The following is a 72,089-nucleotide window of genomic DNA, read 5'->3' on the forward strand; positions in this document are numbered from 1 at the left end:
AGAGGGAGGAACTAGGTTTTGCTTGTAGTGAGGATAGGTGGGTGTACTCCTGCAATGTCATGTCGTGTGGCCATAGTATTGGAGGAATCGCTGACATCTATAACCTTGTGTAGTGGATCGAGATATCTCCAAAAGATGATTGCTGTCGTAAATCAAGGCCCTTTCTGTGATAAGTGTGTAAGTATTGTCACGTAATTCTGAGGATATTCGTACTAAGTAGCGAGACTCGTTATCATTCTGAATGCAGAGTGCATTGCTCACATAGATTCATGGTTGTGTGTTGAGTTCACTTACAGTTTCTTTGCCTGTGGACTCTAAGTTAACCTTTTTGATCTCTATTGTGAATGTTGGGCGCCAGTGTGGAGGCTGGTGTTGTTTGGCCACAGAGGCTGTAAGGGTCATAACAGTTTATATTTCCTCTGAAAGAGGGGATAATTCGGTGGAGCGATGAATGGGTATGAGGATCATTAATTTTAATGACGATGGAGCCTCTCCTGTTGACAACCTGCTGAATTTGCATTGATGGTATGTTGTGCTCAGCAAAAAGGAAGAGGAATATAATTGGTGTTGCAGTTCTGGGATGATTCGATCTTCATGCTATCAGTAGTTTCACCCTGACGATCACTTTCATTAGTTTTAGTGACATTCTTTGGTTGGGTGTGTAAGGGAGGTTGTGGGATGACTGGAGGTAGGGATTCTTACCTGTTGGTATCGGTGTATTCATCGTAGATGGTATTGTGGCTGTCAGTGTTGGGGCTGCTCCTGTTGATGGTATGGCTACTGCTGACGATCCTGTGGTGGTGGCACTGTTGGCAATTATGCAGGTGGTGCTGGGAGAGCTGATGGTGATAGTGCTGTGTCCTGGGTCATTGGCAGTGTCATTGTTGAGGCTTGAGTGTTATTAAAAGATTCTGCATACATTTCGCTGGTAATTGTTGTTCATACTGTTGTTGGTGTTCCATAGATTGTGGCCATAGTTGTTGTAGCAGGGGTTGTGGGTGATGTCCTCTTGATGACTTGATCGTCGTATAGCAGTCTGGCGAGGGAGGCAGCATATGTCCATGACAGAAGAAGCTGACTTCTCAACATCGATTTTATGAACACTACTGGAGATTGTAGTGGCGGCAGTGACATTTTGATGCAATGACAGAGTGTTTTTAACCAACAGATTCCAAATATAGAGGTTCTAGTGATTCAGTGACTGTCAATTAAGGGGTTCCAAGCCTTGCTGTGTCAGCCACAGTACCTCTCGTGACGTATAGATTAGATTAGATTAGATTAGATATGTAAATAAATGCATGTATATAAGAATGGGAGCAACAATCAAAGACAGTCACTACTTGACCATGCCCAACGAGTACTTGCCCGAAAGCTAGAAGATTTTAAACCTACTTGACACTGCTGGAAACTCGAGAATTTTGTCAGTTCATATTGGCGTGAAACCATGGATTCGTACAATTTATGTTCTTATTTACACACAGTATAGGCCTCAGCTCTGTTCTGTTATTGAAAACTAAAACATTTTTCACCTTCAGGTATCTGGCCTTGCTTACTGAATGACACTCAGTGGAATAACTATTGCAATTAACCACGGAAATGAAAGCAAAATAATAAAAAGGTGATGATTAAGAAGAAAGAAAAACGCACAACATTTGCTACTACAACATAGAAGCACGAAATAAACTAATACAACTGGAGTTACGGCGGGAGAATATATTAATGTCCGATGTTAGCAGGTGTCAAAACTCCCTTCTAGAGAACCGTAACGGTGACGTGATTTTACGTGACGTAACATGACATTGATGGTCTGTGCTATTGCCTCCATTTGAAACAAAATACAGAATGTTTTGACGCGATGTAAAATGTCTGTCATACCTCCATCAGGACTCAGCTGCCGTACGGTCGAACCTCTATCACGCATACGCAACGTCAGCCACTTCTAATAAATCATGCTCATGTATTTTCCGTTTTCATGTCTGTGGTGTGGAAATTTTATCAGACATTCGTTCACTATCGTTTAAATCGAAAACCATCGAACTGTCTACCTCATCGATATATCGTATAGGCGTGGAATTTGAAAGTACAAATAAGAGGCGTGCTAGTGTTACGCACGTGTGACAGCGAAAATTTAATTCTAGGTAGTTACAAGATACTACATCTCATTGAAGTGCTTTACCAAAGTAAGTTCTATACCTGTAACCCCTGTCTGAGAGACTGGTGGGTGGCAGATGGTAGTAAAGGACTTGCAGCACTGTGGAGCTACATTAGAGGAACGCTGCTGGTTGAAAATTAAAAAATACGTGAAAACAGTTGTTTTGGGCTAAAAGACCTTGTATCCCGAACGTGAGAAAATGTAATCAAGATGCGCGGCGATATGCTTCATTGCTTGTTTGACAACGCACAACCTTATATTGTATACAGTATTTGTAATGTTTTACTTACTTTTTAGCTTATCCATAAGTATTATCTTCATCCGACAGGTGCTTACCGCCCGACGGCATTTCCTATTTCCGAGTTTTCTATCCTCCATTTTGTTCATTGCAAGTATTTTGTCGTTAACATTTACTTCGGATTATTGCCGTAAAACACATATGCAAAGTGTTACGATCACTCCCAAAGGAGGGCATAGTATATTTTTCCATCCGACCAAGCCATTTTCATCGTTTAGGGTCCTCTTGTGTATGTGGAATGTAATATTTGTGTACCATCTTTTACTTTGTTTCTGTATACTTCAATGAATCGCAGTTAGAGTGGACATAATGTATTTTCCAAAATTCCCATCATTTTAAGTTATGATACTATTTATCCCACGACAGTGCTACAGATTGTTACAAAAGTTCCTTTATTTGGTAGTAAAAATTCTTGCCTTCACCAACTGTCAACTGAATTGTTACGTTTGTGTAGTGAATACCATTAAAATGGAAATCCTGCCAGTTACTATAAAATCGTGACTAATAGCTACAGTACCTAATTATAAAATTTTCCTTACTGACATACACAGATATTTTAAAAGTGAACTAATCACTGGTGAACATTTACTATGACATACAGATATCTTTTACTTTCCACAGACAGTGAAAATCTGAATTTACGACAAGAAAGGGCAAGGAATGTGATCAACATAATATCTTTAATATTCTTGAGATAGAACTGATCAATGATGGATTGCTGTGGTTTGTACCTGTAAGAGCCTCCCTCCTGAAACTCCACCTGTGACTCCTCCCCCCCCCCCCCCTCTCTCTTATGATAAAAATGGTTTTAATCCCCGTTTCTCTTGATAACTGGCTGTTAACAAATTCCACATCTTCAGAAACCCTTTTCTTGCTATTGCCAGCCCGCATTGTATATCATTTCTACGTTGACCTGTTGTTCATTCTTCTCTCTGAGCTTTAATTTCCTTTCAACATTTTTTTTGTTTTTTGTTTCTTTGGCGTCTGCAATGTGCAGATTAAATAATGTTGGAAAAACAACCCTCTCCCATGTCAGAAAAGCTACAACCCTGTCTCACTCCCTTCTCAAATACTGCTTTCTTTCATGCACACCAACCATTACAATTACAGGCTAGTTTCTGTACAAATTTTGAAGAACCTTTTGCTCCGTGTAATTTATTGCTGCTACTTTCAGAAAGTGAAAGAGTGTACTAAACTCAACATTTTCAAAAACTTTTTCTATATCTTAAATATTTAGAAATGTAGATTCGCCTTTTTTGTGTGTCTTGTGATGTAAAAATCACAGTCAATATTACCACTCTTGTTCCTATATTTCTCGGGAACCCAAATTGATTTTCCCTATGTTTGGCAGTTTTTCCATTTTTCTGTAAAAAAAATTGTCAGTATTCTGCAGCTGTGACTGAACTCGTAGTTCAGTAACATTCTCACTTATATAGTTAAAATTGCAAAGTAAATTAAGATAGATTGTGCTCCAAACTATATATGCAGTACATATATTATACAAAAAATTACTATATTTATAAAATATGGTTATATTTTAACTGTAATAAATGGTAGCATTCGACCATTTTATGTCCTATACACAATTGAACAATGCATTTAGTGTGAGAGTAGTCTCATCATCAGGTTGTCAAATCAGGTCAACACTTAAATCTACCAAAACATTTGCAACATATATAAAATTAAAATGAATAAAAAAACACACCGGACTTAAGACCTTCGTCTTAAATTAAATTGTCAACTTCTGTCCCTTACAAAATAACAGGGAGACAGAATGACTGGTCAGTACCTCTTTCACCCATTTCTGTGCCCAAGTTTTGGAAGAAAACACAGGTGACACCTGTATGCAGGAAACATACTGGTAGAGATCTACAAAGTAACTATTCATTTGCATTGACATATATCTGTTGTTGGACATATTCTGAGCTCAAGGGTAATGAGGTGACGATGCCAGTGAGCATAAATTCTGATAATACCACGTATTTTAAACTTATCTCAAGGCATTCAGGTGGATTGAATCAAATATGTATATGAAAAAATTCAACTCATTACCACACCAACACTTTCAAGGTGTAATCATAAGGTTTTAGTTACCAACTCGAAAAAAATCTTGGTGTGGCCATGAAACTTGACTATGGTGTTAGTCCTCCTTTCTCGGCGATTCATGACTTGGTCGTCTTCGTTGTGGTAGTCTGCATTTAGGCTGTTCAGGAAGTTTTCCACCTTGAAAATCAGTGTCATCATTGTGGAAATGTCTCTAACAATGGTTTCCTCATCCAACACAATTAAGTAATTTGCTGGACACCCAAAAATGTAACACGGGTGACTGTCATGCACAGAATCAGCTGTAGTGGTGTCATGGAACTAACACAGATCTTGGAAACTTTCCTGGACTTTGTCTTGATGTCCGTAACCTCCTCTGAAACTTTTAGTAATATATTGCTATAACAGTGCCCCTTATAAAAATCATCTGTTAGCAACATATCATGGCAGCCTCACCAGGGTACCCAGATTTTTTCAATTCTTGATGCTTCAAAAAATTTCATTCATCATTCAGACCACAGTTTGTAGCATCTGCACCATCTAACCATGTGCCATATGATGATGCATTGTAGCATTACATTTCCACTAATTCATCATGAGCTGGGGTAGCATTTTCCCCCTTGAGATGCAAGAAAATGAATTGCCACACAAAACTCCAGTTTTCTCAGTGGTGAATATTTTCTTTCAACTCCTCTAGTGGTGTGCCGTGACGCTGAGGCATGGGGATGTTAGTATGTATGAGAACTTTCATAATAGAAAATGTTATATCTGAGGGAACTTTGACCACTTGTAAGTATAATATAAAGATACTGTCTGGGTCACTTTGGATGCTTTTTGGGATAACTGCATCCAGCCTTTCCTACTGGTCATCCTGAGATCCAATATCTAATTACTGCAAAGTGCTCACTCTGCTGATGGGCTGTACTTCAGATTAATAATTTGTTGAATCTTATGATGAGCTATAACAAAAGCCATACACTAGGATTGCAGACTTATACAATTAGTCTATGAAATGAAGTAATGTCTGAAAAAGTTGCACACATACTCAGTAGGATCTTACAAAGGTTTCAGAATTGTGCTAAATGCGAGGCGTGTTTTCATTTTGAAATTAAAAAAATGATGTGCTAAGATATCTCAATAATTTTATTTTTACATGAAAGCCTGCACCTTAATCTACTTTTCTACATAATTCCGTCAATACTGAGGCACTTGTCATAACGTTGTACCAGTTTTTGAATACCCCCCTCATAGAAGTCTGCCGCCTCACTTGTTAACTACTGCATCACCACTGTTTTGACTTCGTCATGGTCTTGAAGAGGCTGACTGCTCAGGTGTTTCTTCAAGTGTAGGAACAGATGGTAGTCACTGGGCGCAAGATTGGGGCTGTACGGAGGATGATCTAGAGTTTCCCATCGAAAAGATGTGATGAGATCTTCGGTCTGATTCGCCACATGCAGATGGGCATTGTCTTGCAGCAAAACAATGCCCTTGCTCAACTTGCCATGTCCATTTGTTCTGAATTGAGCAGTGCAGATTGTGTAATGTCTTACAGTAAGCTGCTGCATTTATTGTCTCATTATGAGGCAGAAATTCCACAAGCAATACTCCTTTTATGTCCCAAATACTGTGCACATGATTTTCCGGGCAGAAATTCTTTGCTTAAACTTCACTTTTCTGGGTGAATCTTAATGCCGCCATTCCATGGACTGTTGCTTTGATTATGGTGCGACGTAGGCCACCCATGTTTCACCGCCTGAAACAATTTGGCTTAAGAAATCATCACCGTTGTCATGGTACCGCTCAAGGAAAGTCAATGCACTGTCTAAACGTTTAGTTTTGTGCACATCCGTCAACATTTTCGGTAATTCAAGTTCTTGGTCACAGTGCCATACAAAACATTATGAGAAGCATTAGGAAAGTCATCCCACAAGGAGGGAATCTTAAGGTGTCTCTTTTCTCTCAGCTTATTGTCCACTTCCTGCATCAGACTTTCATTAACGACCCAAGGACGCCCACTCCGTTGCTCATCAAGCACTTTTGTGTGGCCATCTTTAAATACTCTTACCCACTTTCTTACCATTCAGTCACTCATAATGTTTTCTCCGTAAACTGCATAGAGCTCATGATGAATGTCGATGGCATTTAGGCCTTTAGCACTAAGAAATCTTATAACAGCCCATACTCCACTGTCGGCGGGGCTCATGGTTATTGGAGGCATCTTACTCACTCAGTACACAATGTAAACAAGGAAGAATCAGACTGTAATGGCGTCAGTGCGTAGACAACAGATGTAGGTACACTGTGCGCATGCGCAGAACGCTGACTGCAGCGTTGTGGCAGCAGTGTGACAAAACGGTACTTACTTAAAAAACACACCTCGTATTCAGAAATGTAAAACTTTACATTTCACATAACAAAAAAATATATTGATGTATCCTATGACTACAGTATGAATGGCTCAGCTCATACTAATACAAGGGGGTCACAATTTGTACAGGCTTGAAATTGAATGTTCACATAGGCTAAGTGATAGGTAAAGCAGGTGGCAGAATTTGGTTCATTTGCAGGAAGTAGGCAGATGCCATCAGTAGGAGTTTCCTTACAAAACACTTGTATAACTCACCTTACGAGGGTAGTTTGAAAGTTCTCTGAATCACCACGAGAGGTCAGCATGAGCGCAATGAGTTGTTCTTTCAGCTTATTGTCCACTTCCTGCATCAAACTTTCATTAACGACCCAAGGACGCCCACTCCGTTGCTCATCAAGCACTTTTGTGTGGCCATCTTTAAATGCTCTCACCCACTTTCTTACCATTCAATCACTCATAATGTTTTCTCCGTAAACTGCACAGATCTCATGATGAATGTTCATTGGACTGTTGTGTGTGCCACATCAGTGCTCTTGGAAGAGAGCTGTGGCATTGACATGGCTCTGTTGTTGTTCCTGCATAGTGATTTGTGAAGATGGAAAAAATTGAGATTCAAGCAGTGATTAAGTAGTTCGTAAAGAAAGGTATGAAAGCAAAGGACATTCATGCTGATTTCCAGAATACACTGGGGGACTCTGCTCCTTCATATTCATCTGTTGCCAAGTCGACAAATGAGAGCAAAACTGAAGGATTAGAAATGGAAGAACATATGGAAAAACATATGAGAATGGACATATCGGAACAATGTTTGGCCCATTTTAGTACGATACGTGCGTGCACTACTATATCTGAGAGACAAAACAACAGTCAAAGCAGTGGAAACATGCTGATTCTCCGCTGCCAAAGGAAGCAAAGACAATTCCTTCAGTGGGAAAGGTCATGGCGTCAGTGTTCTGGGATGCGAAGGGGATTCTGTTTGTAGATTATCTCCCCTTTAGGCGAACAATTACTGGAGAATACTATACTAACCTCCTGGACAAATTGCAACAAAAGATACATGAAAAAAGGCCAGGTTTAGGAAGGAAGTCATCTTCCATCAAGACAATGCGTGCCTGCACACGTGCCATTGCCAAGGCAGAATTTCTCGAACTAAGGTATGAATTGTTGTGACACCTGCTTATTCACCTGATATGGCTCCGTCAGACTTCCATCTCTTCCCAAAACTGAAAATTTTTCTTCGTGGACAAAGATTCACTTCAAATGGAGAATTGATAACCGGAGTTGACAACTGTTTTGCAGGCCTGGAGGAAACTCATTTTTGAGATGAGACCAAGGCACTGGAACATTGTTGGGCCAAGTGCATTAATCTACAAGGAGACTACACTGAAAAATAAAAAAAAGTTTCAGAGATATGAGTACTCTTTTTTTCTATTCTGTACTGAGAACTTTTCGAACTACCCTCATAGAATACTGAAACTGTGTGAGACTCATAGGAAATAGAATTAATGGAGGGTATTGAAAGTTTTCAAAGAAAAGCACCACTGATGGTCACTGATTTGTTTGGTTACATGGGAGAGCATTATAGAAACACAGAAAAAAAATGTAATGGGACGCTTGAAAACAGACACCGATAAATTTCAAAACCGGTATTAAGTAAATAAAGTAAGAGTGTAGTAAAACACCGTACGTATTACTACTGTCATGAGGACAAGATTAGATTAAATTCAGTGTGCACAGAGGTGTCTAAGCCACCAGCTTTCCTGTGCTCCATGTACGAATAGAACAGAAAGAAAATATAATGTGTAGTACAATAGGAAGCACCCTCACATTCATTTTCAGTGTATAGATGTGGAAGAAAAATGAAAATACTAAAACATGAAAAGTAGGAGATGAGCTACTGTGAGGGCCGGTCGTGAGTCGCATTTGGGTTCAGTGGGCGGAGCACTTTCCTACAAAAGGCAAAGGTCCCGAGTGCAAGTCTTGGTCCAGCACACAGTTTTAATCTGCTAGGAAGTTTCATATCAGTGCACACTCCACTGCAGAGTGAAAATTTCATTCTATGAAAATACTGTTTTACAATCAAATCCCAAAAGCTTCATCCACAGTTCATTGAATATTCAATGAACTGTGGATGATTCCCAACCAACAGGGATTACATGCATTGATAAAAAAATGATAGTGCATTGAGAATGGCTAGTTTCTAGCTGAAATCTAGATCGTCGGCCGTTGCGGCCGAGCGGTTCTAGGCACTTCAGCCTGGAACCGCACGACCACTACGGTCGCAGAATCGAATCCTGTCTCGGGCATGGATGTGTGTGGTGTCCTTAGGTTAGTTAGGTTTAAACAGTTCTAAGGGACTAATGATCTTAGATGTTAAGTCCCATAGTGCTCAGAGCCATTTTGAAATCTAGATCTGCCAATAAAATTTAAAAAAGGATGACTGATAGATTAAATATATTATTTACAAGTCAGTATAACAGTCGCTGAGTGCAACAGCCTTCTGAGTGGAAGGTAACCTGAGGTGAGAGTCTGAGAAGCCAACAAATGTTTTGTTATGGCACACATTGTATGCATATTGGATTTTGACAATTGGTTTATGTCTGCTGCTCTTTTGATTACATCAGTGGTCAAAATTGATGGCTGATATCAACATGTTTGACATTTGTAATTAGGGGTTATAATGAGTTAGTATTGGTATGCTAGTATTTTCATAGCTATTCACACTTTCTAATGAACACTACGCCAGAGAAACATGTTGTACTTGCTACATTGCCAGCTATCTCACAGGAACATAGTCAGCATGTGCGTTCAGAACAAGTTAGTGCGAGTACTGGATGACACACTTTTAAAACATCAAGCTTAGCATTTCAGAAATATACTTGGTCTCATGTTACAGACATATGCAGAACAGCCATTTCCTCTCTCATAATGAAGTGGAAATGTCATGTAATATTGATGAGACTGGCCTATAGTGTAAAATATTCAAAAATTCTCTGACAAATTGGTGCTCAAGCAATGCAATTCTCACCAAAAAGTTGCAAACTATATCAGTATCTAGTTTTGGAATCATGAATATTCAGTTGGGTCTGCGGAAATTTTTTTCTGTGGCTACTGATCTGCATATAAGGGACTCAGTACAGACAAATGTGAGATGTTGAATCGTGTGATATGAACAAACCATGGGGAAGATATTTTACTCAGCAATGTATTTTTAAAGAAATTATTTACTACTTGAGAGACTGTCTGTGTAATGGTTCTTACTAATTGTATTATGCTTGCATCGAAAATAGCATATTGGCCGTTACTTTTTTTTTTCCTCTTGGAGAGGCTACGGAGTTCTTGTCTTTGTGCTTATCAATGACAAAGGTTACTTGAAATTTTCCATCTCATATTCCGTGCAAAATTTCTAAGTGAAATAATTCTCCTGAATGGATATTGGTTGGAGCCAACTTGGCTGATTTCAGTGACAGATAATTTCCCTATGGTAGCCATTGTTTTCCACTTCTAACTGCAGAGAGAGATAGGAAATTCTTGGTAGAAAGTAGTGCCTCACAGAAGCCCTATAAGCAGGAGCAGAAAATGGCCAATGAAAATACCTACAGTTTTCTCCTGATTCTGTCTGGCTGGAATGGTTAAATGTTAAATTAGTTTCATGGAACGGTCTGGAGCTTGAAAAATCAGGCAGATGGCAAGCAACCCTTGCAGGGTTGCGGTGGGAAGTTGGGGCCCTGCTGGAGTGGAGTTCATTGTGAAGTGGTTATTTGGGAAATCATGAGCTTGTGATCCTTTGTGATCGGACAATATTGCTTTTTCAGTGTGGAAATCCTGAAAAGCATTTGAAAGTGCCATTTCATCTGCAGTCATCTTATTCATCTTAGACACATTTCTGCTTTTCTTAGCGAGTGTTGTGTATTAGAGACCACAGACCTGCTTCACCCCCCAGGGGGCTCGTCACTCTTTTGCGGGTTTGGGCTCGGCTACCATGGGGCCGTGCTGCATGTCTATCCTCTTGCTATTCTTTTTACCCTCCCTTGGGGAACATGTCTGGGGTGTTATTGGAAATGTTCCACATTCTTTGTAGCTGACATAAGAACAGTCGCATCACTGTTTTTTGTTCCCTTTTCCTTTCTTTGTTTCCGTTCTCCTCTCATTCCTACTCTACCCCCCCCCCCCCCCCCCCCCCTGTGCGCTTCTGATGGCCGACCCATGTGTCTGATGAGTAACAGGTGACTGGGTAATGCATAATTCGCAGCCCCGGGTTGAAGGTAGGGTTGGCATGTACCCCCTGGTACAGGCCAGGCCCAGGAAGGGGTGACTGCCTCAGCTGCTATCTTCCCAAACTGCCAATTGATCCCTCTGTCAGGTGTTCGGGAGTTGTGACCTAAGGTGTGAACAATCACCTAAGGCAACTGCAGTGATGGGGGATTTTCTCACAATGAGCCCATCATCTCCACAATCAACATCTACGAAATGTAAATGGGCTGAGGCTAATGATTCAAAGACCCTTCCAGCTGCACCATGGTTCCTTGTGGTTTCATGTACTGAAGTTGGTCAGCCCTTTGCAATGGTAAATCCGTTTATTATTCAGAAATGTGTTGATGCCATTGCTGGTCCTGTGAAGTCCTGCTCTCATTTATGGAATGCACTTTACTTTTGGAGACTGCTTCTGGTTCTCAAGTTCAACAACTGCTTGCCGCCTCGCTTCTCCAGGCTATCCTGTTTGTGTCGAATCCCATAGAACTCTGGATTCTTCCCGTGGTGTTATTTACACTAGGCTGCTCAACGAGATCCAGTCTTATCTCTCTGATCAGGGTGTCATCGGTATCCACCAGGTGACGAAAAAGGTAGATTCTTCCTTAGTAACAACCACACTCTTTTTCTCACGTTTGATTCCGTCCATCATAAAGCAGGCTACAAAATTATCACAGTCTGACTGTACATTCCAAACCCAATGGACTGCTACCAGTGTAATCATTTCAACCACACTAGAACGTCGTCGACACCCGGCCAAATGTGTATCCTATGGCAGGGATGCGCATGAGGGCGATTGTCTGCCTCCTCCTCCCTGCTGTATCAGCTGCAATGGCGCCTACCTCTTGATGAGCGGGCTGTCCAGGAGACATGGGTAAAGGAAGAAGTGCCTTACCCAGTCGCTCCCAAGTTATTAGTTAGTTGCAAATCCTGCGATCTCCCATCTGGCACTTACAGTTCTGTTCTTGTTACCTCTCACTCCATGAAGGACATGGCCGTGCAGACATGTGACCTCAAATTCATCTCTGAGGTTGTGAAATCGCCCAGTGTCAAGGCAGCATCACCCCGTCCAGCTGTGCAACAAACCATCAAACTCTTGCCTCAAGGGGCGAAGCCACCAGCTACGCAAGTGGTAGGCCGGAAAGGACAGCAGGAGTACTCCCATGAAGGCTTCCTACATTCCTCCAGCTAAGCAACACCTAAGTCTTCCTCTGCTAACCGAAATCCTCCTTTGTCGACTCAAAGATCCTCTTAGGCGATGTTGCGACATGATACCTTAGCCCTGCCTGTTGTACGATGTGACTAAAAGGAGTTTCACACATTTCGGCCTGTATGTGATGGTCCCCTGTAGGGTTTGACCTCCATTCTTCAAAATTTTCCCGAAGAGCGAGCCAATTGGGGAAGGGCGCCTTACAAGGTTCATTGTGTCCATCGTGCATTGAGATCTTTAGCCGACTTTCTCATTGTCGTATTGCAGTCCTGCCCATTCTCCATCTCTGGGTGAGGACACCTTCCTGGGTGTGCTTTCCACCATGCACTATGCAGTGTCGATTTCTGCCTCAACGATGACCATGGACGTCTTTGCACCTGATATCCAGCACAGTAGCCAGTCCATTGTGGTGGGGCCGCCATGTACCGTGTTGGTTGTCGCCCTCTGGCCCCACAGGGATCGCTCTGCTGATGCCTATGCCGTTAACTCCCCACTTATGCCATCCCCCTGGGGCATCGGGTCTCCTGCCAATGGCCATCCTGCCAGGTGACCTTTGCTGCGACTGGGTGGCACCTGCGGGGAGGGCCCCTGGGCGGAGAGGGTGGCTTCAGGGTGGATGACGTGATGAAGCGTAGTCCATCATCTCATGCTGGTGGTGAAACACCAGCAGTCTCTAAGCATTCACGAGCTCAATTCAACACACAGAAGAACGACCCCAAATTTTTCCTCTCCCTGGGCACGCCATTGGAGGAACGTACGTCAGGCTAAGGATGGCAGCGGATCTTATTCACCCCAGTACCTTGTATGTTCGACAGCTGACGAGGAATCTTTCATGATCATGAAGCCTCAGTTTTTTGTTGAGCATTTAGAGGAGAAGTTCAGGGAGGTGGAGGGCTAATCCAAAATGAGATCTGGGTCAGTCTTGATCAAAACAGCGTCCTCTGCCCTGTCACGGGAGTTACTTGCTTGTAACAAGCTGGGGATGTTTCTGTAACCATCACACCCCATAAGAGCTTAAATATGGTCCAGGGTGTCATATTTCACAGAGACCTTCTTTTGCAGTCTGAGATGAGCTGCATGCCAATTTAGAGCGGCTAAGTGTACATTTCGTCTGGTGTGTCCACCAGGGTTCGCAGCATAATCAGGTTGCCACTGGAGCCTTCATCTTGGCCTTTGAGGGTGCTACATTGCCCGAGAAGGTCAAGGTGATGGTCTACCAGTGTGATGTAAAGCCCTATATCCCTCCCCTGATGCTGTGCTTGAAGTTTGGCCGTATGTCTTCCCGCTGTACTTCCAGCGTCACATTCCGAGATTGCGGACACCCATCACATCCCAATACTCCATGTGCAGCTGGTCGTAGGGCTTAATGATCATCCTCAGTCCCGGATACTGAGCCAGTGAAGTCCTCCCAGCCAGGAAAACCCAAGGATCAGCGAGAGAAATCCAAAAAGAAAAGCCCTAAGACCAAGGAAATTGCGGTGGCACCCACACCACCACTACCTAAAAGCTCTGCATCTGAGGATGGGGTGGAGATTTTGGTGTCCGCTGAGGACCTAGATCTCGCCAGACCCTCATTCACAATTGATATAGACTGCTCAGGCAATAAATCGGTGGCAGCAGGTGACTATGAGGCGGAAACAGCCTCATTGAACGTTCCATGCCTTCCAGTCTCACAATATCATCCTCCAGTGGAATTGTGGCAGATTTTTTCACCGCCTGGCTGGGCTACAGCAACTTAACTAAGCTTTAGACCTGCCATCTGCATTGCCCTGCATGAAACCTGATTCCCAGCAATGCGAACCCCTGCCTTCCGTGGCTATAAGGGATATTAGAGGAACCGTAAAGACTATAATTGAGTGTCAGGTGGAGTTTGCGTTTATGTCCTAAACTTGATCTGTAGTGTACATGTGCCTCTTCAAACCTCTCTTGAAGCTGTGACTGTCAGAATAAGGACGACACAGGAAATAACTGTCTGCAATGTATGTCTTCCTCCAGATGGTGCAGTACCTCTGAATGTATTAGCTGCACTGATTGATCAACTCCCTGCACCTTTCCTACTTCTGAGTGATTTGAATGCCCATAACCCCTTGTGGGGTGGTGCCATGCTTACTGGCCGAGGCGGAGATGTCGAAACTTTACTGTTGCAATTCGACCTCCGCCTCTTAAATACTGGGGCCACCACACATTTCAGTGTGGCTCATGGTAGTTACTCGGCCATTGATTTATCAATTTGCAGCCCAGGACTTCTCCCATCTATCCACTGGAGAGCACATGACGACCTGTGTGGTAGTGACCACTTCCCCATCTTCCTGTCAATGCCCCAGTGTGATGCATACAGACGCTTGCCCAGATGGGCTTTGAACAAGCCAGACTGGGGAAATTTCAACTCTGATGACACCGCTGAATCTCCCCCACACGGTAACATTGATGTGATGGTTGAGCAGGTGACTAGCACAATTGTTTCTGCGGCCAAAAATGCAATGCCTTGTTCTTTAGGATGCCCGAGGCATAAGGCAGTCCCTTGGTGGTCACTGAAGCAATTAAGGAGCATCAGCGAGCTCTACAGTGGCACCTTATAGCCTTTAAATGGCTCTGTGCCCGTGTTCGCTACCTTATCAAACAACGGAAGAAGGATTCTTGGGAGAGATACATCTCCACCATTGGGTGCCACAGGTCACCTTCCCAAGTCTGGGCAAAGATGAAACATCTTTTCGGGTACCAGGCCCCAACATCTGTCCCCGGTGTTACCATAAATGCCGAGTTATGTACTGGCGCAAACAAAGTTGCCAAGCACTTTGCTCGAGCCTCTGCGTCAGAGTGTTACCCCCCCCCCCCCCCCCCCTTCCAGTCTTTCATACACTCAAACGGTGGCTGGAAGGGAACATCCTCTCATTCACTACACGCTGCAGTGAATCCTATAACGCCCCATTTATGGAGTGGGAGCTCCTCAGTGCCCTTGCACATTGCTCCGACACAGCTCCTGGGCCTGATCACATCCACAACCAAATTGTGTGAGTGGGGTCTCCGGGGACCACTCTCGATTTTTATCCAAAACTTCCTGTCAGCTCCGTACTTTCCATGTGCAAATTGGTGACTCTGATAGTCCATCCATATCCAGGAGAAGGGAGTCTCACAGGGCTCTGTATTGTGTCTCTCTCTCTTTTTTAGTGGCCATTAACGGTCTAGCAGCAGCTGTTGGGCCCTTTGTCTCACCTTCTCTGTATGCAGATTCTGCATTCCGTACTGCTGCTCCAGTACTGTTGTTGCTGAGCAGCACCTCCAGGGAGCCATCCACAAGGTGCTGTCATGAGCTCTGGCCCGTGGCTTCCAGTTTTCAGCTGCAAATTCGCGTGTCATGCACTTCTGTCGGTGTCGTACCATTAATCCGGAACCTGCACTTTACCTTAATGATGATCCACTCACTGTAGTGGAGACATATCAACTCCTACGACTGGTTTTCGACGCTTGATTGACTCTGCTTCCTCATCTTCGTCGGCTTAAGCAGAAGTGCTGGCAGCATCTCAGTGCCCTCCGTTGCCTGAGCAACACCAATTGGGGTGCAGATCGCTGTACGCTGCTGCAGATCTTCAGAGCCCTTGTCCAATCCTGAATTGACTATGGGAGTGCAGTTCATGGTTTGGCAGTGTCTTTAGCATTGCATTTACATGACCCTGTGCACCACTGTTCGATTAGCAACAGGAGCTTTTAGGTCAAGTCCGGTGACCAGTGTACTGGTGGACGCTGGTGTCCCTCCACTGCAGATCAGACGTGCGCAACTGCTCGCCAGTTATGCAGCACACATTCATAGTTCTCCTGAGCATCCGAATTACTGTCTCCTTTTCCCACCCGCATCAGCGACCGAGATCGGAGCTAACAATTGTGGTTTGCATGTGGTCCCTTTCTCTCTGAACTGGAGTCCTTCCCTTTACCACCTCTACTTGCAGTCCATTCACGTATGCCATCTCGGCCACAGCTTCTTATGGACCTTTTGCATGGCCTTAAAGGACTCCGTTAACCGCTCCACTCTCTGCTGTCACTTCCTCTTGATTCTTGACATGTTACGGGGCTCTGAAGGGGTTTGGGTTTACATCAATGGCTCAATGGCTGATGGTCACATAAGCTTCGCATATGTTCAAGGAGGACATACTGAGCCGCATTCCTTGCCAGTTGGCTACAGTGTTTTCACTACACAGCTGGTGGCCATATCTCATGCTCTTGAGTACATCCGCTCATGCCCTGGTGAGTCATTTCTCCCGTGTACTGACTCATTGAGCAGCCTACAAGCTATCAACCAGTGCTACCCACACCACCGTCTGGTAGCGTCCATTCAGGAGTCCACCTATGCCCTGGAACAGTCCCGCCATTCTGTGGTGTTTGTGTGGACCCCAGGACACGTCGGAATCCCCGGCAATGAACTTGCCGACAGGCTGGCCAAACAGGCAATGCGGAAACCGCTTCTGTAGATAGGCATATCTGAAGCTGACCTGCGTTCTGTCTTATACCACAGGGTTTTCTGGCTTTGGGAGACGGAATGGCCTAACAGCACGCACAACAAACTGCGAGTCATTAAGGAGACTATGAATGTGTGGAAGTTTGCCATGCAGGCCTTTCATGGGGAATCAGTTGTCCTCTGCCGGCTCCGCCATTGGCTGTACATGGCTAACGCAAGGTTACCTACTCCATTGCAAGGACCCACCTCAGTGTCGCTGTGGCTCCCAAATGACAGTCATCCACTTCTTGTTGGACTGCCCACTTTTAGCCACTCTGCGGCAGACTTTTAAGTTTCCTAGCCTCCTGCCTTCGGTGTCGGGAAACAATGCCTCCACAAGTTTTACATTTTATCTGTGAGAGTGGGTTTTATACTTCTATGTAGGTTTTAGCGCATGTGCTTTGTCCCTCTGTGTCCTCCACCCTAGTGCTTTTAGGGTGTAGTTTTTAATGTGTTGCAGAGTGGCTGGCTTTCGCTTTTTATTCTCGTGCTTGGCCAGCCACTGTAATCTACTTTTATGTTTTACTCTCTTCTGTTTCTAGCATCTCTCTGTTGTTTTATTGTCCTCTTTTGTTCCTTTTAGTGTTCGTTGCCTTCCCTTCGTTCTTATGGCTTTTCCTTTCTTTCCGTTTTGTGCTATATGTTTCGTCCGTTTTATTCTGACACTTGTGGCATTGTGTTATAAGGAACAAGCAACTGATGACCTTGTAGTTTGGTCCCTTCTCCTGCCTTTAAACCAACCAACCAACCAACCTTCCTACAAAGGCAAACGTCATTCATTATAAACAGGCGCATACAAAGTGTTCTTGTATTCTTCAGAGTAGCAAAAAAACTAGCTGGATTTCATTCACTAGTTCTTTTAACAGTTCCCCCCTTCCACTGTTGTATGGGCCAACCCCTGATGGCTCTCTGGGACCAAGATCCATTCACCAGTTTACGACCTGACAGTATCAGACGATGTCATCGTGGACCCTATTGCTATCTCCAACCCCTTGGGCCACCATTTTGTGGTTTTTCGAGTTCTTCATACTATCACCCTGCCTTCCTCCACTGGAAAAAATCGGAGGCGGCTCGGGCGATACTCTTCTGTTCTCAGAGTCGTGAGTGCTACAGTGTCGCCTTTACTATGAGGGAGCTTGATCCTCCTCCCCTGGGCCAGGTGCTGTCAACACTCAGATGTTGCAGCACCTTTCTTATGCGGGCAAGCAGTTTCTGCTTAATACGTACAACTGCATCAGGGCAGAAGGCACATTTCCCGGACGTTGGCATGAAGCCACCGTCATGCCCATACCTAATCCTAATAAGGAAAAAAAAATCTTCCTTCTACCCACCACCCTCTCTCTCTCACCAGCTGTGTTTGCAAGGTGATGGAACATATGACTGATGCCCGGCTGGTATGGTGGCTCAAGTCTCGCAGTTTACTAATGACTGCACAGTGTGGATTTCAAGCACGCTGTTCTGCAGTTGACCATCTCATTACTTTGTCCACCCATGTCATGAATGATTTTCTGTGGAAATCTCAGACTGTCTCCGCATTTTTTGATTTGGAGATGGCTTACAACACCTGTTGGAGAACTGATATCCTCCGTAGTCTTTACATGTGCAGCTCCTGTGCCCGGCTGCCCTGTTTCCTTCAGGAATTCTTAAAAAGACAGAATTTTCAAGGTGCATCTGGGTTTTTCCTTGTCAGACACTTTATCCAGGAAACTGGGGTGCCTCAGGGTACCGCCCTGAGTGTCGTCCTCTTTGCTGACACCATTAACCCTACAGAATTGCCTGTCAGCTGTCAGGCATCTCTGGCTCCCTTTTTTTTTTGATGATTTTGCCATTAATTGCAGTTCTCCCTAGACCTGTCTCACTGTGCGGCGCCTTCAGGAATGTCTTGATCATCTTTACTCCTGGAGCATTGACAGCGGCTTTCATTTTTCCAATGACAAAACCGTCTATATGAATTTCTGGTGGCGCAGTAGGTTTCTCCCCCTGTCTTTACATCTTGGGCCTGTTGCTCTTCTATTTGTCGAAACTATAAAATTCTTGGGGTTCATGCTTTATAGGATACTCTCTTGGCCCTCTCATGTGTCTCACATGGCAAGCCACTGTATGTGGTCCCTCAATGTCATACGTATCCTTAATGGTACTTCCTGGAGAGCAGATCGAATTGCCATCCTCCGTTTGTACCGGTCCCTTGTCCTTCAAAACTATGATATGGGTGCTTTGTTAACCTTGGCCTTATTTCGCTTCCTAAGTACACTACTCCAGCCTCACTCTATCCCCTTCAGTTTCACAACCTCCGCATGGAACTTTGCGATAGTGCCTTTGTGTACACTGATGGCTCTCAGAGTGACCATGGTGTCAGGTTTGCCTTCATCATAGGCGTCTGTACCCTTCGATATCGGCTTCTGGTACACTACTCAGTATTTACAGTCAAGCTCTTTGCCCTGTATGGCCACGGAGTAGATCCGGTGACATAGACTTTCAATTGTGTTCTCTGTTCAGACTTGCTCAGTGCCCTTCAAAGTCTATGTGGGCTGTACACTGCCCATCCCTTTGTGCAACAGGTCCAGGGAAACTGTCACTTGCTGACTCTTAGTGTGGGTTTCTGGTCATGTCAGTTTGCCAGGAAATGACGCTGCTGCCAAGCCTGCAGTGCTTGTACCTAAGCACACCAGTTCCTATATTTCCTCCAATGGTCTCTGTGTTGCCGTCTGTCAGGACATGGTGTCCCTTTGGCATCGCCATTGGTCCTTCCTTCATGGGAATAAGTTCTGGATTATTAACTTGGATGCATATTGGGCACTGCCTCGTTAGCCATTGTAATTTTACAAGTGATGTTCCTCCACCACTTTGTACACATTGCACCCAAGTTTTAACTGTCTGCCACTTCCTGATGGAATGCCCATTTTTAACCGTTTATGTTCCCGCTGGGGTTTGCCATCTGAGTTATCAGCTGTTCTAGCAAATGGTGGGTGTGCTGTCAACTGCTTTTACTTTTTAGCAGTCAAAGCAATATGGTGAAAGCCATTTAATTTTTACTTTTAGACCTCCATAGCTGTATGGTGTCCTTTCTAGCCGTTTCTCCACATCCCTACATCTACATTAATACTCTGCAAATCACATTTAAGTGCCTGGTAGAGGATTCATCGAACCACCTTCACAATTCTCTATTATTCCAATTTTGTATAGTGCACAAAAAGAAGGAACACCTATATCTTTCCATACAAGCTTTGATTTCCCTTATTTTATTTTGGTGATCGTTTCTCCCTATGTAGGTCGGTGTCAAGAAAATATTTACGCCTTCACAGGAGAAAGTTGGTGATTGGAATTTCGTGAGAAGATTCTGTCGCAATGAAAAAGCCTATCTTTTAACGATGTCCAGCCCAAATCCTGTATCATTTCAGTGACCCTCTCTCCCATATTTTGTGATAATAAAATACGTGCTGCCCTTCTTTGAACTTTTTCGATGTACTCCATCAGTCCTATCTGGTAAGGATCCACACCGCACAGCAGTATTCAAAAGAGGACGGGCAAGCTCTTGTAGGCAGTCTCCTTAGTAGATCTGTTACATTTTCTAAGTGTTCTGCAGTAAAACGTAGTCTTTGGTTAGCCTTCCCCACAACATTTTGTGTGTGTTCCTTCCAGTTTAAGTTGTTCATAATAGTAATTCCTAGGTATTTAGTTGAATTTGCGGCCTTTAGATTAGACTGATTTATCGCGTAACTGAAGTTTAACGAGTTCCTTTTAGCACTCATGTGGATGACCTTACACTTTTCATTATTTAGGGTCAATTGCCAATTTTACACCATCCAAATATCTTTTTTAAATTGCTTTGCAATTTGTTTTGATCTTATGATGACTTTATTAGTCGATAAACGACAGCGTCATCTGCAAAAGACCGAAGACAGTTGCTCAGATTGTCTCCCAAATCATTTATATAGATAAGGAACAGCAAAGGGCCTGTAACACTACCTTGGGGAACACCAGAAATCACTTCTGATTTACTCAATGATTTTCGATCAGTTACTATGAACTGTGACCTTTGTGAAATCACAAATCCAGTCGCATAGCTGAGACATATTCCATAAGCGCACGATTTCACAACAAGCCACTTGTGTGGTAGTGTCAAAAGCCTTCTGGAAATCCAGAAACATGGAATCGATCTGAAATCCCTTGTCAATAGCACTCAACACTTCATGCAAATAAAGAGCTAGTTGTGTTTTACAAGAACGATGTTTTCTAAACCCATGTTTACTGTGTTTCAATAAACTGTTTTCTTCAAGGTAATTCATAATGTTCGAGCACAATATATGCCCAGAATCCTGCTGCATATCGACGTTAATGATATGGGTCTGTAAGTAATTGCTTGAATATTGGTGTGTCCTGTGCAACTTTCCAGTCTTTGGGCACAGATCTTTTGTCAAGCGAATGGTTGTATGTGATTTTTAAGTATGGAGCTAATGCATCAGCATACTCCGAAAGGAACCTAATTAGTATAGAGGCTGGACCAGAAGACTTGCTTTTATTATGTGATTTAAGTTGCTCCACTACTCAGAGGCTATTTACTTCTATGTTACTCATGTTGGCAGCTGTTCTTGATTTGAATTGTGGAATATTTACTTCGCCTTATTTTGTGAGGGCATTTCGGAAGGCTGTGTTTAGTAACTCTGTTTTGGCAGCACTGTCTTCAATAGTATCTCCATTGCTGTCATGCAGAGAAGGCATTGATTGTTTCTTGCCGCTAACATACTCCACAGATGACCATAATCTCTTTTCATTTTCTGCCAGATTTTGAGACAAAGTTTCATTGTTGAAACTGTTACAAGCATCTCGCATTGAAGTCCACACTAAATTTCGAGCTTCTTTAAAAGATTGCCAATCTTGGGCATTTTGCGTCTGTTTAAATTTGGCATGTTTGTTTCATTGTTTCTGCAACAGTGTTCTGACCTGTTTTGTGTACCAAGGAGGATCAGCTCTGTCGTTTGTTAATTTATTTGGTATAAATCTCTCAATTGCTGCTGATACTTTCTTTGAATTCAAGCCATATCTGGTCTACACTTATATTGTTAATTTGGAAGGAGTGGAGATTCTCTCTCAGGAAGGCGTCAAGTAGTTTTATCTGCTTTTTGAATAGATATATTTTTGTTTATTTTTGGAGGGTTTGGGGGGTTACAATATTCAATCTTGCTATGGCAACCCTGTGTTCACTAATCTTTGTATCCCTGTTTCTAGCTGTCTTCTCTTATGTCAATTGGGATTGGCAAATAGTTTTTGTTTTAACTCCTCTCTGTCCTCGTGTTCTATAGTTTTGACTTGGGTGCATATGATCCCAGTTGTTTTTGCCCTGCACCCTAAAACAAAACAAAACAAACAAACAGGCCTGTTCAGTAACAGATGGCCTCACACCAGAGTGTGGAGCCATTAGGTAGCTAGAGGTGGCGTTCGATAAAAATGATGGACTTGATTCTAATAGAACTCATATGTTTCCATGCACATTCAGTGAGTTGTTTTCTGTGACTTTTCCTCAGTTAACTTTTTCTCTCAGTATTTGTGTTTTTTGGAAATCATCATTAGAAAGTGCCAGGAGTTTGTTGGAGGAGGTGCTGTATCAAACTGTGTGTTTGAACCTGGGAATCTTTTTGAAAGTGCTTAGATATTTATAGGGTTTTAATTATTGACTTTTGACTATCTCAAAGGTCAGAGACTGGCTACCCTTATTTAGACTGATTTTACGCTTGTAAAGGATAGAGAATTAATCTGGCTCACCTAACAAATGTTTCTGACTAAATCTGTGGAACAATATGTGGAATGCTGCACATCACCAAGAGTGATGCAGTCACAATAGGGATTTTGCTCAATGCCACATAAGCTCTGAAATTGGCTAAAACATTTTACAGTGTGTCGAATATTGCACAATTGTAGACATCAGTCAGTGTCACAGGTGAATCTATTACCACAATCTCTACTTTGCGGTCTCATTTGTTGGCTTTGCCAATTCACAACGAGATTATCACCTTTCTGCTTAATCTAGACCATACAGACAATTTAAATCAGTCTGTCACCACAACCTAGATCTCAGGAAGAGGGAGGATGCTATCACTCTGTAGTGTACTGCTGTCACATTGTAGTACACTTTACCTCACAGGTAATGAACTATAAATGGACTCATTTGACATACAAATGTGTGAAAGTAAAAAAGATATGAAGTGGACTATACTCTGTTCGGTTCATTTGTAGCTGAAGTGAATGGCAGAGTGCTATACATTGGTCCAATGCAGTTAAACTGTAGTTTGGCCACTAATATGGCCAGTGCTGAGGTTGGAGAGAGAGAGAGATTAAAAAAATCACATATCATGTCAGTTTTGAAATTTATGACCAAGAGGAAATAGTGGAAATAATATTAAAATCAGATAGCTGTGGCTAGCTGATCATTTGAAGAGGATGAGCCAATCATTTTGCAGTGCATTAAAGTCTTCAGTCTAAAAATTTACATTGGAGTCTAGACACTATATACAATTTTGAGAAACTTTATTAGAAACTTAAGATTATCGCACATGTGCCTTTTGATAGTCCACAGGCTAGATAGGTCAGGCCAAATGGCAAGCATATCAGGGAACTGTTTTATTGGAGGAGTACAGATTTGGCAAATACTGTCAGTCCTCTCTAATAGTAAGCCCTGGTCTTCAGCAACCACCGTGATAACTGTTGGGCTAGACAGTTATTATTGTGCAACCTCTGGGGAACATGCCACACATCAGTTGTGTAATGTTTAATCAGGTAAGCTGGACTCTCTCTCTCTGGACTCTGGCTCTGTAGCCAGCATGTGCACCTCACCCTCGTTTTGATGCATTGAACGTTTATCACAAATATGTCGCCCTTGGTAGGGTGTCTTGTAATTAAATGGCAGTTAATGATGAATTGGCGGTAAAAGCCTAACACTAGTGATAATATTCTTAGCGATTGCCCACGTTCAGTGTGGTCCTGTGGCTAGAGATGTCGAGATATGGAACAGGAGGAGGTAGGTTTGTGTCCTACTATATGTAAGCTTTTTTTTTTACCTTGTTTGTGTTTGTAACAGATTCTTGGACCACCAACGACATTTGTGTTTTTACTTGTTATAGATATTTGGCCTTTGTTTGTGAATTTGTCACAGTTTCTGAGGCTGTTGCTAAGAGTACAGCTTCAGTTGCTGCAAATAAAATTGAGGAGCAATGTTGTCTCTAAATCCTCATTTGCCACAAATGGTTGCTGTTTATTTCCAAATATATTGCAATTTCTGAGGGTGTGGTTAGGCAGAGACCTAAGAGGACAGCTGTGAGTGAAACGAGCAGCAGTGACATTTATATTCTTCATTATCACAAATATTTAGCTGTTTTAGAAGTGAAAGGGTGGGTGGGGGGGCTTTGTATAGGCACAAGGTGATGAGGTGTGGATCTGGCTACGGAGTCTTGCCGTGCGTGTGTTTAGAGACTTGGCCTGTCGCTGCTTTGCAAAGTCTTTCCTGGTATAGCGTGCCATTTCTATTAGCTTCGCAGTTGAACATTTCCTTTCAGCATTTGGTCCAGCTTATTTTGGTGGGCACAACTGTCTTTATTTTGGTAGAATCATGGTGAAAGTGCTGTGTATCATTCGCTACTAGTTCATGGTATAAAGGAAGCTCACAGGTCCAATGGCTGTTTGTACAAAAAGAGTGCAGTGTAGTGATGTATTGTTGTGATCCCTTACAAATGAATGGAAATTACAGAGGAGGAAGATAAGAACTCTCAGTATCGATTATGTAGTTGCATAACTGACAGGTGTTGCAACTTTGCTTGGAAATGGCATCACAATGTCATGCAGAAAGAATTTAAAGATTTAGTTGACAATGGAAGAGCTAGGACTTATAAGGATCAATAGACAGTCTGTATGGGATTCATTGTTCTGTACACCAAGAAGCACTTTTTGTTAAACATGCAGCCTTGGGAAATGTGATGAAATTGGTGGTGTGAATGGTAAATTTTCTGTATTTACTCGCAATATTGCAATGTCACTTGCAATAGTTTTTGATGGAACTGAACAAAGAGTAAGGAGATATTACTGCAGTGTACATTGGTTTTGTCAAAGGACGTGCCTGGAACATACTCAGTTTAAGACCCACTGTTGTTGAATTTTTGAAGGAAGAAGGAAAGCAAAAATGAAAATTAGAAGATCTGGAATGAATCACAGACCTTGGATTTTAAATAGTGTTGACTGCAGACTGCCCTCAGTAAGACATTGCAAGATGAGAAGCAACTTATTTCTGATTTCATGGCAAAAGTGGAAGCAATTAAAAAGTAAATAGAATTGAAGAAGGGACTACTTCTGATGGGGAACACTGTCAAATTTTGAACAATCCATTGTGGCATTGAAAGAATTACAGAAATACCTCATTAAACATTTAAGAAAACTGCCAGTCTTGCATTTGTTTTTTGTGTTTTTGAGTGTGTTTACTATTTCAGTTTAAATCAGTCCATCTGCAGATGGAACTGGTTGATCTGCAGTGTAATTCCTGTTTAAAAGGCAAATTCTTTTACGGTAAAACTGTCCAGAAGTTCTATGTTATTTTCCTCGGAAAGAGTCTCTACATCTCCATAATGATCATGTAAACATGATATCAACGTTTCGATCAACATATGTGCGTGAAAGGCTTTTTTTTTTATTTCGAAAATAAATACTTCAAGATTACATGGCAACATGAGTGATGAAAATCTGTGAAACTCTGTGTATTTGTATGCATGCCAACAGATTGTGCCAGATATACATTTTATTATATATCTTCAACTCGCCAAAAATAAGCAAATGGTACTAAAATTTGTTTTGCTTGCGATCTTTGTTATGAAATGCGGGATATAAAACAAGGCCACATGCTGTGCTTTCGCAGTCCCCCTCCCCCTTTTCCTCTCAGACAACATGGTGTGGTAGAGGAGAAGTGTGCCCTCAGGCGAGAGAGATTTGCTGGTGTGCACAAGCATCACACATGAGCAGAGTTTTTCATTTACCCCACTCTGAAACAGTGTGGGTGGGCCATTAAGAGATCACCAATACCCACACAGCTAAGACAGTTCACTGGAATAATTCCCTTGGAATTGCATTATGAAAATAAAACCTTAATGACTAACAGGGAACAACAGTGTCAGAATGTCTTTACTGTTGCAAAGAGGAAAAAAGTTTTTCAAAAATGTATCTGTTATGTTCATTAATTTTTTAAGAGATTTCTTGAGTTCCAGCATACAATATTTAATTTCTCTAGATGATAATCTATTAGTTTTACAGGATTTTGTTTGAGGCCTTTTATTACCTGTATTGTTTCTTGTCACTTGAAACATGACGTCTGTGGCGGCTAAGAAATGTTTGTCAAGTGTTATCGTGTTTGGTGTTTGTTTCTTCTTAATTTTTGGCCTGCTGTGGCAAAGTGGTCATTGAAGACTTATTCTGTTCTGTTATAGTCTTTTTGCTTCTCATAAACTGTATGAGCATAGTGTAGAAAGTTCTCTGAATGGAAAGAAAGGGAACAATTTAGCCCAGCGGAACTGTTACAGCAGTGAGAGTTGTGCTTGTGTGCACTTTCTCTTCAAGAAAAATGACTTTCTTCCTTGTCAGACCTGGTCTCTCTTTTTCTGTAGCTGGTTCTGGAGGTTAGCGTAGTATTTTTCTGCAGTTATTTGACCATTGGGAAGGTAATTTATTGGAAGAATCCCTTTCACATCCCAGAAAGCTGATGCCGTGGCCTCTCTGGCCAACCATATTGGCTTTGCTTTCTTTGGTGGTGGTGAATCAACATTTTTCCACTGCTTTGATGGTTGTTTTGTCTCTGGGGTTTCATCCGTGGTCCCAAACCAGTGCAAAAAAAAAAAAAAATCTTGTTCATTGCTCTGAAGACCAGTCAAATATTGTTCAGAAATTTCAGTTCTGATGCATTTCTGATTCTTAATGAAGTGGTGTGGCATCCATCTGATAGATAATTTTCTCATATCCAATTCCCTGTTAGTATTCTCCATTAAAGAGAAAATATTTGGAGGTCAGAATGTGCCTGAAAAGGTCGGTCGTCTTCTCATCAAATTTCTGTGCAATAAGCTCAACTGAATCTCGAAGAGGCACCCTGGTGAATAATGAAACAACGGCATAACTCACCAGGATATCCGAGTCTTTCAGCTTGAAGTTGTCAAGAAATTTTACGAAATCCACAGACTTACGGACGTGATGAGGACACCCACATAAGGGCTTAGTAATTCTCTCAGGTATTTGGCCAGCAAATATTTAGGTGCCCTAATGTTGCTGACAGTTGACAGTTGGGCGTAATGGCATCTCTTCTTTGTAGACTTTAGGGAGTCCATAAAGTCTTGGCGATTCAGGTCCTTAAGATATCAATTTCTTGGCGACACCCCCTGGTAACTCCGTGTCCTTGAGAAGAGTCCTAGTCTTGTTCTCCAACTTCTTTGTGGGATCAGCATTGATCGTCCTGTAAGATTCGTCATTTAGGAGGCTCTGCAGCTTCTCAATGTAGTCCTTATGGGAAAGAACAACCGTAGCATTGCCTTTGTCATCTGGTAAGACAACAATCTCAAGACTCTGTTTCAGGTCTTGAATGACTGCCCTCTCCCTGTTGGTAATATTCGACTTGATCAGTTTAGTTCTCGTCAGAGCACGGCAGGTTTCCCAGCATGCTTCTGCAGCCGCTTCAGGTGGTAGTCGCCCAGCAACATGTTCAACTGCACTGACAATGTCCGCTACCGGCTTGAACCTAGGTGCGGGAGCAAAATTAAGTCTATTCTCCAAGACAGAAACTGCATCCCCAGTCAGCTCAATGTCCACGATGGTTTGTCAGATAGACGAGAGAAATTATGACGTCCCAAGGACTTCTTATGTGCAGAATCGGCAGTCACGCAGGTAACACCATCAATTCAGCCCCAAGTCCCAGAATTAAAATGATTGGGTAGTTGTGGATGGTATTTAAATAGTTCCTGGGAGTTGTACTCAAGGCTGTGTCTGGTAAAGTGCACTTTCTCACGAACCATGGTGATTCTAGAAATGGTCAGCAACATTAGGGCACTTGCATATTTGCTAGCCAAATACCTGGCCTTATGTGGGCAAATGTCTTCAACACGTTCGTAATTCTGTGGATTTTGTAAAATGTCTGGACAACTTCAAGCTGAAAGACTCTGATATCCTGGTGAGTTTTGATATTGTTTCATTATTCACCAGGGTGTCTCTTCGAGAATCAGTTGAGCTTATTGCACAGAAATTTGCCGAGAAGACAACTGACCTTTTCAGGCACGTTCTGACCTCCACATATTTTCTCATTAATGGAGAATACTAATGACAAACAGGAGGAGTCGCAATGGGAAGCCCACTCTCACTTGAGGTCACAAATTTCTTTATGGAGTACTATGAGGAGGAAGCTTTAGCATCATCCAAATGGAAAACTACTTGTTTTCTCCATTATGTGGATGACACGTCTGTGATCTGGCCCCATGGAAGGGACAAGTTCCTAGAATTCCTTACACACCTGAACTCCATACATCCGACATCAAATTCACTATGGAGACCAAAGTAGAAGGAAGATTACCATTCCTGGATGCCATGGTCAAAAGAAGAGTAGATGGCACCCTGGCCCATGGGGTATACAGGAAGAAAACTCACACCAACCTGTATTTGCATGTGGGTAGCTACCACCACCCTTCACAGAGGAATGGGGTGTTAAAAACACTGGTGCACAAGGCGTGCACCATCTCTGATGCAGAGGGTCTGCCCCATGAGCTGGAACACTTTAAAACTGTATTCCAGAAAAACAGGTACTCGGAATGGCAGATCAGATCGGACGCACTCTCTGCCATACCTCTACAGTCCAGCGTTTGGAGATGGAGGAAGATATAGCCACTGCCTATATACCGTATAGTGGCACACCAGAGAAAATAGGACGAATATTGGGGAAACAGGGGGGGGGGGGGGGGGGTGTATAGTGCTTCTTGCTGCGGTGTGTGCTGTGAGTGAACTCGGGCTACTTTCTCCCTCCCCATTTTCATACATTTTTAAATTTTTATATTCATTGTTTTATTTGTCTAACTGTTACAGCTAATTAGCTATCCAGTACATACTGTCTGCAGTTTCCCAATCCATTTTAGTCTCTCACCCCATTTGAATTGTACTGACTGTGATGATCCTTCTTGGTGTATTATTTCATTTTTAACTATCTGGCTAAAGCTACTGTCACATACATTTTCAATCACAATGACTTGGTCACAAACCCTGGAGCTTTTCTTGTTTTGTACCTTTTTAAATTGTTAGGTCATTTTCTTCTGAATCATGAAACTGATAACCGAGTACTTTAGTCCTTTTGAACCCATAACCATCATCATCATCATCATCATCATTGTTATCATTACAGGTTAATATTTCATCTGCTCTCTTGTTATTCCTTCTACACAAGCTAGCCTTTACATTGTAATTTGCTACAGTAGGATTTAAACTTACATGCTCATTTAGTCCATGTTCTGCTTGAGCTACAATACCAAGAGTTTCTTAAGTTAGTATTATTTTAAATTGGGTTACATTATATTTGAATGTTCTGGTTTTTATTTGTGGCTTTTTGCTGTTCTGTCTGGTTATCTTTGTTAATTGTGTCTATTGTGTTTCCTGGTCTTTCGCAGCCATCATGCAGTATTCATTTCTCTTATTTCTCATGATTTTGCAGACACTTGTAAACATTTTGTTGAGTGTTACAGATACCAATGTACACTGACTAAATAAATAAAAAAATAAAGTTGCAGCATCAAGGAAGAGCTGTGTGACAAAAACAAAAGTTGGTAGTTGTGTTTCTACATCTGAGAGATGTCTGTTCAGATTTTGTGCCATTTGTGTAAGAGTGATGCTAGTAGCGCAACTATGAGGATGCAAATCAGGTTTGCTTTAAATACATTTTGTAACGGTCATGAGCATAGTTACCTTTGAGACTGGATGTGGTGAGTTGATGTTTGCCAAGAACGCCTCAAGAATTCCTTTAAGGCAACGAAGAGGCCATCAACAACACTTCACTGAACTTGCACAATATCATGTAATAAGGCTACAAGAAGCTAGATGTTCCTCTAGTGATCAGTAGAAATGCTTGGCAGGAATGTAGCCACTGTATGTGGTTGCTGGCAGAGATGGTCATGAGATTGTACAGTCACAAGAAGCCCGGGTGCTGGACAGTCATGTGTGGCACTGCTGAGACGGAAGACCATAATGTCCAGCGTATGGCTTTAGTGCATTGTACTGCATCTGATGCAGCAATTTGAGCAGCAGTTGGCACCACAGTGACACAACGAACTGTTACAAATCAGTTACTTCAAGGACAACTCTGAGCCAGATGCCCTGAAGTGTGCATTCTGGTGAACTTAAACAACTGTCATTTGCGGTTTCAATGGTGTCGAGCAAGAACTCATTGGAGGGCAAGGTGGAGGTATGTTGTCTTTTCTGATGAAAGCTGCCTTGGCACCCCTATGGCCACATGTTGGACAATAGGAGACCAGCTGAGAGTCTGCAACCAACCTGTCTGCATGTTAGACACGCTGAACCTACAATGGAACCTACACTCCTTAGCTATCCCACACACTTGACTGTGAAATTGTTTGTCAGTCTGGTGATTCGACTGTTGTGCCATAATTCATGAAAAGCATTCCAGGAGTGTTTTCCAACAGAAAAACCGCTCACCCACAGGCCACTGTTGCAGCCTGATATACTCTACTGAGTGTCGATACATTGTCTTGGCCTGCTTGATCACCAGGTCTGTCTCCATTCAAACATATATGGGCATCATTGGGTGACAACTCCAGCATAATTCACAAACAGCATTGACCCTCCGTGTAGTGACCAAACAAGTGCAACAGGCATGTAACTCCATCCTACAAACTGACATCTGGCACCTGCACAACATGATGCATGCATGTTTCCATCCTTACATGCAACATTGTGGTGTTTACACTGGTTATTAATGTACCAGCATTTCACATTTGCTATGGCTTATCTTGTGCTTTCATTAACCTGTGATCTTGCAATGTTAATCACTTATGTCTAGACAAATATATTCCCAAAATTTCATTACTTATTTTTTGGTGTTGCAGTTTTTATTCTGTCAGTATATATAGATGCATCCCATTCGTTTGTAATGATTCATGATGAATTTTACTTAAATTAAGTTTCTTCTGCCTGGTCCATTGATGAATGAATGCGAAATTTACATGTTTAACAAGATTTACTCACATTAATTGACATCCGAACTGCACACTCGTCATGTAAACAAAACACAGATTTCACAGATCTCTTTGACTTCCAAATAGACTCACTAGCAGACTCAACGACAACTAACTGACTGCCACACAACCTCGCTGTTTTCTCTTCTATAGAATTTTAACAATTGCTTACAAAATATTCCATTATTAATTTTGTATAATTTCAATGTTAGTATTAAAATTTACAAAACACAAAGAAACTGATGCTCAGCCTAATAAGGTATAAAATACAATATTTGAATTACAATCATCTGTAGTAATACCTTTAGTTTTCCATAAGAAAATCATTCTGAACTTTAATTACACTAATGTCCCTTGTATTATTTTAGTTATGTAGTTAATTACAGTTTGGATTTGTTTCCTAGCATGTAATGGTAGTACAGAGCTCATGCTTTATCCAATTAAATACATAGAATGTACGTACGAATAAGGCCTCAATTTGTGCAATTGGAAAACTTTGTGATGTAAACAATTGGAGAATTAATTAGAAATGTAATTACGAAGGATACTAATTGCACAGGAAGACATAAAAATAAATAACAAATGAAAATACATCACTTTGTAATAACTTTTAAACTGAATTTCAAGATAATGAGCTTCTTTGCGTTAACTTGTTACTTGATTGTAATTATGGTAATTAGAGGCACCAGCCACCTATGCCAACGTTTCGACAGTATTTTAACATTTTCTGCCAAATGTTTATGCCTTCAATTTCTTTACTATACATTCAATCCAGCATTTGTATGTAATTTTGTTAATGACAACAGTCTCCTGATAATTATGACAATATACATTTTTCCCGAACCTTCTATTTGCTTTCACAATTAATATCAAGTATTATCACCAAATTGGACAAAATGATATACATACAGACACACATATAAGTCCCTAGGAAGCACTAAATTGTCTGATAATTATCCGGATGCACATAAAAAGGTGGTATCAGACATTTCATGTGAATTCTGAGGAAGGCTGTATCGTTGTAAACACCCCCCCCCCCCCTTTTCCAGTCACTCTTATAAGTATTACTTGTTTGAAAGGCTGCCAAATACATATAAACAAAAAGAATCAAAACAGTTTTCTTTTCTTAGCTGTCACTCCAGTCACTGGTTCACATTGCACATCTTAAAGAATTGGCAGCTCACAATCTCTTTTTCTGGCAGTCTCTATGCTGTAATAGCACAGTCCACTATGTTTCACAGTTTCTTAATTTTCACTTCCAGGTCAGGTAAGGACCTTGGATACAGTTCTCTAGGTAAGAACAGCGACGAACTCATTACTCAAGGTACGTGCAGGTTACAATTAAGGTCACATCAGGTGTAAATATGTCAAAATCATTCACATAATATCCTATACTGTTAGCATATTTATAAACAAAATCACACAGAATTAATCATCTCTAACCTGTAAAGATTTAGCTATATACAGATTAAAATCAGTGAACCAAAAATGAATTATATGTATCCTTTCTTTTTGATTAATATTTCAGTATATTCCACTATACAGTATATTTGACCCCCAGATCTCATTTAACTATTTATCATATCAAACAAACTCACAGATTGTTTATTATGACACCATCTTGTAATGACAAACTTTTCACAAAATGTCTTTTGTCACAGTACAACTTGTCCATTTAGTAACACGTGTACATCTTTACCATTGTCCATTTGTTCATCTCATTAGCAAATTCATAAAATCATGACCATGCCTCTAATTTTCAAAGAACCATACACAAATCAAATACATGCTCTACAGACCATAACTACAATAATCTCCATTACCTTATATCCTTCTAGATTCTATTCTGTCATGAAAATGCTAACAGTAATTTATTTATAACTTTTACACACTGCAAAGAACACAGCATATGGCTCCAGAAAATTCTTTTACACAACTCATCACTCATGAATTAGATTTTTGAAATGTCCTTTCTACTTATATGTCTATTATAGTAGTAACTATTGTCTGAAATGCTTGAAGAATCATTATTTACGCATTTTAAGAATTACAAAATCATTTTAAGTTATTAGTCAATCATTGCTATGAGAAATTCAAATTTAGCACACAGTTTAAATTTTCAAAATTATTCCTCAAATAATGTCACTCAATAGTCATATTACATACAGAAAAATTACACTACAGAGAATGGATAGTATTGTCAGTAAAAGATAACTTCATTACAGGTTTATAGATGAATAAAAGATGTAGCATCCGAAAACGAAAAGAAGAAAATAGAATGCTACATAGCTCGGAGACCTAGTGTTCGCCACACACTTGATGCAAGGATGTGTCCTCCTGAGGGCTTTTACATCATCTTATTTTTTCTTGGTGTTTGGCACTTGCTTATAGGCGTTCAGTTCAGTTATGTTATGTAGACCAAATAACCTTCCAGACTTTGGATACACTAACCTGTAGGCATTTGGGTGTGGCATAGACTCAATTTTGAATGGACCAATATAGATGTCAAAGAATTTCATTAATTCATTATTTATAGCCTTGGATTTTTCATGTGTTTTCACCAGAACCAGATCATCAATTTTAAAATTTGTAGGTTTCAACTTCTTATAATGTTTGTTTTTTTCTCAGTTTCTTCCCCTGTTGTTCCATTACTTTTTTGACTATTTCTTCTCTTTCATGTGGACTCATAACCTTATATGCTGGGAATTCAATTAAGTTGTTGATCAGATTTGGTGGTTTCCCATGATACATTATTTCACATGGACAGAATCCAGTAGATGAATGTTGTAAGCTATTCAGTATATCTTCAAAGCTGTCTACATATTCTATCCAACTTACATGATGTTTGTTGCAATAAGTTCTAAATAATCTCCCTATTTCTCTCCTGTAATGTTCAGCTGGATTTCTTGTTAGGTGATTAGCAGATATCAGAATTGGTTTATGTTCTCATTCTCAAAAAATGTTTCCAATGTTTAGAAGTAAATAGTGCTCCATTGTCAGAAAGTTTGCTCTTCGGTTTGCCTACCTAAGTGAAATAGTCTTCTAATTTTCAAAATGATGTTCTTGCTTGTTGCTTTCTTCAATGCACATAATTAAATGAACTTTGAAAAAAGATCCACCATGAGAAATATGTACCAGAATCCTCCTTGTTAAGGCATCTATTTGTATTAGTTTGTCAAAAGGTTTGTCTAAGTGTACTAGTTTTCTCAGTTGGCTTTCGCAAAAACGCTTGAAGCTACCGTCACCTTCCCTATACATTCAACCATTCAAAAACTCACTTTTAATCCTAGCTTGCTCAGATTCTGACCAAAACTTACTTAAGATCTTTCTCTCAAATTCATCATGTGACATGGTAGAATTTACATTCTGATTGGCCCATAAGATTGCTTCTCCATCCAAAAACTGCTTAACAAATTTAATTTTAACATTGTCATATCATTACTAAAATTACCCTGACAATGGTGTAAAAAAATCAACAGGATGCAGTTTCCCATCTCCTGGAAAACATTTTAAAGGTGTGCCACCCCATACACAATTAAAATTGTTAATAAAATTTCTTTGGGCTACACCCACTTGTAATTCTGCAACTTTCTCACTTAAATCTATAACATTCTTTTTACACAAATCTATTTTTTCATCACACTTTAGATCTACGTTACTTATTTGATAGGAAATGTCTGTAAGTTTTAGCTCAGTTCCTTTTGTAAGCTTCTACTTTTTCTCCTCAGTTTCTCCTAGTCTGAACAACCTCTATTTTAAAGTTATAATTTTATATTTATACGTGCTCATCTAGATTTTTGAATCTCTCTTTGTTTTTGGGCAACTCTTGTATGAAATTAGTTTCTAATATTTCTAACCTTCCTTCTACTGCTCCTACACAAGTACTGAGTTCCCCCTTCTCTGTCTCAACAGTAATTTTTAGTGCTGCCAAACCACCCTGGATTTCCCTTATCTTACTAGTATCCTGCCTAATCTGTTCTTGTCTAATCTGTCCCATTTGTTCCTTCACTTCTTTCACATGCTGCATTAATAACATTAACAAATCATCTCCACCTACTCTTCCCTGTGCAATTGGAGTACTTGTGCTGACTTTTTCACTGGACCCCTCTCCACCAAAGCTTTGATCTACATTTTGAATACTACTGGGTGATGGTTCACTGATACTTGTTCCTAGGTCCGAAGTGTTTTGCATTGGCTTGCAACCTAAAAGTTTTTCCTCACTTATTTTTACCTTGTCATTATTGGCCATGGTAAAATATAAAACTTCCCACGCAAATATTTGTCACTTTCACAAAAACACTACTTAAGAAAATAAACTGTTAATCATCTGATGGGTGACAGTGCAGTCCGAGAATTTGGTCCTTTTTATCCACACCAACTCTTCCCATGCGGCAACATCCATTCGTTCTGTGTGACCATAAAACAAAGTTTTTCAAGACAATTTATGCTTGGCATTTGTCTTACATTCACCTGAAACAGTCACTTGTTAAACATATTTCCACATTTCATACATCAATCACAGCTCAACTCCAATAAATGTAACGATTCATGTTGAATGTTACTTAAGTTTCTTCTGCCTGGTCCATTGATGAATGAATGCGAAATTTTCATGTTTAACTAGATTTACTCACATTAATTGACATCCGAACTGCACACTCGTCATGTAAACAAAACACAGATTTCACAGATCTCTTTGACTTCCAATCAAAGTCTCTAGCAGACTTAACAACTACTAACTGACTGCCACACAGCCTCGCTGCTTTCTCTTATATAGAATTTTAACAATTGCTCACAAAATATTCCATTATTAATTTTGTATAATTTCAATGCTACAATTAAATTTACAAAACATAAAGAAATTGATGTTCAGCTGAATAAGGTATAAAATACAATATTTGAATTACAATCATCTGTAGTAATACCTTTAGTTTTCCATAAGAAAATCATTCTGAACTTTAATTACACTGATGTCCCTTGTATTATTTTACACTCCTGGAAATGGATAAAAGAACACATTGACACCGATGTGTCAGATCCACCATACTTGCTCCGGACACTGCGAGAGGGCTGTACAAGCAATGATCACATGCACGGCACAGCGGACACACCAGGAACCGCGGTGTTGGCCGTCGAATGGCGCTAGCTGCGCAGCATTTGTGCACCGCCGCCGTCAGTGTCAGCCAGTTTGCCGTGGCATATGGAGCTCCATCGCAGTCTTTAACACTGGTAGCATGCCGCGACAGCGTGGACGTGAACCGTATGTGCAGTTGACGGACTTTGAGAGAGGGCGTATAGTGGGCATGCGGGAGGCCAGGTGGACGTACCGCCGAATTGCTCAACACGTGGGGCGTGAGGTCTCCACAGTACATCGATGTTGTCGCCAGTGGTCGGCGGAAGGTGCACGTGCCCGTCGACCTGGGACCAGACCGCAGCGACGCAAGGATGCACGCCAAGACCGTAGGATCCTACCGCAGTGCCGTAGGGGACCATACCGCCACTTCCCAGCAAATTAGGGACACTGTTGCTCCTGGGGTATCGGCGAGGACCATTCGCAACCGTCTCCATGAAGCTGGGCTACGGTCCCGCACACCGTTAGGCTGTCTTCCGCTCATGCCCCAACATCGTGCAGCCCGCCTCCAGTGGTGTCCCGACAGGCGTGAATGGAGGGACGAATGGAGACGTGTCGTCTTCAGCGATGAGAGTCGCTTCTGCCTTGGTGCCAATGATGGTCGTATGCGTGTTTGGCGCCGTGCAGGTGAGCGCCACAATCAGGACTGCATACGACTGAGGCACACGGGGCCAACACCCGACATCATGGTGTGGGGAGCGATCTCCTACACTGGCTGTACACCTCTGGTGATCGTCGAGGGGACACTGAATAGTGCACGGTACATCCAAACCGTCATCGAACCCGTCGTTCTACCATTCCTAGACTGGCAAGGGAACTTGCTGTTCTAACAGGACAATGCACGTCCGCATGTATCCCGTGCCACCCAACGTGCTCTAGAAGGTGTAAGTCAACTACCCTGGCCAACAAGATCTCCGGATCCATCCCCCATTGAGCATGTTTGGGACTGGATGGAGCGTCGTCTCAAGCGGTCTGCACGTCCAGCACGAACGCTGGTCCAACTGAGGCGCCAGGTGGAAATGGCATGGCAAGCCGTTTCACAGGACTACATCCAGCATCTCTACGATCGTCTCCATGGGAGAATAGCAGCCTGCATTGCTGCGAAAGGTGGATATACACTGTACTAGTGCCGACATTGTGCATGCTCTGTTGCCTGTGTCTATGTGCCTGCGGTTCTGTCAGTGTGATCATGTGATGTGTCTGACCCCAGGAATGTGTCAATAAAGTTTCCCCTCCCGGGGACAATGAATTCACGGTGTTCTTATTTCAATTTCCAGGAGTGTAGTTATGTAATTAATTACAGTTTGGATTTGTTTCCTAGCATGTAATGGTAGTACAGAGCTCATGCTTTATCCAATTAAATACATAGAATGTACGTACGAATAAGGCCTCAATTTGTGCAATTGGAAAACTTTGTGATATAAACAACTGGAGAATTAATTAGAAATGTAATTACGAAGGATACTAATTGCACAGGAAGACATAAAAATAAATAACAAATGAAAATACATCGCTTTGTAATAACTTTTAAATTGAATTTCAAGATAATGAGCTTCTTTGTGTTAACTCATTACTTGATTGTAATTATGGTAATTAGAGGCACCAGCCACCTATGCCAACATTTCGACAGTATTTTAACATTTTCTGCCAAATGTTTATGCCTTCAATTTCTTTACTATACATTCAATCCAGCATTTGTATTTTGTTAATGACAGCAGTCTCTTGATAATTATGACAATATACATTTTTCCAGAACCTTCTATTTGCTTTCACAATTAATATCAAGTATTATTACCAAATTGGACAAAATGATATACATACAGACACACATACAAGTCCCTAGGAAGCACTAAATTGTCTGATAATTATCTGGATGCATATAAAAAGGTGGTATCAGACATTTCATATGAATTTTAGGGACGGCTGTTTCGTTATGTGGCCTAGGGCAATTTCAGTTTAAATGTATCCCATCCGATCTTGGGCAATATCACATGGAAATTTGTTTTGGTCAATGAATATAGCTCTAAAACAGTCACATTGTTCTGAAGAACAGTTTATCTTGGAATTAGTCACGTAGTCACTCCTTGTCATATGAACCATGTTTCTTGTATAGTTTGTAGCTTATTCTTCATAGTTACTACTTCTTACCAAATTCATTTCAGCATTTACAAAGACAACTCTGTAATTATGTTTAGGTTCGGAATCCAGTTCTGCCGTTGCTTGTTTTGCATGTACTATATATTTAAAATGTTTGCTGAGTTGTTGTATTCTAATTTCAAGACACATCAATTTTGCATTTGGGAAGAGTGATATTCTCCAACAGTAAGTCATCACTTACTAAAAACTGATTTTTGTGTCCCTGCATAGTTGTGACCTTGTCTTTCCTCATACTGTATGCCACCAACTTCCAGTTAAACAGTGGAAAATCCAGGATAGAATAATGACAATGTTATAGGAAGGATAGATTGCTAAGAAGTGGCATTTTGGCTGAAACTTACTTGTTTAGCAGTTTTGTGTTGTTGTGCCTGACTGTCACTCAACATCTCCACTGTATGGCGAGTAACAATCTGTCCTTTTCATAGCATTTTCAACTTCCATATTTTATATTTATGTGCAGAGCTTAGGCTTGTTGGGTTTACTGTTGTCATTGGAGGCACTGGGTATGTTGTAGAGTTTTTATGCACACACTTATTTTTGTTATCATTTTGTATTTCTGTTTGACGGATTTGACTTTGACAGGACTGCTTTTTGTATTAATCTATCATTTTCTTTCTTTGCAGTTAATGTACTATTCAATAGCATGCTCATTGTTTGATGGAAGGGTCATACTTCAGTGAGAAGATTAGTAATTATAGATGGTAAACAAAACAGCAGTCAATCAAATCGACCACCCATGTGTGGCTATCCTTGCATCACACTGATCTAAGGAAATAATGCTTCCCAGATCAAGGACTGGACACTGTCCATAGAAACAAAATTTCTCCTCCAGAAGGATAATCTACCAATATCTGAAGCTCATTGAAATATCATTTTAATGCAACATATTTTTACTACATGCATTTCATATGGTGCACAAGGGCAACCCTCAGTGTGGCAGGAGATCTGTCCACCATCCTATCTGACATTAGGTAGTGACATTGTAACAAATGTTTTAAAATAGGAGAAAACATTGATGCAGTTTCAGCTCTTTTTTAAAAAATATATATAACAGGCAGTTTTAGCAGTTTGATTCATCTGATTCTCATCCCATTAAGTAGCATCTCAAGTCAAGCTCAGTTTAGTTTTACGTGACTATGAAGACACCAGGGGAAATTTAGACACTAACTTTCTTATGACTTTCTTTATTCTCATCATTTATTCAAAGATAAGCAACCGTTTAATCATTCTGGCTCACTTGTCAAAAAGAATTTTCTGAACCATTGTAATGTACCTTTTAGACCCACTAAACTCACCCTATGGAAATTGCTAGAAGAATATTTTCAGTGTCGTAGTTTAGTGCATTGTAAGGAAGTTGTTCCAAATGGTTGGTGGACTTTAATCCATAATGAGATAACTTGAAAATGATTTTTGTTGGTGATGAAATACGGTTCTCTGTCGACAAAGGCAGACATTCCAGAAAAAAATCTGAAAAGTGTTCCTTAGGAATCATTGCAGCAATTTTGCTTGTATGTGATACCCAGTAAGTGTGATGATGAATATGCTGTTGAGCATTCGAAATTCATCACCACCTCCTGTACTCTGTTTCATATTGATCAGTTTTTGTGTACACATTTCTCTTATTACATGTCACTGTATAATAGTTAATGTTAAATACACTAGTATACAAAAGTTAAGGACAAAAGTAACTATCACATGATATCACTGCCAGTTAACAGAGTTCAATAAAACTTGGACCATATGTTTAAGGAACTGTTACAGTGTACTACAGAAGATAACTGAAATAAATATGCGATGAGACAAACAGAAATGAGACTTTTATTCAAAGACAGTATTTACACTGAAGTTTAATAAACATAAACATGGGTGTGCAGTAGGTTATAATGGGATGTTTATTTAATTGTGCAGTTAGCTAATTTCAACTAAGTGTCATTTTCAAGTACATTTCTAACATCTGTATTTCATGTCATTTTCAAATCACTCTTAATGACAAATAAAAAAGTGTCCATATTCCATCATTTTACGAAAGGATTACACTATGGTGACACCTTTTAAGATCATATTCTGAACTTTGCTCCATGTACAACAACATGGTAACTGACAGCAGCTGTTAATTCACTGTCACAGGTACTTATTCATCCCTGAAGTCACCGCCATCCACGTTGATCCCCTGGACATTACAAATGATGGGACATTGTTCTTAATAGGGTGTGTGATCCCCGTGGATGGCAGTGTGCGCTCCGCAACGTGCTTCTGTGCTGGCCACCAGGTTCATAATAATTTCTCGTGGCAGGGCATTCCATTCCTCCACCAGCATGGTGGACAACTGTTTGATGGTTGTTATTGTCTATGAAGATGCTCCAATATCTCTCCCCAATTCATCCTGCATGTGCTCCATGTGATTCAAGTCGAGGGAATGGGCAGGCCATTCCATTTGCCAAATATCCTCTCATCCAAGAGCTCCTCCACCTGCACTGTTTGATGCAGTTGTGCATTGTCATCCATAAAAATGAATTTGGGGCGAAAGCACCCCTGGAAAGATGCACATGGAGGAGTAGTACAGTGTCACAATAAAACTGACCAGTGAGTGAACCATGTTCAAAGATGTGGAGCTCAAGATGCTCATGCTACGTTATGCCTGCCCACACTATAATACCTGGACCAACAAGGCGATCATGTTTGACAATGTTCCTGGCTGCATTACATGTTCCCACGTGTCACCATATTAGTGTACATCCAACACTGCTGTATATGATTCTTTTAGTGGTCAAGGTGGTATGGCTTGGGGAGGCATAACGTTGCATGGGCATACTAATCTCAAAATCTTTGAACTCAGTACACTCACTAGTCAACATTACTGTGACAATGTACACCTCCCCCATGTGCATATTTTCAAGGGTGTATCTGATCCTGACTTCATTTTTATAGATGATGGTGAACAACTACATTTAAAAGTGTAAGTGGAAGAGCTCTTGGAACAAAAGGATATTCAATGATTGGACTGGCCTGCCCATTCCCCTGAGTTAACTACCATCAAACATATGTGGGATGCATTGATGAGAGTTTTGCAGAATGTCCACGTACACCAATGAGCATCTAGCAGCTGTCAACCACACCAGTGGTGGAGTTGAACGTCGTACCACAAGATTTCCTTATCAACCTTGAGGCGAGCATGGGAGCAAGTTGCAGATCATAAATTGCAGTCCCTACTAAGAACAATGTCGCAACATTTGTGATCTCCAAGGGAACATTATGAATGGTGACTTCAATATCAGTATTGTCTTTAAATAAAAGACTCATTTCTTTTTGTCTCATTACCCTCTGTACTATACTGTGGCAGTCCTTTATGCATATGGTCCAAGTTTTGTCAAGCTGTGTTACTTGGCAGTGACACATCATGCAAAAATTACTTTCATCCTTAAGGTTCGCATCATAATTCTGCAAGTGAAGTAGTATTGAAGTGTGTCACAGTGAATTCTGTCTCTAAAAAATCTTTTTCTTATTTCAGGATTCAGTTTCTGCATTGCACAGTTCCATTTCTGTTGTTCAACAGAATGAGTCACATAAAAACAATAGAAGATTTAAAAACATCAGTTGCTGAATTAGCTAGCCTGATGAATGATACTTTCACATGCTGCAAGCGGAACTATGATGCCTTGCTACCATACATTGGGAAAAAGGAAACAAATTTTAAAATATATCACAAATTAATAAATGTTAATATAATGTTGAACAAGTTAAGTGAAGAACTTGTAGGACTTAGAGTTGAGTATGTAACTCTGTCATCGTATGAACAAAGAATGGAGATTTCTCTGTTTGAAGGAGGTAGAAAGAGAAGAAAGTGTGATGTGCTTGAGTTAGGCAGACATGAGACCAAAAGTATAAAAATGGAAGTGCCATATTCTGATAACACCAAGTGTTGCATTTCATTAACTTCAGAGACTGGAATCAATATGCAGTCAAAGAATTTGGAATCAGAGGATACTGAAGAAACTAGACAGTCACCGTTGCCGAAGTCAGACATACACCGGCCAAAAAACATAAAAACAGAAATACAAGATTCAAATGAAGTTGAAAATTTATTTGTTTTTCCCATTGGTAATAATGATATTCCTGCAGATCAAACATCATTTGATACTGGAAATAATAGAGTGACAGTTTGTTCTGCTGATGATGAGAAAAGTGCCTCTGTGGCAGGTAGCCTTGTGAGAGACAATGCTTATGATAAACCAGGTGATACGATTACACAGAGAGAAAACACTGAAGAGTGTTTCCCATTGGAAAGTTTGGAAAGTCAGACTAGCAATCAAGAGAAATATGAAGACATTGGCAGTGTTGTTCATGAAGATCATAGCATTCACAGATATCTTGGAGGAAAAGTTGATTGTACCACTTCCTTTTCTTACCACTCAATTCAATCTTCCAGTGGTGAAGAATCTCCTGTTGCTTTGACCGCTTGTGATTCGGAGATTGATAGATCATTACAAGGGAGATCAAACACTGGTAACAAAGAAAAGAAAAGAGCTCCCGATTTTCCTATCATATATGAAAATGGTCAGAGTTCAGAGGAATTGTGTGATGCAGGTGATGAACTGTATGGTATTGTAAGGCACCAGAATGGGAGATTTAAGTGTCCATTACGCAATGATGGACTTGTTAATTACCAGGCAGTGCCTGTTCGTGTGAAAAGAAAGCAGCATAAAAGGAAACGAAAAATTTCCAAGAAGAACAGTTGTGCCACAGTTTCTGAAGTTCCAAATGATAGCTGTGAAGGTGAATTTGTTAATTACCAGGCAGTGAATGGTCATTTGAAAGGAAAGGCACAGAAAATGAAACAAAAAACTGCCAAGAACAACAGTTGTGCCAGAATGTCTGATGTTCCAAATAATAGCTGTGAAGGTGAACTTATTAATTACCAGGCAGTGCATAATCTTTCGAAAGGAAAGATGCATAAAATGAAACGAAAAGCTGCCAAGAAGAACAGTTGTGTCAGAATGTTGGAAGTTCCAAATAACAGCTGTGAAAGTGAACTTGTTAATTACCAGGCAGCGCATAGTCATTCGAAAGGAAAGATGCATAAAATGAAACGAAAAACGGCCAAGAAAAACAGTTGTGCCAGACTGTCTGAAGTTACAAATAATTGTTGTGAAGATGAACTTGTTAATTACCAAGCAATGAATGATCATCCAAAAGAAAAGAAGGATAAAATTAAACGAAAAACTGCCAAAAAGAACAGTTATGCTAGAGTGTCTGAAGTTCCAAATAACAGCTGTGGAGGTGAACTTGTTAATTCCCAGGCAGTGCAGGGCCATACAAAACAAATAAAGCCTAAAAAGAAACGAATAACTGCCAAGAACAGTTGTGCCCAAAAGTCTGAAGTTACAAATAGCACCACACAGTGCAAGGTCATGTGAAAGGAGAGAAGCATACAAAAGAAAGACAGAAACTGCCAAGAACAGTTGTGCCAGAATCTGTAGTTAGGAATAACAGCTGTGAAAGCACAGCATCTGTTTCTGTGTGGCCTGCTATTTCCTGCTTATTTACTGACTGTTGTAGAGTACAGGTACCAAACAATATCAATTAGTTGATGTATGAACGTATGTTCGTGCATCATTTCATGTTAACAAAAAAATTTCAGGTTTCATTTAGGATAAATAATCTTTTCCCTTTGTAATGAACTGGTAAGAAGATAAATACCCAACATAAAGGACACATGTTTGTAGGTAGGCTAGGTCTTCTTGATCAGAAAGGTATATTACGAAATGTTGAACTGAAAAATAAATCCTGCCGTAACTGTTGGAAATACCAGTCAGTCTAGAGAACATTGTTTGCAGTACTCAGTTTAGTTTGAAAAACGATGTTTTTTGTAGTGTGTGCAACTTTTTCTGTGAAAGTACAGCAGTATTAAGTCATATGATGTGCAAACCGGCTCAAGAAGTTAGATGAAATGAAAAAAATCAATATAGAGCCAACAACCATAACAATATGAGAAAACTGAGAGTCAAAGTAATGTATGTGTGTATTATGAACTTATTTTTAGTGTAAAAATGTTATTTCCACTGACCATTTGTTAATGTAGTGTGGTGACCCAATGTTTAAGTGTCAAGACAGACGTTGGATAGCTCATGAATATGATCCTGTGTCTTGTAAGTTTTTGTGTTATGTAAAAGACAGTACTCAGATGAAAATATTTTATATAATTTAACTGTATATCAGAGAAAAGAAGTCCTTTTGTGTTCAAGCCCCCCTTTCCTCATGTACCTCTCCCTCTCCTCCCCCTCTCCCCCACCCTCTCCCCTTTAAATATAAAACTGAAAGATTTGTGAAGTGTTGTAAATGTATATTATACAAATCTAAGATACCTACTGATTATTGAAGTTTGAGGTTCTGGCAAAAATTGTGAAGAAAAGATTACTTCATACAAGTGTTATGCAAATGTGTCACCAAGGAGCATATGTTTATGAATGCATCATATGGGAAAGTGAGATGAAAATTAATAACATGACAAGAGTGAGATAAAGTAAAAATATCAGAGTTAATTCAGGAGGAAATCAGCTGTGATTTTCCCATCATTACAGATAACTAATTTGCTCCTGAGGTATAACCTTCGCTTTAGTTCGCTCAGCATTTTATTTTTTCATGACCGAAGATCTTTTATTTTTTCATGACCGAAGATCTGGAGCTCAAACTTCATTTCGAAATTCTGCGGTAGGTGCAGGTTTCAAATACAATAACTCCTCAGATTAATATCTATTTATAAGGAACACTGCAATAATTTCTCAACTTCAATCTAAATGTCCACTTGACAGCTCAAGACGTAACAACAGAATGCTAACACCTATTTAAAAGCTAAGCCTTTTTCTCTTGTTTTTGGTGAAATCAGCCGCACTATCAAGACATGCTCTTTATTTGATAGTGTGTCCTCCTCTGAGCTGGGATGTTGAAGTGCAGAATAACTGCCTAACTGGCAGGTACCGCAGTGTGTAGTAAACTACTATTGTTGATTGTTGCTCCTGCCCCCCCCCCCCCCCCCCCCCCCGCACTCCCCCCTTTTGGAGATGCACAACATCCTACCATAACGGTTTACTGCACAAACAATAACAAAGCTTCCAGGCAGTTTTTGATTGTAAACTACTTTAATAAAAATACTCTCAACTGTCACAGTCAGGCATATGCTTGGTGACACATCACTTTACCAAAGTGATATGTCACATCACACAGTTTACCAAGTAACAGCTGACTGTGAGGTTTTTAATGACAGTACTTTGTCAATAATGAACTCATCACAAGGTATCTATCTTAGAATTTTGGATTTTTCTGTTACATTTTGTGTGCCTGTTTCCTTGTGCTTATTGTCCTGTCCCCACAGTTTTTTCAGTACGTACTATTGTTTGTTGTTTAAATTCATTTTTAGTTATTTCCTTTGATTTCTCAGTGTTCTCACTGAATGTAAGACTAATCTGTTGTCCACTTGTTTATGTAGCTACGTACCAGCTGTTTACTCAAGTGTATTGTATGTATAATAGTGTTATGTGTTCAAAATTCCACTTACGAGAAGAGAATTCTGGAACACCAATGCTTTCAGTGGTATGCAAACTTATTGTTTTTAAAGAGAGCTTATTATTCGGAAGATAGTTGATGAAAAATTGGCATCATTCCGTATTTAATTCCTTTTTAAGGCAGATTAAGATTAAGTGCACCAACTTCTTTTTTCTTCTTATGTCTTTGGTTTCATCTGTTCGTCATCTTCTTGCCCTAACTCAGACTTCGTCTCACTTAGCAGCTTAGTTTTCCATTGGAGCTTTACATGTGTATACTATACTCTTATTCTTTTCTTCTCCAGTCATTCATACAAAATAAGACAGTGCAATAACTAGGGTAATGGACTCACATTTGGTAGAAGAAGTGTTCAAGTCTCCTACCAACCACCCAGAATTAAGTACTCTGTGCTTTAAGAGAGAGCCATTGGGGAGAGTGCATTGATGGCTCCTTTGAAAAGACCTAAAAGATTAACCTTCCCCCACTAGCATATACACTCCTGGTGCTGACACAATGACAGGCAATGTTTAATTTGATTATGATTTGTTTTAATGGGCTATTATTTAATACTTTTAAGGGGGACATTCATGAAATTGACTGAAAATGTCAATTTTCAATTTTTTTTTATTTATTAGTAGAAATTGTGAGCAGTAAGTTCCCAAAGTTTCAGTGATGAAATCACATTCAAAGTGCCTGAAAAATAATTAAATGCATGATGTTACTTTTCCTTGCCCACTTTTTGAAGCAACACTTACATATACAGGCTCAGAAGGATAACAACACCTACATTCACAAGGAGAGACTTCCAAATTGAATCCTGGATGTTGTTAAGCCTACTTACAGGTTTTTGGTTGACCTGAACTTCTAAAAAGTGTGTACGTGGCAAAATCCTGAATCCAAATGAGTCTCTAAATTCACTCATATGGAAACAATGCCCTAAAACCACATATTCATATGCTACAGTTGTCAGAATTGCAACTTATGATGCATGCAGAGGTTGTTCAAAGGATGAAGGTATTAGAGAGAATGGGCTTCAAGACAGGAAATTTCACTGAAGACATCTTGAGAAAAATAGATTTACAGCACCTCCCTGCAGCTGAAAAGTCAGCTGAAGATTGGTAAAGGAAAGATGGCGGTAAACAGGAAATCAGAAGAGAAGCTTTGAAGGGAAAAATGACACTGAGGCTTTCTGAAGAGGTGACTTAAGAAAAAACATTGGGTTGTGACATAAATTGAACTTTTAAATTGCACTTCCTGAAAATTAAACAATGGAAAATCCAGGATGAAATGTAACAATATTTTCAGTTGCCTGAGTGTGTGTGTGTGTGTGTGTGTGTGGGGGGGGGGGGGGGGGGGGGGTTTCTATTGTTGATGAAGACCGAAAGTTTGAATTGTAAGAGTCTTTTTGTTGTGCCTATCTATGACTCAGCACTTCCTGAAAATTATGTTTTTAAAGTTTATATACCTTTTTCTTAGACTTTATGAAGGTTAGAATTATGAAATTTTGTACACTTACTTCTATAAACCCAGTGAATGTTGTCTCCAGAGTAAATTTTGAAATTCTTACTGTAACAGGGTGTATATGACCCGGGACAACTGGGAGATCCGGGAAAAACCAGGGAATTTTTTCATCCGGGAGAAAACCTGGAAAATCCCGGGAATTTTTTAGAATTCTGGTAATTTTTCGTTGTTTTAGTTTTCAGTCAATTTTTTGTAATTTTGACTGGTAAGAATCGATACTCTAACAAAGGATATTACTGTATCACGCTACTGCAGAATAATTGCAACAATAAAATGTGAACGAGGAAGCAAAAGGAAAATAAAACATAAATTGCAAAGGAAATGTGCCATATACATCAACTAAACACAGTGCTCATACAAGGGTTTGCCAACAGCAAAATGTGTCAAAGGCTTTAGGAAGACTGTGCAATGCTTCATAAGAACAAATTGCCTCCTATGAGCGTGATGTCACAACTGCTTACATTAGATTCGTTAAGCAGTAGAGAGCGGGCTCATGCGCATGCGCAGTTGAGTGGCGTATGAATAGTACCTTCCCCCATTTCTGGCTACAGAAATGTGGCTGTTGGCTGTGTAAGCAATTGCAGCAAGCAGCTAAATGCTACCGGGAAAAATTTTACTGTCGCGCCTGAAAACCTTGTCTCGCAAAGCGCCTAGCATCCAGCGCACATTGGTCTATCAATTACTCATATGATTTTGATGCGCATCCCTGTTGTTTTCTGAATGAATCATAAGCTGCACGGGGTAGCCGTGCGGTCTCAGGCGACTTGCCATGGTTCACGTGGCCACCCCCCCGCCCCCCCCCCCCCCTCCCCACGGTCAGATGTTCAAATCCTCCCTTGGGCATGGGTGTATGTGTTGTCCTTAGCGTAAGTTAGATTAAGTAGTGTGTAAGCCTAGAGACTGATGACATCAGCAGTTTGGTCCCATAGTAAAAATAAAAAATTAAAAAAAATCATAAGTTGATTTTTGAATGCGTGCTTAGTGTACGTGATGTCTTTCAGGGGAATCCTCGTCGAATCTATAAGTAAACTTTCCTGCAGGCAAAAGGGGACCGGGCTATACAAGCTGAGCGGAGTAAAGATGAACGAGTGAACGCCAATCACTGTCTGATTATGCTGTTGTTTGGATTTGTGAATGATCAGCGTTGCTATAATTACTTGGGAAATTCATAGATTCAGACTACCAGGGAGGGAATAAACGACTGACAGGAATAACAGGTAAGAAAGATTGTGTATTATCTTCTCGATGTATCCCAGAAAATGAAATTTTGTCAGAAAATTTTTGGCTAGATCGCTACACTAGTAAGGGCGAGTTGTACAGCCCCCGTCTAGCATCCAATATTGATCGCGAGTTTTTTTTTTTAAAGAGGGGCAGGATGTCAAACCGGACAACTGGGAACAGGAGAGGCACCACAGGACATTTTAATTTCCACTGTCCTGAATATAGTTTGATGGCAACCAGTACAAAATATACAAGTTTCAGTTCCACGGACCGAAATAATGTGCCATAGGAGAACGCTGTGTGAAGCGGGGTGGCACTGCACTCTGGCAAACTTAAGACCAAATAACATGTGTTACATTTCATTGAACATATAAGTTTTATGTTTCAGACTCTTCATAAAGATGTGCACTACAAAATGAACATATTTTTGAAAATTCAATTTTTTTCAAATTTTTGACACCGTATCTCAAACACTCGATGGAGGGGAGCTGGGGGAGGGGGCGCCACTATCTTAGTATTGCCCCGGTTCGGAAATATCGTAGATCCGAGGCTGATGTGCAGAGCAGTCTAAGTTATAGTGGGGAAGTGTGTAGTCTCCAAGTGACCCGTGATTACATTTAGTGATTTTGCTGTTTCCTCTTCATTTACTTCTCTCACGTCAAATGAAATCAAAATGGATTTCTGTGGCGGGGCTATGAGGTGAATTAAAATACATTCACATTATTACGGAAGGCTAATATATGTTGTTAGTTTCAGATTTTATTTTATTTCCACTTTTCTGATAGCCATCGTTAATCGCCTTGTAGAACAATGAAGATATATTTGCTTGTTTGCTAAATAAATTTGGTTTTTATTAATCTTTTACGCTGTTTGAAACAAAGTGTTTAGTTCCACACTATTGGCTAATTTCAACTGCTCACTGCATTTCAAGTGCACATTTTCATCTTCTAGCATGTATGGCATTTTGCCATAATAAAGAATCAAAAATGAGTTAATGCAGTACTGGTAATCCAAGGAAATTTCCATCCCGAAACCCAACTGAAAAGCTTAATATCAGGTAGAGGCCTACTTGATTGGGAATCTGGACATACGAATGTGCTCTTTAAGTATGCATTTGAAATGTGCCATTTTAGTATGCTTGACGAAATTCCGATGCTCTTGATCCTTTGATGTTTTTTTTTTCTCATCTAAATCTACATCTACATGACTACTCTGCAATTCACATTTAAGTGTTTGGCAGAGGGTTCATCGAACCACAATCATACTATCTCTCTACTATTCCACTCCCGAACAGCGAGCGGGAAAAACGAACACCTAAACCTTTCTGTTCGAGCTCTGATTTCTCTTATTTTATTTTGATGAGCATACCTACATATGTAGGTTGGACTCAACAAAATATTTTCGCATTCGGAAGAGAAAGTTGGTGACTGAAATTTTGTAAAAAGGTCTCGCCGCGACGAAAAACGTCTATGCTGTAATGACTTCCATCCCAACTCGTGTATCATATCTGCCACACTCTCTCCCCTATAACGTGATAATACAAAACGAGCTGCCCTTTTTTGCACCCTTTCGATGTCCTCCGTCAATCCCACCTGGTAAGGATCCCACACCGCGCAGCAATATTGTAACAGAGGACGAACGAGTGTACTGTAAGCTGTCTCTTTAGTGGACTTGTTGCATCTTCTAAGTGTCCTGCCAATGAAACGCAACCTTTGGCTCGCCTTCCCGACAATATTATCTATGTGGTCCTTCCAACTGAAGTTGTTCGTAATTTTAACACCCAGGTACTTAGTTGTCTCTTATGACATAATGTAAGATCTTCCGATGTTTTACACGTACGAACATACGGGCTTCCTGCATCATAGCAGCTGCCGAAGTGCGGTGGCATCTGTTATCTGGTGCTCTCTGATGACTACTGAAACGAGCCTATTTCTAACAAGTCGCTTGAAAATATTACGAATGGTGGTTTGAAAAGCTTTACTTTCAAAGTAAATTTCCTTTTACACAAGTTGAACTATGTGCGAGAATGTACGCTGAATTTCTTAAATCACAGAGCGTTTGATGATGAACCATTTAGAAGTATTTCAAGCCCAGAAGATCATTCATGTCTTTATTTTGAGCAAATTGATGTGCTACAGGAAGATCTCTCTCCTATGCTGTAGCTAATTTATTTGTAGAAAACTTTGAGGGCAAGTCACTGGACTTGGCTAAAAATTTTGCTGGCACATTTGTGTGATATATGTGAAAGCTTAGCTTCTGAAGCAGCTTATTGACCTTAGAGACCAATGTTATATGTGAAAGCTTTGCTTTTCTTGTAGCAACACTATGTATATTTATTTAAAACATTTTTTCCTCTTTGTGCATCTGCACTACTTAACAGTGGTGTTGCTATTAGCTGATTACATCACGTCTCCTGTGATCTGAATATCCACTGTCATCGGCTGGCGGGATCACATGACATGAGTTATGACTGGCTTACAAAAGCGCATTGCAATCTCTAGTACAATGGTTCGGGAAGTAACACGTGGTGTTTAGTGGAATTTGAATTTACACTTTCATAATATGAAACTATGCAGTGTACATGTTGCTGCACATCAAAAATCTTTCCAAAAGGAGTTTTCTTCCCTGAGTTTCGTTTTTTAAGTGCCAGGAAATTCTATGCGTGTGTATAAAAACCATAACCATTCAAAGGTGTGATAAGTTTTACAGTTCAGAGGGAAAATATACCGTCACTTAATAACACGGATGTCATGTGTTTTTATCCGGGAAAAAGTGTATTTTTATATTTTAACTGGGAAATCCGGGAATTTTTTTTCCTTGTCCATTTATACACCCTGTGTAAGCTGATATATGGGGCAAAGTATGGGAATTTTGCATGGATTTTATATTATACTTACAGAATTATAATTAAAAAATTACTAAAAAATTTTCTATTCAGTATACCTCATGAGAGGAGCTTACCATATGCAAGGTGATTAAACAGAGAAAATTTTGTAGGAATCTCCTGAAATAGTTTGAGTGAGAAAAAAATACTTTTTTTTATAAATAAAATTTTTAAATTCTGTTTAAGTAACTCAACAGTAAATGTATTAATTTCATGTAAAGCATGGTACAAAATTTCATTGCCGAATCTTGAAAATTGTTGATTTGGTGCATCTTTTAAATATTGTGTGTTTTTCATGAATGTCCACCATTAATTCTTCCTTTCACAACAATAATTTGTGTGTGTGTGTGTGTGTGTGTGTGTGTGTGTGTGTGTGTGTGTGTGTGTGTGTGTGAGGTGATTGTAAACTGCAGCTGAGAGTTGTTCATGTGCTGCATAACATAGACTAGAAACCGTTGTGCCTGCCAAGCAGGCCAAAGATGTTGAGAGGACAAGCTCTGTTCTAAACTTCTTGCACTGCATAGACACTGTTCTTTTTTAACAATAAATTATGGTTAATTGTTTTTCATGGTTTTTACCAAAATGTACGTTATAAGAAGAAGAAAAACTTTACTATTTTCATAGTAGTGGTGAAAAAGAGATGACAATTAATATTTCTTCCTACCTTTTTTTTTATTAGCTGCATTTTATATGTATTAGGAATTGAATTGGCTTCTAAATTGAGCAAACACTCAACAGCAGTAAACATTTCTGCAGGAGATTATAAAAGTATAGATAGAGGCCAGTGGTGTACTTACGTGTTTTGTGCAGCAATGTTGTCAACATGAGCTGTGACGGTATTTCAGGAATGCAAGGGTGTGCGTCAGTTGCTGGTTCAAGAGATGAAGGAAAATATTGTCATATTCTTATGTGACTGTGGATATAAAATCCGCTATGTGCTTGGAAAAAAACAGCTGCATTCTCAGGTCCTACCTTAAACACAGTATCATAAATCACAACTTATTTGGCAGAAAAAGCAAAATTTTTATGACATATAAAATTTTAAATTCAGTTGTTGTTTCACTTAGAATGCACTGCTCTGCACCTCTCATTGGTTAAGTGAAATTGTCATCCCAGATACTAGTAATGATATCGCATACGACTGACTTAGATGCTAAGCAAATAAGGAAGTGAAGATGAAAACTAATGCAAACATTTTTTTATCAATAATTGGTGCAGATTTAAAATCGGTATAATGTTAACTTTTTAGGCAGATACTTTATGTTAATGAAACAGTTTGTAATTTTGAATAGTCAATATATGTTAAAAATAAAATTTTATCAAAGGGCCGCTTTTTTAAAAAAAAAAAAAAAAAAAAAAAGAAAGAAAAGGTCATCTTACACTCAAGTAAATATACTAAAAACAGATTGATAAAAAATCTACTCACCAAGCAGCAGCAGGGTAACATACACACACAAAAGGATTTAAATTTTTACAAAGTTTTGGAGCCAGTGGCTCCTTCTTCTGGCAGAAGAGTTGGAGGGGACTGGGGAGGTTTAGGGAAAGAGGGGTACAGTTCAGAAAAGTCACCCAGAACTCTGGGTCAGGGGAGACTTAGGGATGGTATGCTGTTACTTCTACTGCAATGGAGTAGTGGATCAGGGAACACACAACCTTGCAGTACTGACAATTTACAGCCCATCAGCAGGACACAGCTTAAACTTCATAAAGCAGCTTTTGATAAGGTTATGCACACTTAACTGGAGAATCATTATATGTGGAGACTTTAATGCTGATTGTATGTCAAATGAGCACTTAGTCATTAATGTTCACTTTCGGATTATTTGCAAGAGTAAAAATTGCCTAAGAAGTTTGAAGGGCATAGTGCAACAGCTATTGACAATTTGTTTTCAGACCCAACAACATGTGATTTTTTGTAAAACCAACAGCCAATGGTTTATTTGGATTAAGAATAAAATATATTGAACAGTTAGGAACAGATAATAGAAGAAAAATAATGTATCATAGGACCATAAACAATGTCACAGTCACAGTGTTTAGAGAAAAATTACTGGAAGAACACAAAAGAATTTATGAAGTAGACAGTAGAGATGAAATATTTAACTATTTCTTGAACATAATCTATTTTTTACAGCACTGTTGTTTCTTTTTTCCCCATAAACAAGGCCAAAATCAAACAGAAACAAAGATGAGGAATGTATAAATCTAGGGATTAAAGCACCTTATGGTAGAAGGTGTGAGATCTACATAATTCAGGGGATAATCTACTGTCAAGAGTTGAATCTCCAATACCATCAGTATTAGAAAGTCCTTCAGTCTGTTATTTAAAAGTGAAATACATGCACTACACTTAGAATACTACAAGAATATGGTAAAAACTATCTGGAGTCAATAGAAACTGGCTTTGGTAGAATATAAATGATACCTTCAGATCATTGGTCACCAGCTTCACTTCAGTTTCAGCAAATAGTGCATGCACTAACAACCAACCAAATGAAGACGCATTAGATTTTCTTGCACCAAGAGACATTAGTTTCAAAAATATTGTTCTAAAGGATACCACAAAATTCATCAATTCATTTCAACTCTTATGGTTACGATGGTGTTTCTTGCAGAATATTAAAAGCTTTTTCTGACAATAGTCTTAGCCTTAGGATGTGTTTGTAATAAATCAGTGATTGAGGGTGTACTTCCTGAAGCACACACATGCAGTAGTAACACCCATCTATAAAACTGGTCATAAGCAAACCATCTCTAATTACAGACTTGTTTTGCTTCTAAGATTTTCAAAATGAGTTTAAGAAAGTGGCCTCTTGAGATATCGTTTACAAAATTTGAAGAAATTCTGGTTGTAATGCAAAGGCACGAAAATTAGTGTTCAGTGACTCATGCACAAGAAAGCAACTGAAATTGAGAGTAGCAAAGCATGAACAGAAATGCTTAATTCTTTTTAGTAGTCGCTTTACAATGGAATACACTGGAGTATTGCACCAATTTAATTTTCGTTCCATTGGAAAGATGAGTGAAGTAAATAGCAGTGTCAGTGGTGTTGACAAACAGCTGAAATTGTTAAAATTTAACAAAGCACCTGGGCCCAAAGGAATCCTTATCAGCTTCTATACTGAATTTGCAGCTGAGTTAGACCTTCTTCTGACTACAATCTCTCATAGGTCCCTTAAAGAAAAAATGGCCCAGTTGTCGGAGGAAAGCACAGATAACACCTGTATACAAGAAGGGCAGCAGGCATGATTCGCTAAACTACTGTCCAACATCTTTGATGTCCATTTGTTGTAGAGTCTCGGAACATATTCTGAGCTCAAACATAATTAGGTATTTCAAATAGAGTGACTTCCCTCATGCCAGGTAGCACGGATTCTGAAAACATCAGTCACATGAAAGCCATGGATTAAGGCAGTCAGAGGGAGGTGGTATTTCTCAATTTCCAAAAAGCATTTCACTTAGTACCACACTGACACTTACCAAAAGAATGATTGTATAGGATATCTAGCAAAGTTTATGACTGAGTTGAGACTTCTTTGGTAGGGAGGATATAGCAAGCTATCTTGGACAGAGACTCATTGACAGGTGTAGAAATAATTATGGGTGTGCCCTAGGGAAGTGTTCATGTTGCATATTAATGACCAAACAGACAGTAGTAACAGTAACCTCAGACCTTTCACAGATAATGCAGTTCTCTATGATGTACAATCTGAAAGAAGTTACACAAATATTCAGTCAGATTATGATAAGACTTCGAAGTGCTGCAAAGATTGGTAACTTGCTTTGAATGTTCATAAATCTTAAATTGTGCACTTCACAGAATGAAAGAATATGACTTTAACATCAATGAGTCACAGCAGGAATCGGTCAACTGTGCAAATGCCTGGGTGTAACACACTACACGATGTGCGTAAGTTGTACACCTATGCACCAGTGCCCCAGGCATGCATATCTGTAACTACATGCTGGTTCATGCAGTCCTATTACACCATCCATGTGGGATATACCTGGTACACATGCGCAGTAGATGGTAATAATGCACAAAACGCAAATAGAATTGTCTGCTCTCTTGTAAAGCTGTTCGTTCTACCTTGCGAAACACAAGGGGGTCCGTGTGACATGTTGAAACGTCATTCCTTCAAATTATTTATGTGAGCTGAAGGTTCCTATTTAATAAGTCATTGTTTTTTATCATTATTTGTTAAGTAATTATCCTATTGTGTAGGTGACTACTGCTCTGAATTACAGACTCGACATAAAGTTTTGTATTACGATGCTTGGTACACAGGTACATGTATACAGTATCTAAATTTATATTTTGCACATGGAGGATCCACTTGTTTTTGGAGCTGTTGCCCTAGCAGTGACAGCAAAACTTCGGATTAGGGCAGAATGATGACAAAAATGAAAAGTCAGACGTTGTTGACTTCGACCCTAGCTGAAAGCAAGGAACGAAGGCAGAGGATTATATTGCTTATGAAAGAAGTGAGGTCCGAAGATCCACAAGAATTTTGGAACTTCGTGAGGATGGGCATGGCCTGTTTCGAGAAGCTGCTGTCTATGATAGAAGACGGAATTAGCGAGTGTGACACTGTCGTGAGGGAGACTACCTCACATCTTCGAAAGTGGCTTTTAGCCCCAGAATAGCACAGCCCACCGTTTCAAAAGTTTTGTGAGTGTATGCACTGCAATTTGCAACATTTTTACGGACCAGTAGTTAAAGGTGAACTTATGTTATTTTTCCAAGTTTGGAAAATGAAATGCAGTGTGCAATATGTTATTCAGTTTTGCAGTCCTCGAATGTCGCACTGGCCAAAACTGCACAGACTTTCTCACCATGACTGCCCGTTTCTCTTTTCTGGCACGCTGAGATAAAGCAAGAGATGCAATCTGAGATAAAGTAAGAGATGCAATCAACCTAAACATGTACTTCTGTAAGCTAAGGCATTAAAATACAAATCAAAAATCACCTTGTAACATTATATGTATATTACTCAGAAATAAATGATTGCCAGCATATTGTATTATGACACAGTGGGCGCGCCCACACACAAACACACACACACACACACACACACACACACACACACACACACACACCTTTACTCGCTGCATGCCTGAATTTCGCACATAACGCCTCTTTGCTTCATTTCATTTCTATAATACAAACTAATCAAAAGACAAAATGCTGTCACAAAGAACTAGCAAAAGTATACTGGCAAAAATATGAAAACCACTGAACAATAAGTGAATAACAAGCAGAAAGCACTTCAGTACCCCCTTCTCCGCATGCGCGAGTTATCGCTACCTAGTGCTCATGTGCAGATTGAAGGCAGTTTAGAACTGCTCTCTATTTTGGCGCACGAATAATCTGTCTGTTAATTTTTGTAGTTTGACCCATTCTACCTCTAGATGGCTTCCACGCTAGGCCAGTACCGTTCATGGCAGACTGTCGTGTAATATCTGCTTAAGGACATGAAGTGGAACAATCATATAGTGTGTTATGTGTAAAGCAGATGGCAGACTTAGGTTTATTGATAGAACACCAGAGTAGTGCAACCCTTTTACAAAGAAGACAGTTTACAAGTCACTCCGAGAATATTACTCAAGCATGTGAAACCCATACCAAATAGGACTAACAGGGGTTCTTGAACGTATACAGAGAAGGGTAGCACAAATGATCGCAAGTTTATCTGACCTATGGAAGAGTGTTGCAGAGATGTTGAAAGAAATGAAGTGGCAGATACTTGAAGGTACACACTGTCCTGAGATAGTCTGCTTACAAAGTTTCAAGAGATGAATAAATAATAAATAAATGATTTATTTGTCCATAATAACTTTTAAAATTGTAGGCATAGTCGGTTTGTTAACATATGAACATTAATAAGAATTTAGAAATAAAGATAAATTATACACAACATCAAAAATCCTTGATGGAGTACACACATGTAGCAATTAACAGTTGCTTTAATTTTGTCTTAAATATGTTTCCATTTAACAGTTTTACATTATTTGACAGTCTGTTAGAAAAATGTCTTCCTGCAGAAAATGGACCACAATCTATTGCTCTTTTATTGCTAAAATTTATGTGGTAATTCTCTCTCTTTTTTTGTGTTATAATTATGGATTTCACTTTTGATTATACTATGCTCCATATTTTCATTTACAACTGTATAGTCATGAAAACATACAATGAATACACTGTTAGTATGTCATATGTAATCAAATATTCTCTACAGGACTGATGTTTACTAATATTAGCTATTATCCTAATTGCTCTTTTCTGTGCTATGATTGCTCAATCCAATGTATATGATTGTTGCACCACTCCAAATCTTGATACTGTATTGTTGGTGGAAGTGTACAATACCAAAATAGATTTGTCTTAAGACAAGTGGTGGTGTTATGCTAGAAAGGCTTTTTAGATGATACATGTTACAGGAGATTATTTTTACACATGTAGCTGATGTGCTCCTTCCATATAAGATGTTCATCTACTGTAATACTCAGCGATTTATGTTTATCAATTGTTTCAATTGATAACTCTTGCTCAGTGTCCACTGGTCTTAATTTATGGTTTAGCAGAATTTCCATCAAAATTGTCTTGTATTTATTCAGTGCCAATTAGTTTTTGGTGAGATATTATGTGATGAGGCTAATGTTCTCTGTATTATTTTGCACTGCTAACTGTTTTGAAGAGCCTCGGCTTATGAAGGAGATATCATCAGCATAATTTACAAGGATAGAATTTTGTGAAATTATTATATCATTGATGTACACAATAAACAAAAAAGGTCAAATAATGCTTCCCTGAGGGACTCTACATTAATGAATTTTATAACATTATTTTACTGTGTGTATGCCCCCACCCCCCTGTTGTATTGTCTCCTGTCAGCAAAGTGGGATCTTAACAAATCTACTACCATTCCTCTGACTCCATAAGTTTCTAATTTATATAGAAGAGTGGAAGGGTTTAGCAGAGTCAAAGGCCTTGGATAGATCTAAAAAGGTGCCAATAACTGTGCTTCCATCATCAAGTTTATCCAATACTGCTTAAAAAAATGTAGCTACAGCTGTTATTGTAGATCTGCCCTTCCTGAAACCATGCTGAGAGCTTTTTTAGCAGAGTATACTTGCATAAAAATGACCTAGGAGTTGCCTTTCCAACAAATTGCTAAGTATTGATGTCGATGAAATAGGCCTATAATTTTGTATTTCAGTAGTTACTCCCATTTTATGCACTGGTCTTATTTCAGTGACTTTTAATGAGCCAGGAAATGACCCCTCACTGAAAGAGCTGTTTATTAAATGTAGTAGTGGCTTTATTAATTCATTACCGCACTCTCTGAGAAATTTGACTGAGTTGTTGTCCCAGCCACTGGATATACTTGTTTTTAAGTTGGAAATGATTCTCAGGATTTCCAGTTCTGTAACACACCTCAGGAAGTATGAATTACTGGGATTTAGCATATCTGGTGAGTCAATGACATCCTCCCTACTCACCGTCAGGTGGCTTGCGGAGTATGGATGTAGATGTAGATCTTACTAAATTGCTCTATGTATCCCTCACATACTTCCTTTGGGTCACTACGCAATTTTTAATCGCCTCTTATTATTATGTTATTGCACACTGCATTTTCACTTCCCCTGCTTTTCTTCTTTACTATACTTCACGCTGTTTTGCTAACATTGCCAGAGTGCCTCATCTGTTCTACATACTTCCGTGCTTTTAATGTCTTAAGTGCTTCCCTGTAAGTTTTTCTACAGGCTTTGTATTTAGATTGGAAGTACTGCAGTTTGGTGTCTCTAAAAATAATATATATAATATATAAATCCTCCATATCTTCCATTAATTTTAACATGTGAGGGGGAAGTTTAAGGTTCTTGGAACTGTCAGTCTTCCTTTGATTTTTTTACTACTGGGCACACTTGATTAAGGCAATGGGTTAATGTTGTATAAAATTTGTCCCACTTTTCATTAATATCTTCTGTTTCATATAGGCCTACCTGATTCCAGTTTGCGTGCCAGGGTTTCCTTTAATGTATGATTGTCTAACTTTCTTTTATTGGTAAATAGGTCCTCATGAGATATTATTTCTTTGTCTTTATGAAGCTCTAGGACTAACGAGCTATGATCTGAAATGTGGTTCTCAACAGTTCTAACTACAAGGTCTTCCTTGCATAAGTTTGTAATAACATGGTCAATATATGTCTGAGAATCACATGTTATTCTTGCCGGTGTTGAATTTACATGGGTGGGGCTTGAAATGATGATTCTAGGCATAACACTTGCTGCCCTCCAAACACACTCACAGGGCAGAGAGTGTGGGGATGAGATTAATTATAGCACATGCAGAGGCATTCAAACAATCATCTCATGCTCCATGTGTGAATGGAATGGGAAAAAGCCTTAATAGCTGGTGCAGTGAGAAGTGCCCTCTGCCTTGCCGTCTGATGTGGTGTGTATACTGTGGCTGTAAATATAGAAACGTGAAGCAAGAAATTGGGAAATATTACAAATTAAAAACATACATCATTAGTCCCGCCAATTACAAATTATTTGAATTGAAACGCTCTGTGAGCTACATCGTTGTTGTTGTTGTTGTTGTTGTTGTTGTTGTGGTCTTCTCTCCTGAGACTGGTTTGATGCAGCTCTCCATGCTACTCTATCCTGTGCAAGCGTCTTCATCTCCCAGTACTTACTGCAACCTACACCCTTCTGAATCTGCTTAGTGTATTCATCTCTTGGTCTCCCTCTACGATTTTTACCCACCATACTGCCCTCCAATGCTAAATTTGTGATCCCTTGATGCCTCAGAACATGTCCTACCAACGGATCCCTTCTTCTAGTCAAGTTGTGCCACAAACTCCTCTTCCCCCCCAATTCTATTCAATACCTCCTCATTATTTATGGGATCTACTCATCTAATCTTCAGCATTCTTCTGTAGCACCACATTTCGAAAGCTTCTATTCTCTTCTTGTCCAAACTATTTATCGTCCATGTTTCACTCACATACATGGCTACACTCCATACAAATACTTTCAGAAACGACTTCCTAACACTTTAATCTATACTCAATGTTAACAAATTTCTCTTCTTCAGAAACGCTTTCCTTGCCATTGCCAGTCTACATTTTATATCCTCTCTACTTCGACCATCATTAGTTATTTTGCTCCCCCAACAGCAAAACTCCTTTACTACTTTAAGTGCCTCATTTCCTAATCTAATTCCCTCAGCATCACCTGCCGTAATTTGACTACATTCCATTATCCTCATTTTGCTTTTGTTGATGTTCATCTTATATCCTCCTTTCAAGACACTATCCATTCCCTTTAACTGCTCTTCCAAGTCCTTTGCTGTCTCTGACAGAATTGCAATGCCATCGGTGAACCTCAAAGTTTTTATTTCTTCTCCATGGATTTTAATACCTACTCTGAGTTTTTCTTTTGTTTCCTTCACTGCTTGCTCAATATACAGATTGAATAACATCGGGGAGAGGCTACAACCCTGTCTTACTCCCTTCTCAACCACTGCTTCCCTTTCATGTCCCTCGACTCTTATAACTGCCATCTGGTTTCTGTACAAATTGTAAATAGCCTTTCGATCCCTGTATTTTACCCCTGCCACCTTTAGAATTTGAAAGAGAGTATTCCAGTCAACATTGTCAAAAGCTTTCTCTAAGTCTACAAATGCTAGAAAAGTAGGTTTACCTTTCCTTAATCTTTCTTCGAAGATAAGTCGTAAGGTCAGTATTGCCTCACGTGTTCCAACATTTCTACGGAATCCAAACTGATCTTCCCCTGGGTCAGCTTCTATCAGTTTTTCCATTCGTCTGTAAAGAATTCGTGTGGCACTTACATGCTCATGCAAATGCAACTCACACACGACTGCAGTCTCTGGCAACTAAAACCTCTGTGAAATGGAGTGTGGTTTCAGTTGCCTGAGACTGCAGTTGTGTGCGTGAGTTGCGTTTGCATGAGCATGTGTGTCTGTAGCTAATTTTTGATGCAGGCATTACTGGCCAAAAGCTTTATTTGTGACAATCTTTTTGTTGTGCTAATCTGCGACTCTTCATCTCCACTATATGGTGAGTAGCAACTTTCCTTTTCATAATATTGTTACATTCCATCCTGAGTTTTTCATTGCTTGGTATGTATGATGAAACCTTTGCGGAGAAGGGTCCAATGGGACTATCTCTATTTTGAGGCATTATATAGAGAGCTATGTTCCTCATGAAGTGAAAACACCGTGTATTTTTACTGACATATTTGCAGGCCAAAAAACCAATATATTGAAGATGCAATACTTAAGCACACTAGCGACTTCAGGCAGATTTATCAACGTATGTCACCATTTTCCAGAATGTGGACTTTTGTACATGCCCTGTGATTGTACATTCACACAGACTGAAAAGATAAACCCCAAGAAAGAGTGTGTTTGTTTCTCAGGAATGGTATGATATAATACCATCTGCTTCTAAAAATTTTCCTGTGGTAAAAGTACATCAGGAGATGGTATTTATTTCAAGCAACACTTGGTACCACATTTCAAGAAAATAATAAATGATGGTACACCAACATTCAGAATAAGTAGATATCAAAAATTTGTTTATGAAGGCAGAGAGGTATTGCTTCTGCTGATCAAAACAGTTTAACACAGACAAAATTCAGTCTCTCCAAAATGAAACATATTTCAGTATTAGATTTAGCCGAGTTCTACGTGGTCTATTGCCTGTAAATGACAATAAGCATAAATATGTAATGAAATTAGCACAGAAGTGCATTCCTCCTGTGCATATGAAATGGTGTACTGATCTGAGATATGAAGGTGAGGATAAAAGCTCCATCTCTGAAAGTAAGGCATCATACAATGAGTTGTAAAGACTGTTTTTATTCATATTTTTACTTAATAGTTGTTATGTCTGTCACACACTTTCATTGTAAAATAAATTATCTCATAATTAATAAAATTTAAAGAGTTTTCCTATTCTAATTATAAGGGGTGAATGAAAAGTAATGCCTCCACCTTCATTAATTGGGTTTGGATGGGAATATTTTAATAAATCAAATGCAGAAATAATCCTTAGAATGTGATCTTTAATTACCAATATTCACTTTTACACATAATCACCAGCCAATTGGATACATTTCTGCCAACAATGAACAAGTTTTCTGAAGCCGTCATGGAAGAAGTCAACACACTGTTTCTGCAACCATAGTCTCACAGTCCTCTCAATGGCTTCATCAGAAGCATAATGATGTCCCCATTATCAGGAACAGATGGGAGTCAGATGGTGCTAAATCTGGACTGTATGAAGGATGCCGTAGGTGGTGAGATTCAGTCTCTGAAGTTCTGCTGTGGTGGCATGTGAAATGTGTGGTTTGGCATTGTCATGCTGCAGGAAAACATTTCCTTTTAGACCCTTGTGAAATGCTGATGGTGCTTGAAATTTCTTTTTGAGTGATACGACGATTGTCCTGAATCAGTCTGTCAACATTTCACTTGTGCAACTCGGTGGTTGCTGTCACAGGATGTCCAACTCTTTGTTTGTCACGTAGGTCAGATGATCCCGCCTCAACATCTTTAAACATACTCGCCCAATGATGTGCAGTACTCACATCAACACAACCACCATAAACTGCTTTCATTCTCTGATGAATCTCCTTTGGGGTGACACCTTCTGCTGTCAAGAATTCAATGACTGCACATTGCTTAAATCGCATTGACCAATCATCTGCGCAGGGTTCCATACTTTACACTGTAACAACACAACCATTCAGTACTAAGGTTTCCTGCCATTTGGAGCAGTAGAGAAGAGGCTATGGAACAAGCCAGTGCCTACCACATACCAATGCTGCCAACTGTTGAAGAGTTACAAAGGTGGAGTCATTACTTTTCAGTCAACCCTCGTACTTCATACCTTAAACATTTAAGTGGAAGAAAAGGGTACTTCTATCATATATTTCCTCCATTTATTATTATTTCTAAATGGGCTAGAAGAGTATTTATTCATGTATACTTTCACACCTAACTAAAATGTATAATGAATTACAGGACTTGTGTAGTTTTAAACATTTTTCTCATTTCTCTTAGAACTTACCTTTGATTATTATCTAGCATTTGATCTCAGGCCTTCAATTGCACATGCTATCTGTAACAGCTGCTGTAACTGCTAAATAATGATTAAGAAGCCACGCCAAATATCATATCATATGCAGGATAAAATTAGAAAATTAAAAAAAAATTACCCCTAGATCCAGAATCAGACTCTTTAGCTTCACTATTCTGAAGCAACACAATAAACACTGCACTAACTGGGCAGCATAGATGCAGAATGTCCTTCTGAATCTGCTTAGTGTATTCATCTCTTGGTCTTCTGCCACAATTTTTACCCTCCACGCTTCCCTCCAGTACTAAATTGGTGGTCCCTTGATGCCTCAGAATGTGTCCAAGCAACTGATCCCTTCCTCTAGTCAAGTTGTGACACAAATTCCTCTTCTCCTCAATTCTGTTCAGTACCTCCCCATTAATTATGTGACCCACCCATGTAATCTTTAGCATTCTTCTGTAGCACCACATTTTGAAAGCTTCTATTCTTTTCTTGTCTAAACTGTGTATTGTCCATGTTTCACTTCCATACATGGCTACACTCCATACAAATACCTTCAGAAAGGCTTCCTGACATTTAAATCTATACTCGATGTTAACAAATTTCTCTTCTTCAGAAATGCTTTTCTTGCCATTGCCAGTCTACATTTCATGTCCTGTCTACTCTGATCATCATCAGTTATTTTGCTCCCTAAATAGCAAAACACATCTACTGCTTCAAGTTTCTCATTTCCTAATCTAATACCCTCAGCATCGCCTGATTTAATTCGACTACATTCCATTATCATCATTTTGCTTCTGTTGATGTTCATCTTGTATCCTCCTTTCAAGACATTGACCATTCTGTTCAACTGCTCTTCCAGGTCCTCTGCTGTCTCTTACAGAATTACAATGTCATCAACGAACCTCAATGTTTTTATTTCTTCTACATGGATTTTAATTCCTACTCCGACTTTTTCTTTTGTTTCCTTTACTGCTTATTCAATATACAGATAGAATAAGATCAGGGAGAGGCTACAACCCTGTCTCACTGCCTTCCCAACCACTGCTACCCTTTTATGCACCTCAACTCTTATAACTGCCATATGGTCTCTGTACAAATTGTAAATAGCCTTTCGCTCCCTATATTTTACCCCTGCCAACTTCAGAATTTGAGAGTATGTCAGTCAACATTGTCAACAGCTTTCTCTAAGTCTACAAATGCTAGAAACATAGGTTTGCCCTTCCTAAATCTTTCTTCGAAGATAAGTCGTAAGGTCAGTATTGCCTCACATGTTCCAACATATCTTTGGAATCCAAACTGATCTACCCCGAGGTTACCTTCAACCAGTTTTTCCATTCGTCTGGTAGTATTTTGCAACCATGACTTACTAAACTGATAGTTTGATAATTTTCACACCTGTCAACACCTGCTTTCTTTGGGACTGGAATTATATTCTTCTTGAAGTCTGAGGGTATTTCTGTCTAATACATCTTGTGCACCAGATGGAAGAGTTTTGTCATGGCTGGCTCTCCCAAGGCTATCAGTAGTTCTCATGGAATGTTGTCTACTCACGGGGCCTTGTTTTGACTTACGTCTTTCAGTGCTCTGTCAAATTCTTTGTGCAGCATCGTATTTCCTTATTCATCTTCATCTACGTCCTCTTCTATTTCCATAATATTGCTCTCAAGTTCATTACCGTTATATAGATCCTCTATGTACTCCTTCCTCTGGTAATAGTGGATATAACTTGCAAAATGAGGTGTAGAATATTTTATTTTTTTCATTCATTCTCTTTTTTTCTGGAACCATTGACAAGGGCGCATCAGTTTTTTTTTTTTGTGCAAAATGGCATAATACTTAGTTTTTTAATGCTATTATTTCAGTTTCTGTTTATATCGCAGCAACAAATGACATATTATGTTGCACATATTGAAATTGAAATTAAACAGTTCAGTTTGCAGTATTCAACTACACATCCAGTCAGGTGGTTCCTGGGCATCCATTTATTGTGATTGAGTCAGCCTCTTCAAGTTTATTGATTCTGATGTCTGTTTCCTCAATAATTTTGATAAAATCTACTTGCTCCTCATTTTCTTCATATGAAAATTCTGGCGCACGCGCGCGCGCACACACACACACACACACACACACACACACACACAGTTGAATTCACTGTAGTTCTTACAAATGGAAAAAATGGAACCTACTTTTCTGCTGAAGCACACTGTGCCACAGCTCATCAACTTACATGAGCACATAACAATGTGAAGAAATGACTCTGGTGTTTGATCTCACTACAACAGGCATCAGACCTTGGTTACTGCGAGTCCAGGTGCATCTCTCAGAAAGGTTCAGTTTCCCATCCAACTTTAGACTTTCTGGTAACCCTGTAATGAATAGAGTTGCATAGCATCTTTTGTGGATGGCAGCTTTGCAAGACTCAGTTTGCCTTTTGTGGCAGACTTGGCAAATAGCTGATACTGCAAATTGTCTAGTGTCTGGGAACTGCTGACAACTTCTCTATACAATACAATAGCAGACTGTTCAGACCTGTTATTATTTCTTCACGTACAGTGTCTGGTGTCTTGAACATGTTAAGTGCTCAGTTTAGGTGTTCACATTCTTTTATAATTTTACAAAACTTCAGTTTTCCTTGACTGAAAGAAGCTTACGTTGTATCGTACCTACTAGCAGCATAAGCGAACAGAATGTGTTCACTGTTGACCTTGTAAGATTGAGTACAAAACCATTTGTCTACTGCACTTCCTCTTCCTTGCTTTAGAAAAAATAAGTTTTTGACGTCTTCCCCTAAACCAGTAATAAGCACAAGAAGGTCAACTTCTTCACCCACTATGGCCACACTTCCAAAATCATCAGATCATGAAATGGCAGATGTTGCCATCATAATTTTAGCACCTCCTTGTGCGGTTCATCTCAGTGCTACACTCACAAAATTCCTTCTTAAGAAGCATGATCAAGCAATTCTTGTTTAATATGTTGTTCCGAAACTTGTCCAGAGGGATGGTTTGCCATCTCTGATTTAACTCCAACTGAAGGATATTTTCTAGACCTATGAATCCTCTGAGCAATTTAGTGCTACAGTGCTCTCCCTCACACAGGTATCCATCAAATACAATAGAAAATTGAGATCCAGAATGGTGTTGCAGGTAAGAAACATATCTTTGGGCTACTGATCTGCAGGAACCATTTTGAGGCCAAGTTAGTTTTGTGTATAATGTACATTCCAACAATAATTTTTTTGACATTCAGTACAGCTGAGTTCACATCCTTCACTGGAACAAAGTTATTTTAGAATAAAGATTTTGTTTCTTGGTGCTAACTTTTTTCTGAGAATAGAGACATCGTGTAAGGAAGAAGTCCATATTTCGGGAAAAGCTTTTAATTCTTCTTCACTTGTTTCATTAAATAATAAAAAAAAAAAAACCTTTGCAGAGGAGTTAAAAGATCAGCAAGAGTAACATTACACTGTTGACCATGGAAAGGAGAGTCACAACATTATCTTTTCTATGGAACTTTACATTCTCAAAATTGTCACCAACTCTTCTTTTCACACATTTTCCTTGCTTTTTGTGACACATGCAACAATTAACATTCTTTGCTCTGACAACACCACTGCTGATAGAGATTATAAAATTACTTTCAAGGGGGGAAATCAAACAAGGTGACCAAACTTTGGTAGTGGGCAGTATGCTGGTCATGACACAAAGTGAGATGTTCAGTTCCAATGTATAACACAACATTTCTATTTAAACGGAAACTGAAACCAAAGTGGTCAAAAACTTGGCATTTTGCACAAAGTTTTGACAAACTTTCATTCCCTTGGTACTGGGTGCAGAAAAAAAGAGTTATAACAATCAAATTTGAAGAGAATTTTGTGCTCTTTTAAAAAGGAGACAGATGCCAAAGCACTAGGAGTGTATAAAACTGAGATTTTTGAAAAAAAATTAAAAGTTAGTTTTTTGACAACAGAAAGTTTAGCAAAAACCAATTTGGTTGGTAAAACTTGTTTTTCCAGTTTTTCCAAACACATGAACAAGGTAAAAAAGTAAAATGCTCTGACCCACCTTTTGCAAGCTTTAGATTGTTCATATGCTAACATTGTTGCATCACATTAAGCATGTAATTAAAAAATGTGAAGGTGTCACAAATATGATTTGCACTGTGACAGATGTTTGTTAAGGAGCAGACCAGAGAATATCTAATAAGACTACAAATGCATTTTCTATTATTCATAAACACAAAATAGCGTAGAGAAGCCAGTAAGTAGCCATCAGTCTCTCTATTGGAGCATTCATATCAACTATAACTAATGCTTTGCTAGTGGAAGCAAATGAAACGCCGTTGGAACTACATAGAAAATAAATTGCAATCCAGTTCCTGTTGAAACATTTCCAGATTTTACAGGGCAGTCTATTAACAAAGATCACACAACTCATTATTAAATACTATGTAGACAAGTATTGGTTAAACAAGAAAATAGAACCTTAGCAATTTTTTTTTCTTGCTTTGCCTTTGCACAAATACTTCGCCACTTACCCAAATTTTAGCTGCTCCACCGTGCTCTATGTTAACACCTTAGTGACACTGAACACTACAACATATGGTTATACTGAAAGTGAAAATTTTAGCTGACAATTTAGCAGCATGGCCATTATCAAAACAGATTTATATGGATGGATCTAAACAAAAGACGGTGCAGGAAGTGCATTTGTAAATGGCATGAGTAATAGAAGAGCAAATTCAAGCTTCCTGAAGTAGCATCCACACTGATTCTGATCACTGCAGTGATTTCAGAGGGACTTAAATAAGCAAAAGAAAAAACAACCATTATTTTATCAGATCCACATTCAGCTACAATGCCAATAACGCCAAAAATAATTTAGTATACCACATTATAGAAACACATCAGGTTTTTTTCTGTGTAAATAAGACCACCATTGTGCTCCAGCTGAAAGCGAACAGCAGACTAACAGGACATACTGGTTTAGTGATATACTATAAAGTTCCATCTGATCTCCTACGTACCAAGTGGACTAGGAGGAGGTTCTGAAGGTATGAAAACTTGCACCTGTTGTAATTTCTCTCACTTTGTATTCTGCAATCTGTAACTGTATTGGCACTCTGTGTTTATAATGTTTCTGTTGTGAAAGTATATTATGACATGTGGCAAGTAATGTACAGCACACTGGAATTTCTTCTTGTTTATTTGTAACCAATGTCACTGTCTTATTATCAGCTTTGTCACAAATAATAGTTTCAGAATATAAACCAAATAAGCAGTTTCATTCATAAGCACTACACGACACAACTAACTAATGGCAGCTGCAGACATACATTCACACTATTCAAACAGTAACTGTGCGTTTTTGTGGCTAAATCATGCAGTAATTAACATTTTGATGACTGAACATGAACCACTTAACTGCTAATACTTTTGGATTAAAGATGACCACTCAGCAAAAAGCAGAAGCATTACACTGCCAATAGGACTTTCGACAACTCAACACTTCTTTTTTTTTTTTTTTTTTTTTTTTTTTTTTTTTTTTTTTTTTTTTTTTTTTTTTTTTTTTTAATCCAAAAGTATTTACGTGCTACAAGACATTTCTAATTAACGTTTAGTGAGATATAGATGGACTGACTAATTACATGATGTTAACAAATGATTGATATCTGTCAAGTTAGTTATTGTATGAAGTTTACATTTTGGTAGCTACCTCATGGTGATCGATAGCAGCACAAAGATGTTTTATTGTTTAACTGTAGGGCACTTACTGATAACAATATGACTATGAAATGAATGTTATCATCTGATTACCTGCCTCACTGTATGAGGTACGTACTTCTGTACATGTGTAAGACTAAAAATGAACATTTGAAAATATATTTCAATACTGACATAAAAGTTAACAAAATTATACTAGGCAAAAGAGCAAGTGTATTTAACAATGATATGAAGAATCAGAAAAAAATGTAAAATCATCAGTAATCTTTTATGACAATGCTTTCTACTTATGCAGGATTTTCCAAAGTGAATAATTAACAAACTAATAAGTTATTATAGTGGAACTATGCATTTTTGGGATCAGAAAAATATGGGCTACAAAACTACACTGCTTCGCTTCGGAAATAAAAATACGCGTTCTGAATGAACTGTAAATCATGAAAATTATTTTAAATAAAATGTTTTCAGGAGAACCAAATGTACTGTTACCTTTAGTAGTATGAAAACTAACTAGTAAATAATGATTTCCAATGAAGTAAAGCATGAATAAGAAGTTAGCTGTTATGTGAAACTGTCAAATACATGCTGTTAACAAAATGGTATTACGTTAAGGAAAAAAAGATTAATGTCAGGAGTGGTATCAGAACCAGTAGGATAGCTCCATATTGCTCTGTTACATGGTCTTGCAAAACTAAGGGGAGACACTATGCTGCAGTGGTAGCTAATCTCTCATTGCAGTGATTGCACAGTGCATTCGCAGATGTCCCCGTCCATACAGACTATCAAAAATTCTTCTCTAAAGAGTCTACAAGTCAAACTCAAAAGACGATAATTCGTGTGGTCGATAGTAGCTACAGGCCACTATGTTAGCGTGGAGCACAGGGGAAGAATGGAGATTCTGTCTGCAATGAAATCTTAAACACATGTAGGTGGGTGAAGGTGTCATCCAGCGTAGGAGTGGGGAAGTTCATCAAGTGGAGAGAGGTATGACAACAGAAAGAATGTCATTTTCCAAGATTTTGGCCTCTATGAGACCCTGCCTAGCATCTGGTAGGAGCTTAAAGGACTTCAATAGCTGTTGTGTTGCTTCAACAGAAGGACAGCAAAAATGAAGACAGTGCCGTCTCATATCACAATGGAGAAGGCATCCAGGTTGATATCTGTGACATCAATGGTACCCATTGAGTAGACCGTTCGCCTGGTGCAAGTCTTTTGAGTTGACGATGCCACTTTGGTGACTTGCTTGTTGATGGGGATGAAATGATGATGATACGGACAACACAACACCCAGTCCTTGAGTGGAGAAAATCTCTGACCCAGCCGGGAATCAAACCCGGGCCGTTAGATATGTCATTCTGTCATGCTGACCATTCGGCTACCAGGGGCAGACAACACTGTATTAAGAGGGGGCACAAGAGTTGGAAGGAGGATGTAACACTGAGTGTTGAACTTGTTGCATATTCCAAGCACTGCGTCTTGTGGAGGGATGTTGTCAACTATCCAGTGAAGCTTTGAGAACAGAGAGCTGTAGATAGTCTGTTAATGACCAGGCTAGCCTTACCCTATTTCTTGAGACTGTTTGGCATTTTCTGTTTGGTAGAACGTCCAGCATGTTCTGTCCAATGTGTTAGAGGACATCATGAGGGCCTGAGGGATGCATGGACAGAGTCGTTGCAAAGCATAACATAACTGCAGGATGCAAGATCTTGTAAATGTAGACTCATGGTAGGGAATGTAGTTTTGGCAGAGGAGTATGGATTTGCAAAATATGTTGATAAATTGGATCCTCTAGATTGGGAAACTCATTCTTCTTCGGGTGGTGGGAGCATTCGACAAACTCGGCCAGGAGGATGATTTGTTTGCAGCAGAGGATGTCAGCAAGTGGCGTCCTTAAGTCCTCTTTGTGGGCAGTGCATATTCTTAGGAGGATCCGTGGTAGTGCTTCTGACAAGAGTGCCATCTTAAGGGTGTGGTGCCAATGCTCCATGAGGCTGTTGCTCTGTGGGTAGTAAGCAGTTGTGTGGAACTTGTCAATACTGCACAGTTCACAAAGTTTGGAGAACAATGAAGATTTGAACTGGCAGTCTTGGTTGGTGGTTACAGAAGAAGGGCCACCAAAACGAGAAACCCAGGAGTGATGAGGCATGGGTGACTGAGTCAGCTGTAATACTGAACAGAGGAACAGTATTGACCTATGTTGCGACCTGATCAGTGACAGAGTAAAAACAGAAAGCCCTGCGAGGGTAGGAGAGGGCCAAAAGTGTCGGTGTGTATATGATGTAGGCATCCTTTGTGGATGTGGAACTTTCCTTTAGGGACTGTATATGTGTCTGACTTGACTTTATAATGGTCTTGATGCCTGGGTAAGTGAGAGAGTGTAGGGAGTTGAAAACTGCTTGTTGGAGAGGGGGTGATACTACTGGTCAGAGAGTATCAGTCAAAGTGTTACATACGATGTGGGTTGCTTAATCATGTAGTTAGCATGGTTCATGAGTTAGTGTGTGCATTTTGTGCCCTTTAGTATGTCTGACACCTCAATCTCATCAGTTCGCTGGCAGCCCATCTCATTCATGTCAATGAGGGACATGATAATGTTCACACTGGACAGGTAATTGGTGACAACATTGTCAGAACTGCGCATGTAGTGTATGTATGTCAAATACTGGCTGATTAAGTCCATGTGCCACATGCATTGGAGAGGGATGTCTTTGCCTGGGTTGCAGATAGCACCTGCAAGTGGCCAATGGTCGAT

General features: G+C 39.7%; 1 protein-coding gene across 3 annotated transcripts; it reads left to right on the top strand.

The window, feature by feature from the left end:
• The first annotated feature begins 2,074 nt into the window (after positions 1 to 2,074).
• LOC126336294 (uncharacterized) lies at positions 2,075 to 48,605 on the top strand. 3 transcript variants are annotated; one of them, XM_049999840.1, is made up of 3 exons: positions 2,075 to 2,180; positions 32,314 to 32,375; positions 41,845 to 44,880. In XM_049999840.1, the coding sequence occupies exon 3, from the start codon at positions 41,891 to 41,893 to the stop codon at positions 43,748 to 43,750; it is 1,860 nt and encodes a 619-aa protein (XP_049855797.1). In that variant the 5' UTR covers positions 2,075 to 2,180; positions 32,314 to 32,375; positions 41,845 to 41,890; the 3' UTR covers positions 43,751 to 44,880. The 3 variants fall into 3 exon arrangements, 2 of the variants coding, with proteins under 2 accessions (XP_049855797.1, XP_049855788.1); XR_007564944.1 differs by lacking the exons at positions 32,314 to 32,375; positions 41,845 to 44,880 and adding an exon at positions 48,398 to 48,605; XM_049999831.1 differs by lacking the exons at positions 2,075 to 2,180; positions 32,314 to 32,375 and adding an exon at positions 38,960 to 39,307.
• Positions 48,606 to 72,089: the final 23,484 nt, after the last annotated feature.

Source organism: Schistocerca gregaria, chromosome 1 (genome assembly GCF_023897955.1).
Source record: "Schistocerca gregaria isolate iqSchGreg1 chromosome 1, iqSchGreg1.2, whole genome shotgun sequence".
Taxonomy (NCBI): Eukaryota; Metazoa; Arthropoda; class Insecta; order Orthoptera; family Acrididae; genus Schistocerca; species Schistocerca gregaria.

Coding starts and splice junctions, on each gene's coding strand:
- LOC126336294 (XM_049999831.1), top strand. CDS start 39,234: ATGCATTTCATATGGTGCACAAGGGCAACCCTCAGTGTGGCAGGAGAT. Junction 39,308..41,844: donor ACCATCCTATCTGACATTAG/GTAGTGACATTG, acceptor TTCTTATTTCAG/GATTCAGTTTCTGCATTGCA.